The 72089-nt window shown below is 32.1% G+C and overlaps 5 protein-coding genes across 9 annotated transcripts; 2 read left to right on the top strand and 3 right to left on the bottom strand.

The window, feature by feature from the left end:
• The first annotated feature begins 28930 nt into the window (after positions 1-28930).
• LOC120067102 (ribosomal RNA-processing protein 14-C-like) lies at positions 28931-31855 on the top strand. The gene is made up of 2 exons (XM_039018514.1): positions 28931-29137; positions 30580-31855. The coding sequence occupies exons 1-2, from the start codon at positions 29087-29089 to the stop codon at positions 31612-31614; spliced, it is 1086 nt and encodes a 361-aa protein (XP_038874442.1). The 5' UTR covers positions 28931-29086; the 3' UTR covers positions 31615-31855.
• A 294-nt stretch (positions 31856-32149) lies between these two features.
• On the bottom strand, positions 32150-34892 carry LOC120067103 (membrane protein PM19L). 2 transcript variants are annotated; one of them, XM_039018516.1, is made up of 4 exons: positions 34783-34892; positions 33316-33497; positions 32691-32868; positions 32150-32599 (listed from the first exon to the last, which is right to left on the bottom strand). In XM_039018516.1, exons 2-4 carry the CDS (start codon positions 33443-33445, stop codon positions 32365-32367), a joined length of 543 nt encoding a protein of 180 aa, XP_038874444.1. In that variant the 5' UTR covers positions 33446-33497; positions 34783-34892; the 3' UTR covers positions 32150-32364. The 2 variants fall into 2 exon arrangements, with proteins under 2 accessions (XP_038874444.1, XP_038874443.1); XM_039018515.1 differs by lacking the exon at positions 34783-34892 and having other exon boundaries at positions 33316-34427.
• LOC120067104 lies at positions 33362-39091 on the bottom strand. Of its 2 annotated transcripts, XM_039018518.1 has the most exons (5): positions 38589-39091; positions 36467-36537; positions 36027-36162; positions 34783-34893; positions 33362-33497 (listed from the first exon to the last, which is right to left on the bottom strand). In XM_039018518.1, the coding sequence occupies exons 1-4, from the start codon at positions 38743-38745 to the stop codon at positions 34787-34789; spliced, it is 471 nt and encodes a 156-aa protein (XP_038874446.1). In that variant the 5' UTR covers positions 38746-39091; the 3' UTR covers positions 33362-33497; positions 34783-34786. The 2 variants fall into 2 exon arrangements, with proteins under 2 accessions (XP_038874446.1, XP_038874445.1); XM_039018517.1 differs by lacking the exon at positions 33362-33497 and having other exon boundaries at positions 34682-34893; positions 38589-39090.
• A 1837-nt stretch (positions 39092-40928) lies between these two features.
• Positions 40929-45303, top strand: LOC120068411 (glutamyl-tRNA(Gln) amidotransferase subunit B, chloroplastic/mitochondrial). Of its 2 annotated transcripts, none has more exons than XM_039020170.1 (9): positions 40929-41122; positions 41325-41998; positions 42180-42389; positions 42865-43005; positions 43112-43315; positions 43705-43902; positions 44075-44143; positions 44656-44772; positions 44887-45303. In XM_039020170.1, the coding sequence occupies exons 2-9, from the start codon at positions 41375-41377 to the stop codon at positions 44965-44967; spliced, it is 1644 nt and encodes a 547-aa protein (XP_038876098.1). In that variant the 5' UTR covers positions 40929-41122; positions 41325-41374; the 3' UTR covers positions 44968-45303. The 2 variants fall into 2 exon arrangements, with proteins under 2 accessions (XP_038876098.1, XP_038876097.1); XM_039020169.1 differs by having other exon boundaries at positions 40930-41103.
• A 2489-nt stretch (positions 45304-47792) lies between these two features.
• LOC120092591 (auxin-responsive protein IAA13-like) lies at positions 47793-50261 on the bottom strand. Of its 2 annotated transcripts, none has more exons than XM_039050725.1 (5): positions 49637-50261; positions 49170-49477; positions 48932-49055; positions 48343-48404; positions 47793-48261 (listed from the first exon to the last, which is right to left on the bottom strand). In XM_039050725.1, the coding sequence occupies exons 1-5, from the start codon at positions 50035-50037 to the stop codon at positions 48212-48214; spliced, it is 945 nt and encodes a 314-aa protein (XP_038906653.1). In that variant the 5' UTR covers positions 50038-50261; the 3' UTR covers positions 47793-48211. The 2 variants fall into 2 exon arrangements, with proteins under 2 accessions (XP_038906653.1, XP_038906654.1); XM_039050726.1 differs by having other exon boundaries at positions 49170-49474; positions 49637-50259.
• Between the last annotated feature and the right edge of the window lie 21828 nt (positions 50262-72089).

Raw genomic sequence — 72089 nt, 5'->3', positions numbered from 1 at the left:
AGTATCACGTCTATCTTTCTTCAATCGCCTCTATAATCTTGTATATGAGAGAGATGAGGGAGTTATAACTCCCTTCATCACGTAAAATAACTCCCCAAGAAGTTTGTTTACTTTTAATTAAATTATTTTAATTAAATTATAATAATTCAATTAAATAAACCTTATATTATATTTTATATAATATAACATATAGTTTATATTATATCCCACATAATATAATCTATAGTTTATATTATATCATATATAATATAAACCAACTTTATATTCTCTCATATGACCTATAGTTTTAATATGAATCATATTCATTTTAATTTTAAACTATAGTTTTATATGAATCTCACTCATATAATTAATATTTGAATCATATTCAAATATTTCTCTCTTGATGGAATGTATCAGCAAGCAGCGGAAGCAACAAGGATCAATAAGTATTTTAATTCATTAATTTTGACAGTAACCAAAGCATGCTCATACTAAAATAAGAGGGTTTCAAGCCATACCTTTGTAGAATTTCTTCAAATCTTGATTCTCAACTGCAAAGTTCTCCAAATCTTGCTGTAAACCACCTCAAAAACTTCCCCACTATTCTCTTGGAGCTTTAGATTGAGTTGTGGAACCCTAAATAAGCTTGAATGAAGGGAACTTGGAGAAGAACTCACTGCTATAACCTACTTGAAGAACCACTTCTTCAACATGAATTTTTCAGCAAAAATTTTATAGATGCATGCCTCAATTCTACTCCAATCTTCTCAATATATTGTAGGCTATCATGCAAAGAAGATGTACGCATGAGATGCAGCTCATGCTTGGACTTATTGAAGCCAATGGATTTGAGGTAAGCTAGTTGAAGGCTTAATGGAAAAAACCAAATTTCCATTTTGTGTTGTTTTTCCAATTTTTCAATTTTTTATCAAATGATTTCAAAAAATAATTTGATTTAAAAAATTGAAAATATTATTAATTTTGTAAATTAATTTCATAAATTAATTTTTAATAAAATTAATAAATAAATAATTAAACAATTTAATTAATTCTAATTAATTTAATATCAAATATTAAATTAATTTTACACAAATCCATCTTCATATATTTAAATCATATTTAAATATTAATTCTCCTATTCTGTTTAATTCTTAAAATTAAACGTGTAATTATATCTCATATAATTACTAATTCCTTTAATTCTAATTTGAACGTTTCTAATTAACTTATTACACTATTCTAAAGTTAATCCATTTACAAGCTAGTAGGGGGACCTTGCGTACCTACAGATCATGGGCTCCAATTATCCAAGATTAATTGATTAAACTCACTACACCGAATTAATCCCCATTCATTAACTAATGGGTCACTCCACTAAAACCCATAGTTGCACTCCCCTCACTGTAGATATATTATGTCCACATGATTTAACCATAATTAGTAAGTCGATCCTTCACAAGTTGTTCGTAATAATAGCTGGGTCAAATGTCTGTTTTACCCTGAGATTATATCTTGTTCTTTAAGTTTCTACTGATCCTCTAATGAATAACTGGTTTGTGATCCAATCACTAAACCAAATCTCTCTCAACCTAGTGAGAGGGTGGGGCCCCTTATTCAAGACCTGGATTTAGTACTTGAGAGAACAACCTTTCTTCTATCCCTAAATCAGGTAGGTGTGAATTCCGTCTTGCATCCTATGTCTTCAGCTATCTATTCGGTCTTACCCCTGAAATGGGAGGCATATTGAGCCGACGCTATTGAGTCAACCCTCACCTATGCAAATCTAAGGATAATCCCGAATAAACAGAAATTCATAGTTAGCTCAGGATTAAGATCGAGTTACCTAGGTCATCTAAGTGAAATAGTTAGTCTTATACAGTAAACAACGTTATAAAGTAAGATTATTTTTTGGTACGATCTTATGCAAACTCATTGTATGGGACGCCCCCACTCCTCATGCCAAATACATGAACGAATCTGATCACTTCATTTGTAGTAATTTTACAACAACTTGTAACAACTATAGAGTGGGCCGCATCCAATAGTGTTACCAGAATAAGGTACCCAACCTTAATCATATACTATAGATCGTTTTTGCTATTTACTTGAACTTGATCTATCTTTATGTCTCTACATAAAGTTCAAGTATTCATATAATAGCCATGGATCTTAGTTTATTGGATTTAGACTTTTATGTATACAATTTATAAAATCAATAACAAGTTTATTGACTATAGGATATTATTATCTTTTTACAAACTGCGAGTTTTAGGACATAAAACCTACCATCTCACTCATCAAACTTTATATTATAATGTATCCATATACATTATATTAATTGCATCTCATACAATTAATTCTCTTTAATTAATTTGAACAATTCAAATTAATCTAAATTTTGATTCTCATTAACCTTTATTGAGCTAGCAAAGGACTTTATAGAACTATAGATTAGAATCTCCAATGATATGAGATTAATTAACTAAACTCTTTAATTAAATTAATCAACTTTCATTAATTTCTGGTTGCTTCACTAAAGACCGACAAGTGCACTCTTCATGTATATATTTCTATGTCCATTGGATATAATCAATCAACAGTAAGTTGACTATTCACAAATTTCTCGTTACTACAATTGGGTCAAAATTACTATTTTACTCCGATAGTTACGTCTAACTCCTTAAGTACCATCGATCCCTCTAATGAATAATTAGTTATAGTCCAATTATAAACTAGACCCCTCTCTGGCCAGTGAGAGGGTGAGATGCCTCATTGTTCAAAACCTAAAATTAGCCGTTAAGAGAGCAATTTATCTACTTACCCTAACAACGGGAAGGAGTGGTTTCCATCTTGTGTAACTGTGTTCTCAACTCCCCAGTTGGATGAGTCCCTAAAATGGTAGGCATATTGGGCAAGGACCACCCTTATAAGCAAGAGTTCACAACTCACTCAAGATGAAAGTTAAGTCACCTATGACCATCCTAGTGAAATGTAATTTCGTGTAACGGTGTTATAAAGAGAGGCTAATCATTTGGTGGTCCGATCCTATATAAACTCTTTGTACAGGATATTGCCACTCACATCTCTCCACATTAACGATAAGGATCAGATCATTTGTAACACTTTACAATAATTGTAACAATTACAAAGTGGGTCATATCCATAGTGTCACAAGGATAAGATACCCAACCTTATCCATCTACTACAGTCATTCAAGTTATTACTTAAACATGATCCATTTGTATGTCCCCACATACATGTTTAAGCTATATTAAATAACCTCGGATCTTAGTTTATTGGTTTTTGGGTTAATGTAGACTAAATGTCAAATAAAATAATACTTTGTTTTATTAAATAAATGATTCATTGTACAAATAATTTACAAACTATGAAACCACGAGATTTAGGGCATCAACCCCAACAAGGATATGGAAGTAGAATATGTTGAATTGGAATTTGATGATGATGAAGATGTAGTGAAGTGGTCTATTGTATATTATGTTGAGGTCGCAATGGTTGGGAAGGATCGTTTGAACATGAAGTTGAACACATCGCTACTTACAATAGTTGAATACATTAACTATTTTAAAACCTTAATTAAGGAAGGCTTCTATTTGACTTAACTTTGGAAAGTCTACAAAATGCTTTGAGAGACAAATTGGAATATTATAAGAAGGTGGTTGCAACGAACAAGGGTTTCAGAGTGAATACTCTTGACCAAAGATGCATTAAAGAGTGAAGTATTTATGCTTTCAATTAAAGAAAACTTTGAATTTGGTGTTTTCGAGTCGTCAAATGATTTACTGATAGTTGCATGTAAAGTCAGTGGTTGTGAGTGGAGACTACGTGCAGTTAGGATGGATGGAAGTCAAATATTTAGGGTCTCCAAATATTGCAATGTTCACACGTGCTCTCGACCACTAATAAACCATGATCACAAATATGTGAGCACTTCAGTTATTGGTCAACTAATAATTGAGAGAGTAGGAGGTGTTGGTCAGGTGTACAAGCCTAAGCATACTATTGACGACATAAGGAAAGAATATAGAGTGAATATAAGCTATGATAAAAATTGGTGTGCATGCGAGACAACATACTCAATATGAATGGGCTCACTGGAAGAATAATACATCATGCTACTTGCATATGGTGAAGCTCTAAGGATTGAAAACTTAGGTATTGTATTCAATATAAAATTAGAAGATATAGTACATTTCAAGTATAAGTTCATGGCATTAGGCCTTTGTTTTCGATGGATCAACATTAAAATACAAATACAAATGCTACATGTTGGTCAGTGTAGCTATGGACGACAATAATAAATCATATTCACTGGAGTATGCAATAATTGACAAGAAGTTAGATTCATCATGGACATATTTTATGACATACCTTCGATATTACATAGGTGAGGATTTCAACATGGTCATTTTTTTATTGCCACCTTAGTATCTCTAATGTAGTCGAAGGAGTCTTCCTAAATATATTTCATGCCTTGTGTACTTACCACCTACATAATTGAAGGGATTAAACTTTTCAATCCTGCAGGGGAAGCTTTAGGAGTTTCTTTGAATTATTTAGAATTAAACAAAATCAAAGAGAAGGTTAAACATATATTATCTTTGTAGTATGTGCTACCAAGAATTCTCACGCCCTACCTTTCTTTAGTTGTAATAACTACCAGAAGGTCTTCCTTTCTATGGCTCTAGTAGGAATCAAGCTTGTAGAGCCTCCTTGAAAGAAATGAAAATAAAGAGGAAAAATCATAGAGAACTTTCAATTGTGGTTTCTTTTGGGAGTAGAGGAGTCGTAGAGAGTTTTTCTACTTCAAGCTTTCAGAATATTATTATTTTAATATCTTATATTAAATTAAAATATTAATTATTTGAATCCTATTCAATTTTATTCTCCCAAATTATATATTTCTTATTTGAAATCTTATTAAAACTAAATATAATAATATATCTTAATGCATGAATATTTATATACAATATTATTTGTAGCTAATACAGTAAAATAAATTTTTCCTCAATTTAATTATTAATTTAAACATTTCAAATTTTCTTTCAATACTAGTTGATCCTTATTTGTCCATTATGACTTAACAATGAGACCTTATGGACCTACAGATTATAAGCTCCAATGATGCAAAGTTAATTGACTAAACTCTTTAATTAATCAATGTTCATTCATTAAAGTTGCATGTACTGTAGGATAAGTTGCTTCCATGAATATAATCATTACAAGCAAGTGGATCCTTCATGAGTTGTTCATAATTACAACTAGGTCATGAAGGAAATCGGAAGCGAGATTTCTATGAGCAGCGGAACAAGATTATTCCAAATTACAATCATAAATGAACATATATTTACAATCGACTTCAAATAAGCAGTTATGCAAATAATACAGAAATTACAGCATGGAAATCCCAAATATACAGAGGGAAAAACTGTATGAACAAATTCAGAAGTGAGATATACAGTTGAACGTAAAGTCGAAGACCGTAGTTCTTTTGAAAACTTCTACCAAGGAGAGGGTGGGGACCCTTGCTCTCCATGCTCCGATGCGCACGATCGCTCGAACAACAGCAACCTCGAACGCCCGATATACACGACCACAACACTGCACAAACACAACACGAACACTTCGCGCTCATCTTCAATGATCTCCTCGGTCACGAACTCCTCCGCAACACAAACGAACTCCTCCGCAGCACCATTAACGACCTCTAGAAAACATCGACGGTGTTGAGTTGAGTCTGACACCACCAACAATGCGACCTTGGTATTCTCGGTGTGAGAATCTAGAGGGTGGGCTTTGTTTGGACTTGGTATGAGGCAGACAAACGGAGGAAACACCGATCGCATACACGACTGGGCAAGTGGAAAATGGCGGAGACCTATCGTATAGGTCGAAGCCTAATCGTTTGAATAAAGCTAAGCGATTGTCTAGCAATAGCTATGCGATCGTTTAGCTCGGTCTGTCGCCTACAGACTCTACATGATTGTTTACCTTGGGCCAGCGATTGTGTAACAACCCAAATTTGTACGCATACACTACAGGAAATTAAATGTCAAATGTTAAGCAGGACAAAATTTTATTTAAGGGGTAGTAAATGTAATACCCTAACCCTAATTTAGAAAGAAGGAAAACAAATAAATTTAATAGAAAAATCGGATGAAAATTTAAAATTGGAAAAAAACAAGAAATTTATTAATTATCCAAAAATAATGAATAAGGGGACAGAATCAGGGAGGATTGATAAGAAGTTGGAGAGAGTGAGATTCTCAGCGAGAAAGTGCCTGGAGAGAGAGCGAGATTGGATAGAAATATTGGAGAGAAACCTAGAGAGAGCGAGATTGGAGAGAAATATTGGAGAGAGCAAAGTTGGAGAGAAAAGATGGAGAGAAAGAAGGAGAGAGCCACACTGGCGAGATTGGAGAGAGCGAGATTAGAGAGAAAATTGGAGAAAGCGAGAGTGGAGAGATTGAGATTTCCAGCGAGAAATCGGAAGAGAGCGAGAGCCACGAGAGTAAACCAGCGAGAAATCTGGAGAGAGCGAGAGCCACAAGAGTTAAACCAGCGAGAAAGTTGGAGAGAGTGAGATTCTGAGAACAGAGAGAGAGCGAGATTTGGACATAAACGTGGATTATGTGTTGAATTTGGCCATGATCTTATAGATTATACATGAAGAACCCTAAAATTGAATACAAACAAAGGTTGATGACGTAAGGGCAAACGTTAGCCAAAATTAGGTGTCTTATTAAGAGAAATACTTAAACTAAGTAATTTTAAAGAAGCCATTTGTAGGATGAGTTGTCACATAGAGAAGAGCTGGAAACGGCTATAAATAGGAGGCTTTGGGCTGGAAGTTAAACTCATTCTCAAACAAAACTCAATAGTAAAAATCGTGTGAAAATGGTGAAGTAATTCTGTTAGTTAGAAGGAGGAAATGCGAGGGAAGTGCTGCCCAAATTTCCTTCTGATTTAAGAAGGAAAGCTCTACTGATTAAACTATAAGGAATAATAAGGAATAACTAGGATCACAGTCAAGGGAAGTAGTTTATCTCACCCTCTCTTTAAGTGTTTCATGGTAGTGTACCTTTAATATGCTGAATAATTATGTTATTGTTATGTTGTATTACATGTTTAAAATACGTTTATCGACAAGGGACCCCATGCATTATGTTTGTTCACAACGATGAAATAAGATTAAATTTTAATTAGATAAAGGTTATGCTTCTAGGGCTAGCAGGACTTGTATGGTTGCACCTCTCTAGACCCAATTCTATGTCAAGTTTATGCTAGGGACTAACAGAGTATGTATAGTTGCACCCCTCTAGTCCAGTCTTACGTTTATGCTAATGGTTGATGTTGGATGCGACTCTGGCCCTATTGACTGCATGACCCACTAATCATCAGATGGGTTAGTTTTCGCTTAAGTCCTCATCTTCCTACCAGGGTAGAGAAATTTACGTTAGAAGCATAACCGACCATCACATGTTATTATATGTTTTCGGTCCCAATCATATGTTTTCAAGACATGTTGCATGTGATTGTGCATGGTGAGAACTACTTATATTATATACTCATCCTATTTTACAGACTTTGTAGGTAAAGACACAGCGTAGATGACAGAACTAGACGTCGCTCAAATGGCCAACCATCAAGCTCACTATCATAGGCATATGCATTTTTGTATCACTACGCTAATGTTTTATGGATCCTGGTGTTTTATAAAATAACCTTTTTTATAAGTTTTCTGCCTAATTAATAAAATCTTAGATATGTTCTTTTGAGATTTTTACCAAAACTCATCTCATGATAGAAAAGTCTAAGTATGCATGTCGTAGCGGTCGTTACAGATCGTCTAGCAAAACTATTCGATCATTTAGTAAATACTGCACGATCGTTTAGCTCTACTCTGCACGATCGTTTAGCTCGCCCGACCGTCGTTTAGTAAATCCGAATTTACTTGACGACCACGTGAGTTTCTTTTGCACGGAGAAAAACTCAAAACTTTTTCAATCTTTTGTAAAAACTTCTTTTAAAAATAGGAAAACTATTTTCCTTTTAAACTCACGGTTACCATGATTCAATAACCACCCACTACTTTGGTTATTTAAAAGAAAAAGAATTAATTATCCAATAATTAATATTATTATAAATATAAATGATAACCAACTTGTCATACTATATTTATAACCTATAGTTTTAACTATTCAATCTTCATGAAACATATAAACCATAGTTCTTTTTTTTATGCATGGTATTAATGTAAATCTCATTTACATCAATCCTCCACTAGATGTATCTTATACATCATACTGATTATATCATATATAATCAAAGTACCTCTTGTCAATTTAAACATTTCAAATTAATACCAAAAACTTATGTAACGACCCAGATTTGTACGCATACAGGAAATTAAATGTCAAATAATAAGCAGGACGAAATTTTATTTAAAGGGGTGAAAATTTAGAAGGACAAAAAAATAATTGAATAAGGGAGCAGAATCAGGGAGGATTAATTAGAAGTTGGATGCTAGCTAATTCAGGAGACAACGGGTAGTAGATAACCTTTGTTTGGACACTACTCATTGAAAGAATTGAAGGTGAATTAATTGCCCATATACTCTTAAAATTTGAATGAGTTAAAAAGAGGAAGTGGAATCCACAAGCAGTGAAGGCAACCACGCGTGAAAACTAGCAAGATTGGAGAGAACATTGGAGAGAGCGAGAGTAGAGAGAGCGAAATTCATAACGGTCGGATCATAATGTGTAAGGATCCGGTCGTTACAGTTTGGTATCAGAGCATTTGGGCCAAATAGGCTCTATTGCATTAGAAGAGTCGTGGTGTTTAATGGTTCGGCCTGTTAAGTGATGCCCATAGCCATGCCAAATACGCTGGTAAGTGGAATTTTCAAATGAGCAATTTAGTAAATAATTTAGTAAAACATAAAGTATGAGTAAAAAAATTAAATTAGATTGTTTCCTTATTATGAAAATAAAATGTGTGTACCAGATGCCACCACAAAGGGCTTCAACACGACGAGGCAGACCTCAAAGTGAATCCACATGGGATCAAAATCAAGGACATGGACAGACGCCTTATGTGTTACTTACACTAGAGGCGCTACAACTACTAATACAAAATATGAGTATGTCAGTGGCACAATTGGATAACAAATAGAAACTATTTTTCGCCATAGATGAACATCCCAGAAGAACAGAAAGTAAATTGTGCCACCTTCATGTTAAGAGTGATGCAAAGTTCTGGTGGGACTTCACACAAAGAACAGTCAAAGGTACAGTCTCGTGGTAGCAATTCAATCGGGCTTTTTACAAACAAGTATTTCCCTTTGACAGTGAGATATCAAAAGAAAGTGGAATTTCTTAATCTTCGTCAAGAGAATATGTCAGTGGCAGAGTATGAACGGAAATTTGATCTCTTGTCTCACTTTGTTCCTCGACTAGTGGACACAGATGAGAGGAAGGTGGAAGAGGTTTATTTGGGGATTAAGAGAAGGTATTCGAGGCATTGTTACTGCTTTCCGACACAAAGAGTATGCCCTTACCCTCAAGTCGGCCTTACTCATGGAAGTAGATCTTGCTGCCAAAACCTCAACTTCGGAACGAGGATTCATGCCAAATCAAAAGAGGAAATTCACCCAACAAGGCTTACAACGTTCACAACGGCAAGCAAAAACTTCCCAAAGCATTCAGGGCATACAGTCACAATAGGAGAGTCGAACATTCACATATTCTAAGTGTAGAAATTTGTGAAAACACCATCAGGGGCAATGTTTTCGGAACATAAGAGGTGTGTTTCAATTGCGGCCAGACGGGTCATTATGCAAAGGCTTGCCCAAAGTTCATCAACCAAGTATCAACTGCCCAGACTACCAGCCTACTAGTAACGAGGTTACCCAACAACAGAAAGGATTGGGTGTTGCTGTTACATGTCAAGAAGGCAGAGGATCAAAGATGCATTGTTACAGGTACATACCCATCCTCGGGATATTATCACTTCACTTTGATTTGATTCGGGCTCTAGTCATTCATTCACTCTAAAACATTTGCACAACAATGCTCAATAACATCAAAGCCCTTAAGGCTACATTCTATCCATAGCATACTCCTGCCGGAGTATCTATGTTGGCCCACTTCATAGTAGAAAACTGTGAATTGTCAGTGTATATCAGGAATAAACTAGGGGTGACCCTTATCATCAATAGACATAAAATGATTTCGACATAAATGACTAGGTAATGGACTGGTTGGCAACAAACTATGCAAAGCATAGATGCCATAATAAAGAGGTCATATTCACGTTTCCAACAGAAACCAAGTTTAAGTTTAAGAGTTCTAACACAACAATCAGTCCCAGATAATAATTTAGTTAAAAACTAAACATTGCTCAACCATGGAGCTGGGAATATTAGCAAGCGTAGTAGATTTACGAAACCAAAAGGATGAAATTAAGGCCATCCCTGTAATAAGAGAATTTGAAGGATGTATTCCCAGAAGAGCTACACTGGTTTTACCACCAGAATCGAGGAATAGAATTTTGTATAGATCTAAATTCCAGAGCTGAACCAATATCTAAAGCACACATATAGAATGGCACCTGCGGAATTAAAAGAACTCAAAATACAATTACAAAATTGTTAGATAAGGGATTTATAAACCGCCCTAAGTGGTGTCTCCATGGGAGACACCTGTTTTATTTGTTAAGAAAAAGGATGGATCAATGCGTTTATATATAGATTACTCGGGATTGATAAGTTGACAATAAAGAATAAAGTATCAACTACGACATTGATGACTTATTTGACCAATTACAAGAAGCCTCAGTATTTCTCCAAAATAGACTTACGATCTGGATATCATCAACTACGAATCAAGGAGTCGGATATACCCAAAACTAGCTTTCCGAACAAGATATGGGCATTATGAATTTGTTGTGATGCCCTTTTGATTAACGAATGCCCCCGCAGCCTTCATGGACTTGATGAATAGAATTTTTAAGGACCATCTTGATAACTTCGTGTCGTATTTATAGATGATTATTTTGGTCTATTTCCAAATCTGAGCAGAACAATGAAAAACATCTTAGAACGTCCTTTCCATATTAAGAAATGAAAATTTGTATGCCAAATTCTCCAAATGTGAGTTTTGGAATGCAACAAGTTGCCTACCTAGGCATATTATAAAGCAAGAAGGAATCTCAGTGGATCCTGCTAAGACTTGAAACAGTTAGCAAGTGGCCTCGCCCAACAACAGTCAGCGAAGTGCGCAAGCTTCCTTGGATTAAGCAGATATTATAGACGATTTGTGAGAATTTTCTAAGTATAGCAATTACCATTAACCAACCTCACCAAAGAAGAATATATCCTTTTGTCTGGAACCAAGCATGTGAGCAAAGTTTCTAGGAACTATAAAAGAAAAGGTGTACCACAACACCCTATTTCTCACTATACCTGACGGATTCAGGGGGTTTAATCTGTGTCACAGTGACGCATCGAAGAAGAGCTTGGTTGTTTATTGATGCCAACACGCGAAGGTAATAGCATATGCTTCAAGACAACTAAAACATTATGAACTAAATTATCCCGTTCATGACTTGGATGTTAGCTGTCGTAGTCTTTCCTTAAAGATATGGAAACATTACTTATATGGGGAAAAGATCCAAAATTTATACAGATCATAAAAGCCTTAAGTACTTCTTTACCCAGAAAGAGTTAAATATTAGGCAACGAAGAATGGTTAGAAATTAGTCAAAGACTATGACTAATGAGATTCCTCTATCACTCTAGGAAAAGCTAACATGTTGCTGTGTGTTCTTAAGCAAAAGTTAGCTCATATAGCAACTCTAAGTACCATCTCCAAACACATAATGGATGACCTGAAAGCTGAGATCGTCACTAATACCAGACACCTTCAGGAACTCAAACAACACAGTTAAATTTAAAGACCTGCATTAAGGAAAAGGATAATTGAATGCATAAAAATAGATTAAAACACATAACAACAAACAACTACAGTCAGAAAATGGAGAAAAGCTAATGAATTTACTACATCCCTAGACTTCTGCACTCCTCTACCGTGGCATTCTATGTGTTACCAGATGATGAAGAAATCAAAGAATAGACAAATACTGAAGGAAGCTCATGAATCATGCTTTCAATAACATTCATGGGTAGTCACCTATGATCTGTATCGAGACTTGAATAGCAACATTTACTGGTGCTACTAACATCGAAAAAATCAACGAACATCAAAAGTCACTGCTATAGCTGACTATGTGATAGAGCTACAATTGTTTGGTTTCTCAACATGTGAAGCAGCTTCTATGTGGTAATACTACCACAACGCAATCCTCAGCCTCTAAAATGCTCTCCAGCAATGGAAATGGAACATATTTCTATGGATTCATTCAGACTCCCTAAAAATATTACCAGGCACACACACTCATTTGGATGATTCGTAGATCGACTCACCAATCGGTCCCACTTCTACCATGCAAAAGCCACTCAACTACTTTAACCTTCGCGTACTCAAGATTTTCGTCATAATAAGTCTTCCATGAGCTCATCGCGTAATCGATCTAATACAATTGGGTTATCGAGACCCTAATCATTCTGTTGTATCAGTTCGATTACCGGTTATTGCATGGATTGAAAGTTTGCAGAAATCAAGGGGATACACAAGCTTATATTACAGCGCACCAACTCTCCTATCCATCAACTGTATGCATCCTCACAGACGAGTTAAATACAATTCCTAGTAGAGATGTTTGAAGGGCATGTGCTGCTTGGATTTACTGGAGCATGGGTTACTTCCAGCAAATACATCCCTTATAGATTTGTGCTGTATAAATATATAGTTATTCGCGGAAAGCGACAATTCGGCTTAGGCTCCCTATCGAAGTCTTTTGTACTGCTGAAGAAGACTGCAATTCTAGCTCGGAGAAGTTCGGGGCACTCCTAACACGTGGCCGATGTTAAATCAGGGACGAACAATTGATTTATGCCTAGGTACGACATTCATTCAATGCTCAAATTCGAGTAAAAAAAAGTGTAATGCGCACAAAGAGATATAGAGAGAAATTATGACTAATAATCGACAGAAGAATTGAGGAATTCAAAATAGAGTTCACGTATTCTAAAAGTAAGCTACTAACAAGAAAGGATTATTAAAGCAATTTTCTGAATAATGGTCAAAGGCAAGTCTTAAACCTCGCTTTTATTGGACCCTTATGACAATTAATTAGATACGTATTGGTCAAGTAGCATTACCGATTAGAGCATTACACCCTCACTTTTCCTGCATATACATTAATGTCGTCATGTATCGATGCTTCGATAATTACGTGTTTGAACTACCATCACACGTAGTAATAATTATGAAAATTCTCCGTCTTACCAAATAAGTGAAAACTGGAAATTGAGAAGACTCCGGTTTGCATCCTATCAAGAGAGAAGATAGTCGTTTGTAAATTGGATGATTAGAGTTTAGTGATCGGTTCTCTGGAAAAATCAAGCAAGTGGAGAGAAGCTACAGGGAACGAGAAGGAAAGAAGATGAAAGACAAATACCCTTCAAATCTTTTAAGAAACCAGAACTTCGAGGACGAAAGTTCTTAAGGGGGGTAAATTAACGATCCAGATTTGTAATGCAATACAGGAAATTAAATGTCAAATAATAAGCATGACGAAATTTTATTTAAAGGGGTGAAAATTTAGAGAAGGAGAAAAAAAAAGAATAATTGGAAATGGAATTTTATTCATTATCCAAAAATAAATAAATAAATAAATATGAATGAAGGAGCAGACAGTTAGTTAATTGACAAGCTGTTGCGAGTTGGTATGTAACTGGTACAGTCGATGCATGTAGGATTGAAGTAGCTAGCTAATTCAGGAGACAGATGGGCGAGTAAGATAAGCCTTTGTTTGAACACTACTCAATTGAAAGAATTGGATGGTGCATTCAATTGTCCTGCATATCTCAACATTTGAAAGAGTTAAAAAGAGGAAAAGTTGGAATCCACAAACAGTGAAGGCAACCACGAACGTGAAAACTTAGCGAGATTGGAGGAACAATTAGAGAGAGAGCGAGAAGTAAAGAGAGCGAAATTTCTTAGCGGAGACAAGTAGGAAAGAGCAGGAGTGGAGAGCGAGAAGCGAGAGCCGAGACCAGCGAGAAGGCGAGAGCGACAAGTCCAGTGAAGCGAGAGCGTAGAGCGAAAAGCCGCGAGAGAACAATACCAGCAAGAAGCTGGAAAGAGCGAAGATTCTGAGAAACAAAAGAGAGCCGGAGATTTTCGACGAAGCGTGATTATGCGTGAATTTGCCAACGATCCTTTTATAGATTAATATACATGGAAAAACCCTAAAATTGAATACAAACAAAGATGATGAGTAAGGCAAACGTTAGCCAAGACAAATTAGGTGTCTTATTGAGAGGAAATCCTTAACACTAAGTAATTCTAAAGAAGCCACATGTAGGATGATTGTCACAGGACTGAGAAGAGCTGAAAAACTACTAATATAATACAACATTTGTGCCGAAAAGATTTAACCCATTCTCAAACAAATCTGAGTACAAAGAATCGTGTGAAAAGTAAGTGTGAAAAGAGGAAGTTTTGTGAGATTAAAGAGAAAACTCGGTAAGGTGCTGCCCAAAATTTCTTCTTTTGATTTTAAAAAGGGTAAAGGCTCTACTAATCAAATCATAAAGAATAATAAGCAATAATAGATCAAAGTCAAGGTAAGTAGTTTAATCTCACCCTCTCTTTAAGTGTTCTATATATGTAGTGTACCTTTATTATTTGCATGATTAATGTTTTAATTATTAATATGTGCATTACATGTTTAAAACATGTTCTCATGACAGGGACCCCAATGCATTATGTTTGTTCACGATTATGTTAAAATCAAGTTTTAAAATTAGAAGTTATGCTTCCAGTCTCTCGTACGTTTATGGTTAATGGTGTTGAGTTTGGATGCGAACTCTGGCCCCTACTGACCTGCTATACAGCGCTAATCATCAGGGAAGGGTAAGTCCATCTTAATCCTACATCTTCCCCTATCGGGCAAATAGGACAAATTATATGTGCTTCCAGGGGCTGCAGGCAGTATGGTTGTACCTCTCACTTCAGGCCTAATTACTTTACGTTATGTTATATGCTAGGGACTGAAAGCGAGTATATGATGGTTTGCACCCCTCAGTTCAATATTATGTTTAGATGATCTAATGGTGTGATGTTGGATCGACTCTGGCCCTACTGAACTGCATGACACCGGCTAATTCATCAGATGGGTTAGTTTTTGCTTAGGTTCCTCATCTTTCCTATCAGGGTGGAGAGATTTATGTTGGAAGCAATAACCGAGCCACCACATGTTATTATACGTTTTCGGTTCAACCAATATTTTTTCATGACATGTTGCTTGTGATTGTGCATTTGGTCACTACCCTACGTGCGAACTACTTACTGGATATATTATATACTCATCCTATATTTTTACAGACTTTGTAGGTAAGGACACAGCGTAGATGGCAGAATTGGACGTCGCTCAAATGGCCAACAATCAAACTCACTATTATAGGCATATGCATTTTGTACCACCACGCTATGTTTTATGGATCCTGGAGTTTTGATAAATAAACTTTTTATATATGTTTTTCTATCTAATTAATAAAATTTAGATATGTTCTTTGAAATTTTCACCAAAATCCAATCTCATGATAGAAAAGTCTAAGTATGCATGTCGTAGCGGTCGGATCATAATGTGTAAGGATCCGGTCGTTACAACTTATCCTCAACTAAATCCATTGAGTTACCAAGGGGACCTCATGGACCTATAGCTCGAAGCTTCAACGGTACGTGAATAACTGACTAAACTCTTTAGTCACGGGATCCACCATCCGTTAACTGTCAGACACTCCACTAAAGATCAACAGCTGAACTCTCCTTACCACAAATATATTATGTGTCCATCTTAACCAATCAGCAATGCGACAACCCTTCATAGATCGCTTATAAGTACAGCTGGGCCAATAACCGTTATGCCCCTATAGTTACATCTGTCTCCTTAAGTACCAATGATCCCTCTAATGAATATAAGGCATAGTCCTACTATAACCGAGTCTTCTCTTCCAAAGGGAAGCTGTGGCTACTATGTTCAAGCCCCGGAATCAGCCCTTAAGGGAGCAATCTCTCTACTTATCCCTGCTTCGGGAAAGGAATGAATTCATATTGTGGATTGAGTTCCCAGCTCCCAGATCAAACAAGTCCCCAAAAGTGTAGGCATGTTGAGTTGCCAATCTGGCCACTCTCGCCCATACTAATCAAAGGACCGCCCTCAAAGGCAGGAGTTCCCAAAACACTCAAGATTGAGGTCGTGTCATCTATGGTCATTTAGGTGAGATGCAAGTCTCTAGTATCAATGGCGTTATATACAGTGTCTAGTCATCTCGTGATCCAGGTCTTATACAAACTCTTTGTATAGGACACCTTCGCTCCACGTCTCCACATGAGTGGTCAGGATCTACCATCTGTAGTAGTTTACAATACTTGCAAACATCTACAAAGCGAGTCGTATCCGTAGTGTCACTAGGATCAAGTATCCCACCTTAATCCTTATACTACAGACATATTTAGGTTATCACTTAAGGCATGATCCACTTGTATATCACTTATACATGCTTAAGTTCACATAAGATAACCAATGAGCTTTGTTTATTGGATATGAGTAAATGCCAAAATTAAATAACACTTATTTTATTCATTGAACAATGTGTATCTTTACAAAATAACAAGACTCCGGGAGAATTAAGACACCGATCTCAACAGGTCAAATATTCGTTTTAACCCTATAATCACTTTTTCTCTGTTAGTGCAACTGATCCTCTATTGAACAATTTGTTTATGGTACAACTATAAATCAAGTCTCTCTTGGGCCAGTGAAAGGATGGGCCCAATTTTTCAAATCTCAAAATCATCACTTAAGGGAACTACTCATCTAATTTTCCTATATGGGAAGATATGATTTCCATCTTGTGAAATTATGTTCCCAGCTCTCTATTTAATCTACACATGTCACTCTCACCCATACAAATCAAAGGATGATCCCTCGTAGGTAAGAGTTCATAACTCACTCAGGATTTAGATTGGGTCACATATAATTATCCTACAAAATATTAACATTTTCATTGAACAGATTTATAAAGAGAGATTAAATATTTTGCGGTCTAGTTTTATAAAACTCTTTATATAGGATACTCCCATTCGTATGTCTTCACACGAACAATTTGGATCTAATTATTTGTAATGATTACAAAGTGGGTCGTATCCATAATATCACCAGGATAAGACGCCCAACCTATCCTTATACTATAGACCCCTTGAGGTTATTACTTAAACATGATTCACTTGTATGTCAACCACATATTGTTCAAGATAAAATATAATAACCTTGAATTTTTCATAATATTGGATTATGTTATGAAAAATACAAAATGAAATAGCAACTTATTTTATTAATTAACAAGAAAATGTTTATTAAAAATCTAAAAGCTTTAAGATATTAATCCCAACAAGAACAACGTCACAACAAACTTCAAGGACAAGACAATTCTAAAGGTCTACTACAATGCATGTAGGCATATAGAGAATCTGAATTCCATATGTTTTGGGAAGAACTACATGGATTTCGAAATGAGGTTGTGCCACATTACTTGGATGATGTCGACTTAGAACAATAGAATTGGGTGTTGGGTTTGAAGGAATGGAATTCTAAGCGGAAGCATGACAACACATGTGCCAATATAATTCAATTTGTAAAACTCGAAAAAATAGAGAAATTATAGAAGAACAGGATAAACATTTATAAATTACACCATGCTTTTAGAGAGAAAAGGATGAGAAGAATTAATCCTTGTAGACTTTTTTCTCATAATTCATCTCCTCGAAATAGAACAACATGAACACAAGATCTCCCTCGAATTGAAAAATGCCTCTCATGAACAAACAAGTCACAAACAGGTGACATTACCACTTGGTTTTCTTGCTATTCCTAGGATAAAAATCAAGAATGTGTGAGCTTCTTAATTTGTTAGGGAGAGATTTGTATGAGAGCGGTTTGGGGGAAAATATCAAATACTCAGAGAGAACACTTCTCTTTGATTGTTTGTGATCTATGCATTGGAAAAATACTAATAAAAAACAAATCTTCCCCTTTTCTTTTATGTGAGAGTGAGTTGGTTGGAGAGGGAGTTAAAACTCACCTCCACCAACTCACAATAACTCCCAATGGGAGTTATTATTTTAAATTTAAATAATTTATATATTAAACTAAAATTTAATATATTAATAAATAAATGAATATTTACGAAGAATTAATTATATATTTAATTTTATTTGAATCATATTCAAATAACATTCTCTCAATAACTTATAGTTTTAATATGAATCTCATTCACATTATTAATATTTGAATCTTATTCAAAATATTTATATCTAATATATTATAAAGTATAACTTTGAATCTTATTCAAAATTAACTTTATGTTATAATGTATCTATATACATTATATTAATTGTATCTTATACAATTAATTTCCTTATTTCATTTGAACAATTGAAATTAATCCAAAATTAATTGATTCTTTTTTCACCCTTAGTAAGCTAGCAAGAGAACCTTGTGGACCTACAAAGTAGAAGCTCCAATGATATGAGATTAATTAATTAATATTTTTAATTAAATTAATCAACATTCATTAATTGTAGGTCATTCCACTAAAGACTCACCGATGTACTCTTCGCACTATAGATATATTTTTGTGTCAATGGATAAATCAATCAACAGTAAGTCCACCCTTCACGAATCGCTCATAACTACAACTGATCAAATTACCGTTTTATCCATGTAGTTAAATCTAACTTCTTAAGTACCACTGATCCCTTTAATAAACAAACTGTTTGAACAAATAATTTATAGTCCAACTATAAACTAATCTCTCTTGAGCCAGTGAGAGGAAGAGGCGTCAATGTTCAAAACTCGGAATCAGCCTTTAAGGGAGCAATTCATATATTTACCCTAAAGACGGGAAGGAGGGGATTCCATCTTGTGTAGTTATGTTCCCAGCTCCCTACTAGGACAAATCCCAAAATGTAGGCTTATTGAGTCGGAGAATCTAACCACTCTCACTCATATAGGCTAAAGGATTGTCCTCATAGACAGAAGTTCATAACTCACTCAAGATTAAGGTTGAGGTCATTCTATGAAATATTAATCTCTGAACGACTTTATAAAGAGAGACTAATCATTTCACGGTTCGGTCTTATACAAAATCTTTGTATAGGTTTATCTCACTCGCATGTCTCCACATGAATTATTAGGATCAAATCATTTGTAACATTTTACAACTTTTGTAACAATTATAAAGTGGGTAGTATCCATAGTGTCACTAGCATAAGGCACCTGATCTTATCTATGTACTATAGACCATTTAGGTTATTACTTAAACATGATCCATCTGTATGTCAATCACATGCATGTTTAAGTTACATAAAATAGCCTCGGATTTTAATTTATTGGATTGAGATATACAAGTCTAAATGTCAAATAAAATAACTCCTTATTTTGTTAAATAAATGATTTTCGTTTATACATGACAAACTACGAGATTTAGGGCACAATCCTCAATAGGGTTTTATGCCTTAGACTCGTGGGTTGTAAATAAATTTACTGATTATTAATAAAATAATTGCTATTTTATTTTATGTCTTAATATTACATAACTCAATCCAATAAACAAAATACAAAGTTATTTACATGAAACTTGAACAATATGTAGTTGATATACAAATGGATCATGTTCAAGTAATAACCTAAAGGGTCTATAGTATATGGATAAGATTGGGTGCCTTATCCTGGTGATACTATGGATACGACCCACTTTGTAAGTGTTACATACAATGTAATCCATCGCTCATGTGGAGACATGTGAGTGGGAGTATCCTATACAAAAAGTTTGTATAAGACTGTATCGCTAAATAATTAATCTCTCTTTATAACTTCATTAATTGAAGAGATATTTAACATAATGATCATATGTAACTCGATCTTAATCTTGAGTGAGTTATGAACTCCTGCCTATGAGACTCGTCGTTTGATTTGCATGGGTGAGAATGGCTTGAGTCGTTGATTCAATAAACCTACCATATAGGGAGTTGGAACGTAATTTCAGAAGATAGAATTTACTCCTTCCGGTGTAGGGTAAGTAGATGAGTAGTTCTCTTAAGAGTTGACTTTGAGACTTGAACAATGGAGCCCACCCTCTCATTGGCCCGAGGGGGACTTAGTTTATGGTTAGACCATAAACAAATTGTTCATTAGGGGATCAATGGTACTTAAGGATATAAAGGTAATTATAGGGGTAAAATGGACTTTTGACCTAGTAGTAATAATGAACAACTTGTGAATGATCGACTTATGTGTAATGGTTATATCCATGAATGCAACATGTCTTATAGTGCATAAGAGTGCAACTATTGGTCTATAGTAGTTTGCCTCATAGTTAATGAAGGTTGATTAATGAATTAATTTTGAATCATTGGAGCTTATAATTGAAGGGATTAAATCCTAATGCAGAAGCGTTTTATCGATTTTGTCTTTGAATTTGGGAGAAAAGATTGTTCTCAGAATTAAAAGAATAAACAGATTGAGCATGGTGGAAATAAACAGATTATTCATGATTCTCTGGCAAGGATTAAGTTTGTGGGAATCAACTTTTTGGAATACTAAGAGGAAGAATAATCCTCTTGTGAGAAAACATTTTTCCTCAGTTATGTTGAAAGAATTGTTAAAGAGTTAGTGATTGAGTGTAATTGAGAGAAAACTTACAAAAAAAACTCTTGAGAGTAGATGGAGATCATTAATTCAACCCTAAGAATACATTCTTCTGGACCTTTTTTAGAGAGAGGAAAGTAAATTACGTATTAACTTCCCTTAACTAATCTTTAACTTCCCTTAACTAATCTTTAACTTCCCTTAACCATGGAGAGTTACAATTTAACTAAAGTTAAATTAAATCATATTTAATCTAATTTAAGTAAATATTAATTAATCTAATCAATTAAATATAAATTAATTAAATATTATATATTTAATTAATATTACATTTGAATCATATTCAAATGTATTTCTCTCTCTTAATCTATAGTATAAATATGAATCTAAATATGAATCTCATTCATATTATTTAATATTTGAATCTTATTCAAATATATTATTCTCTCATATTATATAGTTTAATTTTGAGTCTAATTCGAAATTAACTTTATAATGTATCTATATACATTATGTTAACTAATACAACTGACATATAATTCCCTTATATGTCCCCTATTCCTTCGATCGGAACTGGCACTGCCTTCCTTTATCAGACAACTATTCGAGTTCCACTTTTTCTACCGGGCAGAGCTGCAAAAGTGGCTTGTTTGAATCTTATCCAAACATTAATACTCTCATATTATAAAGTTTAATTTTTAAACCAATTCAAAATTAGTTTAATTTTTAAACCAATTCAAAATTAGTTTAATTTTTAAACCAATTCAAAATTAACTATATATTATAACATATCTCTATACATTATATTAATGTAATTTATACAATTAATGCACACCCTTGTTAAATTTGAATAACTCAATTTTTTTTTTTTTTTTTGCAAAACTAAATTAATCCTTGTTTTACCTTTAGTGAACTAGCAGAGAATCTATTGGACCTATAGACTATAAGCTCCAATGATTTGAGGTTAATTAATTAAACTAATCAATAACTGTGTGTGGCTCCATTAAAGACCCACAATTGCATTCTTCACACGGTAGAATATTTCTGTGTCCATGGATATAACCATTACCAGTAAGTCGACCTTTCATGCACTGCTCGTAACTGTGACTGGGTCAAATTACCATTTTATAGTCCAATTGTAAACCAAATCTCTCAGGGCCATGAAAGGGTGAGGTCTCATTATTTAAGACCCAAAATCAACACTTAAGAGAGCAATTTATCTACATACCCTAAAGATGGGAAGGAGAGAATTCATCTTGTATAGTTATGTTCCCAACTCCCTACTTGGACAAGTCCCCAAGATGGTAGGCTTATTAAGCCGGTAACACGGGTCGCTCTATAAAGAGATTGAATCCCAATGCGAAAGCATTTTATTGCTTTTGTTTTTGAATTGAGAGAAAAGACTTTGCAGAATTAATAAAAATAGATTAAACATGTTGTTTATCAAGGAGAGATGAAGATTAATTTACCTTTGTAGAACCTCTTCAAAGATTTTCTCCAGTCATGAATAAATAGTAAGATCATGAACTTAAGACCACGAGCAAGACACGACCACAAGCCTTCTCTGCTATTCTTTTTGGACAAGGAGGATGGTGGGATCTTTTTTGAAAGTCAAGGGAAGAAATGTAATTTTCGTCAAAGAATTTTTTTCTCTAAGTGTGAAAGCAAAAGAGTGGGAGGGATAGGGGAGATTTTTTTTCCAGAGCAACCTTTTGTATTGCTCAACTTTCAAATGCAGACTCCTTTGCATATTTAATATGTGAAGGAATTTGTAAATGTTGGGGTTGATGTTCTAAATCTCATGGGTCTTGTAGTTTGTAATTGTAATGTACAGACAATTTATTTATCTAATAAAGTCAGAAGAATTTTATTTAACATTTAGTAGCATTAACCCGTAAAACCAATAAACTAAGATTCAAGGTTTGAAGGGATCGAATCCCATAATGGAAGTGTAATGACCCAGATTTTTACGCATACAGAAAATTAAATGTCAAATAAGCAAGACGAAATTTTATTTAAAGGGGTGAAAATTTAGAAGGAAAAAAATGAATAATTGGAAATTGAAAATTTATTGGATTAATTGGAAATTTATTCATTATCCAAAAATAATGAATAAGGGAGCAAAATCAATGAGGATTAATTGGAAGTTGGATGCTAACTAATTCAGGAGACAACAGGCAGTACATAACTTTTGTTTGGGCACTACTCATTGGAAGAATTGGTGTGAATTAATTGCCCATATACTCTTAAAATTTGAAAGAGTTAAGAAGAGGAAGTGGAATCCACAAGCAGTGAAGGTAACCACGCGTGAAAACTAGCGAGATTGGAGAGAACATTGGAGAGAGCGAGAGTAAAGAGAGCGAGATTCTTAGCGAGACAGTAGGAGAGAACGGGAGCGAGAGCGACAGCGAGAGCATGAGCGGGAGCGAGAGCGAAAGCAAGAGCGAGAGCAAGACCAGCGAGAGTCGCGAGAGCCAAACCAGCGAGAAAGCTGGAGAGAGCGAGATTCTAAGAACAAAGAGAGTGAGATTTGGACAGAAGCATGGATTATGTGTTGAATTTGGCCACGATCTTATAGATTATACATGGAAAACCCCTAAAATTGAATACAAACAAAGAATGATGATGTAAGGGTAAACGTTGCCAAGATTAGGTGTCTTATTGAGAGGAATCCTTAAACCCTAAGTAATTTTAAAGAAGACACTTGTAGGATGATTTGTCACACTGAGAAGAGCTGAAAACTACTATAAATAGGATCCTTTGCCGAAGATTTAACCCATTCTCAAACAAATCTAAGTAACAAAGAATCGTGTGAAAAAATAAGTGTGAGTGAGGAAGTTCTGTGAGGTTAAAAGAGAAAAGCTCGGGTAAGGTGCTGCCCAAATTTCTTCCCAAATTTCCTTCTAGTTTAAAAAGGGAAAGTCTACTGATCAAATTATAAAGAATAATGAGGAATAATTAGATCATAGTCAAGGTAAGTAGTTTATCTACCCCTCTCTTTAAATGTTCTATGGTAGTGTACCTTTATTATGTTGCATGGTTATGTTATTGTTATATTGCATTACATGTTTAAAACATGTTTCTCTACAAGGGACCCCATGCATTATGTTTGTTCACGATTATGTTAAAATCAAGTTTTAATTAGGTGTAAGTTATGCTTCCAGTCTAATCGTACGTTTATGTTAATGGTTGATGTTGGATGCGACTCTGGCCCTACTGACTGCTTGACGCGCTAATCATCAGATGGGTTAGTTTCCACTTAAGTCCTCATCTTCCTATCAGGGCAGACAAATTTATGCTTCCAGGGCTGGCAGGGCATGTATGGTTGTACCCCTTCAGGCCTAATCTTACGTTATGTTTATGCTAGGGACTAGCAGAGTATGTATGGTTGCACCCCTCTAGTTCAATATTATGTTTATGCTAATGGTTGATGTTGGATGCGACTCTGGCCCTACTGACTGCATGACCCGCTAATCATCAGATGGGTTAGTTTTTGCTTAGGTCCTCATCTTCCTATCAGGGTGGAGAGATTTATGTTGGAAGCATAACCGACCACCACATGTTATTATACGTTTTCGGTCTCAACCATATGTTTTCATGACATGTTGCTTGTGATTGTGCATTTGGTCACTACCCTACGTGCGAACTACTTACTGGATATATTATATACTCATCCTATATTTTTACAGACTTTGTAGGTAAGGACACAGCGTAGATGGCAGAATTGGACGTCGCTCAAATGGCCAACAATCAAACTCACTATTATAGGCATATGCATTTTGTACCACCACGCTATTGTTTTATAGATCCTGGTGTTTTGATAAATAAAATTTTTTATATAGTTTTCTATCTAATTAATAAAATTTAGATATGTTCTTTGAAATTTTCACCAGAACTCATCTCATGATAAAAAAGTCTAAGTATGCATTTCGTAGTGGTCGGATCATAATGTGTAAGGATCCGGTCATTACAGGAAGTGTTTGTTGAGAACGCTTGCATCCCGCAATTCGATTTTTACATAAATAATTTCAGTATACTAAAACAAAATATAAACACGTAATATAGCATGTTTTAGGGAAAAAGATTAGAACCATTCTTACCTTTGTAGATTCCCAAGCTTCACGAACAATCCTCTCGAAGTTCCAACGAACGACTCCTCCAATGATCTTGATCACAAACAATTTCTTGAACAATCTTGAACACTAACACGAGAGTAATCTCGTTATTTTTTAGGATTCTAATAGAAGGATAGGTGGTATCCAACTATTGGGAGAGTGAGAGGAGAAAAGAATTTTGAAGAGTAGAGATGATTCTCTTTGTGGCTTAGAGAAAATTTTGCACAATAACACTTGTGTCTTGTGTATTATCAGTATCAGTGTCTGTGTCTCCTAAAGGGACCATGGGAGGTCTTTATATAGAGAAGAGCATTTCCCTAATCCTTTTTCTTATTCTTTTCCAAAATTAATTAATTAAAGTACATATTTAATTAATTAGTCCAATCAATTAAATAGTACTTATTTAATTAATTAATGCAATTAAATAATACTTATTTAATTTAATTTGCACATTAATTAACTATTTATACATTAAATTAAATTTAATGTAGGTATATATATTTAAGTTTCATAAACAACGTATGTATATGTACAATACCTCTCTATTAAATAATTTTTTGTAAATCTAGTTCACTTGAATTAATATCATATTTAAATATTACTATCCATTTTAATTTGGATTATAGATCAGGTCTATTAATCACATTAATATATGGTTTCCTCAAATTAATTTGAACCATTCAAATCATCTCTTAAATATCACTCATTAACGAAGTTAATGAATATTCGTTAACTGTGAGTATACTCCATTAAACAACATTAAACAACCACAGCTGCACTTTCTCACTAGATATATATTTCTATGTCCATGGATATAGACCAATAGCATATATTATGTTTTCAAAATCATTCAACAAAATAATATCTTTACCCCATATCTCATCCGATGTTTTCAAATGAAGAAAAAAAAAGGTGTTCTTGATATAGTTACCCCACACCCACACAAGCGTGTGAACATAGATATTGTGACCATTAAACGATACTAGCTACTATACGACAACAACATATGTGAACATAAATACTATGTATTTATAATCTAGAACTGAAGCTCTATATAGTTCAGAATCGTTAAATAGAACAAATTCCCAACAAAATATAACAAATCCTCAACAAGTTCTTTGATAATGCAGAAAAATAATAAAAAAAATAAAAATTAAATAGGATTTTTTTTATAAAATAAAGTGATATTTGAAGAAAAATAACATTTAAAAAGAAAGAGAGAAGAAGAAGAAAGGATCTCTATTTTCGTCAAGCCTCCATCGCACTTTGTCCGGCCAATAAGCTCGTTTAGAAAGGTTTGTTCCTTCATCTAAATTTCTCATATATAAGACGATGAGTTCAAAGCGTGATACGATATCTATACGTTGAAGAATCACAATAACAACTCCAATCCTAATTTGCAGATTCCATTAAGATAAAACAAATATTTCTCACTATCAAGATTTTCTTTGGTGTTTAGAAAAGAATTTGTGAAGAATTTCGAAGCATGAAAATGTATCATGACTGCACTCCAAGAAAATCAGCAACAAAGAAGTTTTTAAAAAGTATTTAGACAAAAACTTTGAGGAAGAAAATAAATTGGAAGTGTTATCACATTGATTTTCAGTATTTTGAGATCTCAAAGAAGAAGCAAAATAACTGTATAAAAAAAAAAAAAAGAAAAAAGAAAAAAAAAAGATAAGATGAAATAATAAGGATGATATAAGATTCCAAAGAAATAAAAAAGAAAAAAGAAAAAAGAAAGGAAGAATTGGAACAATAAGGATAACATGAGATTTGAAAAAATACAAAAAAGAGAGAAAAGAAATGGAAAATTGAGATAAATTGAGATTTGAAAAGAAAGATTTGATATTATCTCAAGATTGAAATAAATATGGGAGATTTTGTAGGCTATAATATAGGAAGACCAAAATTTAATTATGGTATAATATTAGATATTGTGGAGGGTATTTTAGAATTTTAAAAAAACACATAGGCATTTTATCATAATTAAAAAGAATTTTATTATTTGCTATTTTTTCAAATGACAGTGGTTCCAAATTATAAGATGGGCCGTTCTACCCCAAGCCCAAGTTTGAATCTAGAAGAAGTTGAAATACACCAAACCGGCAACAAACTTTATTTTAAGCCGTTGGACAAATATCTAATTTTAAATGGAAATTTTAAAAAATGTCTAAACTCAAATTCTATTCCAAAAATATTTAAACGTGCACTATTTAATTAAAATGCACTATAATTATTTGAAGATGCGAACTGATACACCCTTGACAATTACACAATATTTAAATACATAATCTAATTCAAAAATTCAAACTAACCATAACTAACCATCAAATCTATTAAAAACTAGCCAAAATCAAATCTAATAATCTAAAACTAACTAAACTAAAAGCACAAAATCATTGGCCAACAATATTCTTTTAAATAAAATAACTAACTACAATTCTAAAAACCAATATTTAAGATAAAATAATAGTCACAATACAATATCATAATAGAAATTTACCTTAAAAACTACCAAATTTAGAAAAGTAACTACACAATTTCCAAATATTTAATAATAATAACTGAAATTTAAGTATTACATAAATACCTTATATTTGGTGCCACTATCAACTCAAGTCTTCTAAGACTAAGCCTCACAAACACAGTGTACTAAAATACAATATAACAACTTACAAATACATTATACTAAAATACAATCCTAAACAACTTAAATACTATTGTAAAATAAATAAATACGTGTGGGATTGGGACAGACAAATACCTTGTATCATCTCAATTGAATATGTAAATACTATGTATACTAGAAAATAAAATATTGATTGTGCACACAAATTACTTCGTACTAACAAATTAAATCTTTTGGTGGGAATAAGATTTTCTAAGAACAATGTACCTAAACTCTTGGAAATAATTGACATGCTCTCAAAAATAATTCATGAAGATAGAACTTAAATTAATTTCATATGGATCGAAATTCAAAATAATCTCAAAACTCGAATCGAAAATACCTTGTAATTAAAAGATTGAGTTTATGGTACAAATATTTTGATATAGAAAAAAAAAATAAGAATGAGAGGAAGATGTAATTTTCAAGTAGTTGGTACGAAATTAGGAGATACATTTTGTTTCGTTTATTACAATATAATGTAACATAATTCTTGCCTTTTATTCCCTTTTTTTTTTTAAGTATTGTAATTAAAGTGTGGAATCGAACCTCTAATCTCGAGGTCGATGGTACGAGCACTATGTCAATTAAGTTACGCTCATATTAGCTTTTAATCCCATCATCTTTTAGTTCCATCTTTTCTGAGATGATTTAACACAGATGCTTGGATCAATGAAAAAGAAGGGGCTTCGCGTTGTTGCACATCAATTTTCACTTCTCTTTCTTTTCGAATTGACATACATGGTTTTAAGGGATTTAAAATATGTAAAAATGAAACTCAATAATCTATAATCTATAATTATAGATGATTAAATAATTTAGAGATAATAATTAAGTTTACTTACTTAAATAATATATATATATATATATATATATAATTTGTAGAGGATCTCAATTCGAAAATCAAATTAAATTTTATGATTTTTTTAAAAAAAATCATCATCAAAATAGGTTTTTTAACAAAAAAAAGTAGCCATACAAGCTATAGATTACAAGATAGTTGGAGGGCAAATGTGAGAGAAGTCACCAATTAGAGAAATTATATATTTTTCAAAGAATTTTTAAGATATACATTTTTCAAAATCACCCTTCCATTTTAGACATTTCCTACCATTTCTCTTTTATTTGAGGGGATTTTTAGAAATAAAAAAATAAGAAACTTTATTGAGACAAGACAACCAAATTTGTAAGAGAACCACAAAAATCTATTAAGGTGTATAAATGATAGAATAGTATATGATAGACAAAATCTTTTCTACTACTTTTGTAAATTATTTGACATTTTTTTCTTCATTACTTAAAATTTTTCTCTAATTATATATGTATATATTTTTAAAAATTACCTTCGTTCACGAGGAGGTCAAAGAAAAGAAATAGCAACAGAGCATCTCCTTTTTAATTTTTTGCCCTAATTTTCCTGCATGTTCAGTTTCGAAGAAAGTAGAAACCGAGGTTGAAGATGACTGCGCCAGATACTGAACCGGAAGTTGCTTCGTCTTCCCAAAGAAAGGTATAATCTTCTCCTCTTTTCTCTTTAATGGCAGAAAACGGCCTTCTCAACTCTATCGCCCTGCGTTTTTGGGGGAGGGTTGACTTTGGTCTTCCGTTTCTTGTGGAATTAATGGCGCCTTGTTAGATTCTGAGGATACAAGTAATTTATTTAGTCGTGTGATGGTGTTTGTTTTATTTAAATTTTGATATTCTTTCTTGGACTGCACTTCATAATCCTTGGAAAGAAAGACAATGCTCATCTTCTCTTACTGATTTTTAGAAATGTTGCTATTCGGTATACATCTTAGATAGATTGTGATTAATCCGATACATTTTGATTTTTTTTTCCCTTCACAGTACTGTGGTAGTAATTGGCATATAGCTCGTTGAAGATATTAGTTTTGTATGTATTTCGGTTCGTTGTTACTCTCGCTTAAAGTTGGAGTGCTCATTTTAGTTTAATTATTTCTATGATGGGGAAATGATGGATTACATGCTCAAGAGACACTGTTTTGCTCTCATCTACTGAGACCATTCCTCGAATCCCATCTTAGTGAGTTACACAAGCTTACGAATCAATCTAACCAACCCAAAATAAGTTAGCATCTTTTCTTAAAAAATGCCTAGTGCCAGCATTTTCCCCCCTCCTCTCTCGCTAGATCAACGATCAGCTCGTCCTCTCGGATTGTGAGTCGAGGAAGTATCAGATAAGCTTATTTATTTCACATCTCACTTGGTCTCTATACCACTTTACATTCATCTCTTCCTCATTTATTTCAACTTGGGATCTCGAGACTGGTTGAATTTTGCTGGTTTCTATTCGTGATTTGAATTCTTAATGTTAATAGACATCGTACATTGGAGCCTTCCCAAGGGGCCATGGTTTTTTAATCTTCTGGTGGACCGTACGTGCAAACTTTTTTAGAAGATAAAAATAGATGTGGTAGTCTGGCAGGCAAGCATACTGAGCCTTTTGCATCTGCTTGTTCATCTCTTGATCTGGGCTCTCTGGTTCTCTCCATCTCTTCTTCTGTTTTCCTTTTCTAGACCATCAGTTCAGTATCACAATCAAACCCAAACCAAAGGGATTACACCCTTATTTATAGCCAGATTGGAAAAACTCTTTTTAGAAGGTAAATTCACCGAATGCTTGTTAACTAACCACAAAAGCTTGGAACTCCATTAATTTGGAGGAATGTGCAAAATCTTCTGTTCAAAGATTGTGCATATGCCTTCTATAAGAAAAAGAAAGAGGTAAAAATTGACTGTTTTATTTATTTATTTATTTATTTTTCCAAAAAATTTACTTTTCTCCATCTGATATATACCTTGTTGACTATTGCTCACTTGTTTTTATGCAAATGAAGGGAAATGAGGTGAAGCATAATTGTTTTCAGATATTTTTTTTTTTTTTCTTTTTACTTATCGTTTCCCTCTTTCTTATTTATTAAATTGTTTCAGGTGAAGAAAAAAAAGCAGAAGACTGTTGCAGCTTCTAATTCTGGCGTAGATCTGAAGTCCATCATCCATAACCATGCATTACTCTTTGACAAATTAGTGGAGCTTATCCCGGTAAGGTTCTATCTACCTAGTGATGAAAAAGGAAAACCTTGGTTTCAGGGCCTTAGCAAGAAAGAAAAGGCTATAGCTAAGAAGGAATCAAAGGAAAACATTAAGAAAGCACGAAGAGATCGTATGGATCCGGAAAAGTCTTCTAAATCAACCGTTGATTTGCTTAAAGAGAGCTTGGAAAATGAAGGTGACGATGATGAAGAAGATGTTAAGCCAATGGCATCTGGGTTCAACGATGACCAGACAGTGACATATGAAGAACTAAGACAACGCCTTCATAAAAAAATTGAGGAATTCCGGGTGAACAGAAATACAGGATGTTCAAATAGGGAAAAGAAGAGAAATGAAAGAAACGAAAGAAGGGAAGTTATCAAGAAGAAACGCAAGAGAGAAATCGACCCTGATGAGAAGAAATCAGCCACCACCCTCTCCAAAGCCGAAATGGAGAGGAATGTAGTTGAGGCTTCCAAGGAGCTTGCATTTGGTCATGTTAAACTAGGAACTGAAGAAGAGCATGGTAAGAATAAGAAGAGAAAACTCTCTAAGTTGAAGGAACTCGAAAAGGCAAAAAAGTTGGAGGAAGCAAAGAAAGATCCTGGAAAGGGCGAGATAATATTGAAGCAGCATTCTTGGAATGCAGCAACAAGCAGAGCTGCTGGGGTTAAAGTTCATGATGATCCACAGCGCCTGATGAAGAGTTTACGGAAGGAAAAGAAACAGCAGCTGAAGAACGTCGAGAAATGGAAAGACAGGATTGAAACCACCCAGAAGATGAAGGCAGAAAGACAACAAAAGAGATCAGAAAACATAGCTCAGAAAATCCATGACAAGAAGATGAAACGGATTGCAAAGAGGGAGAAAAAACTAATGCGCCCTGGGTTCGAAGGTCGCAAGGAAGGTTTCATTAACGAAAGCACTGGATGATGTGAAGAGAAGTAAGTTTCTGCACCAGTTTTGCCTTTTGAGGTTTGAAATTAGTTTAAGGAAATCATTTTAACGTCAAAATATGTAACTATATTCTAAAATCAAATCATTTATTACCCTCGTTCTCTTTTACTCTTGATCAGCATGAGATTGAAGAGTGTATGTCTTGACTAGTAAGCAATTTGGTAATGCTCGAGCGAGAATTTAGTCCACATTAATAAATTTCATAACTTGATACAAACATTGAGATCTAATTAATGCAATCCTTAATACCGTGCTTTTAGATTTAGTTACAAGTTCAATACTGGAATCTTGATTCATAAATGCTTCACGTTGATTGTCCAACCTTTATCCAATCTCCCATAGTCTGATGCATTCAGGTGTTACTGTCTTCAATGGCGTACTGTATTTTATTAATTATCATTGCTGCTTTTTTCATTTCAGTGTTCTGTAGATTTATCATTTTGTTATTAAAACAGCAGTTCATTATAATACCAGTTGCTTACATATATTGGTTCAATGACATGCCCAACCATTGGTCAAACGATGATGATGGATTTGCCTTGCTAAAACATAGCAAAAATATGAAATCACACATCCTTGTTTCTATGTGAAAGATCCCAATCCCTTATTAAACATCCTACATTTACGGTTTTGAAGCAAATTGACAGACCCAGAAACTATGTTCTTACACAGAAAAACAAAACAAGAGAAACAAACCCACCCACTGATCATACACAACCATCTATTCTAGACCACCCTGGTTCCGGCAGTTCCCTTGGGAGGTTCACCGGGAGCCGCTGTTCCTCCGCCCATGCCGTAGTCGGTGTCCCAATAACCAGGGCCGTAGCGGCGGCTGAAGATTCCGGCGTGGAGCAAGAGCAGATACAGAAGCTGAGTGAAAGTCAAGATTATTATGAAAGCTTCCACCACTCTCAGCCTCCACCCTCTGTGACCTCCTATGTTGATTTGCTTACAGGCCAAGCTGTGGAAATGGAAAAGAAACAAAACCAATGATCTTCAAGAGTTTCTCAGTCTAAAGAGAGGAATATTTGTGAAGTTCATAGAAAAGTTACCCGAAAGCCAGAACAGTTACAGCCCAAGTGAGCAAGGAAGTTGATCCCGCTCCGGCGAGGCTGTCGCTCCTCCAAGCTCTGATATGGTAGAGTCCGGCCAGTTTTGATGCCACTCCCAGAACTGCCGTCAGCATTGCAAATGTCAAGAAAAACGGAGTCGCTCCGTTCCCTCCCATACCTTGTGCAGTCCAAAAATAGCCATCGATCAACAAAAACATAAATCTCAAAGGTTCATAGTTCGATTATCGACCAAAAGATTTCGATCTTTATGACACGTGTTATTAGCAATATTTCTCTTTCTATTTCTCTATTATTTATTTTTAGTATTGAAATCCTCAAAATTATGAAACTGATGACATATGATTTAATAATTTTATTAACTACGGTATAGAAACAGATAAAAGCTGTGAATTTATTTGCTTTCCTAAAATGTGAAAAATATCAAAATGTTTTTTTCTTAAAAAAAATCCCAAAAAAGAAATTTTGTTTTTTTTTTTTCAAACAAACCAAGAAATACAAGTATTTAATGTAATAGGGAAAAAATTCAAAACAAGACTTCGACATCAAATATGGATCACCTTACATATTTTCTTATATATTATCACAAAAGAAAAAGGAGACTTACTAGGATGGTAGGTTGTGCCATTGATGTATCTATTAAGACACCAACTAGCAAAACCTATGAGAATCAAATACATAATCAAGTTGATAAACAGCAATGGAGCTGCCATGTTCCTTCCCATAGTTTGAGCCATCTTTCTCTCTCTTTCTCTCTCTCTCTTCCCCCAAAAAAACACCAAGATACACCTTCAAAGATGATGATATTATTACAAACCCAAACAAGAAAGCAGATAAGGCAAAGCTTTTAATACATTCCTGTAACAACCAAAGCTTGTATTAAATAGACATATAAAGAATCACTAAGCTTTGCATATCAGACACGTGTGGACCAACTGTCTTGCATGCTTTCTCATAGGTACACGTGTTAAGACACTTGTCATTGGCCTTCCTTTTGAACTCCTCTCTCAATGAATCTGGAAGTTTTCTGATCCAGTAGGGACTCAAAAAGTGCTTTTGTTTGTGTTCTTTGATATGGCAACAGAAGAAAGAATGTGAGAATTATATGTCTCTTTCTAGCTGGTTGTTTCAATGGGAATAAACATTACTGTGGGAGCTGTGCTGTGAGTTTTTTCTTTACCCAACAATAGAACAGAACTGCTTCTTGTGATGTTTTTCTCCAACTTACTGGAAGGTTTATGATTTGTGTAGACCGTAGATTAGAATGATTTTTATGTTTGGGACAGTGTTATAAATATATTCATTCCACTATATTACTCTTTTTTTATCATGAATTTTTTTAAGGATTAGAATCAACAAGCTAAATTTATGATTGGTCCTCAATGTTTTGTCACATTTTCCATTCTCATCCATGTTCTAGCTATGATGACATGGAATATTACAAATGGTATTGGTGGATAATTTAGTTGGCAAGAAATGTATCCTCTTCATCTTGGTTGATAAACAATTTCATTCTTGTAGTCAGACTATTAACAATAATATATATTTCTGATTAATTATATTTGATTATATCATGAATAAGTCCCCATCAATCTCAAATAGGTGGTAAATAGGTGGTCAATATGGATTGAATCAATTTCCTCTAAATTCTTTATAAAAAATAAGACTCTCATTGATCACTAGACCAATCTTCGATGGTATCTTTATATGATATTCTTTATCTCTTATCTCTTCGAACTCAAACTATAGCAGAATTTCAAAATGTCCATCCCTAATTCAATATCTCTAACATGCTTGATACCTCCCTAGGTTTTAAAAGCTTTTGATTTTGTAATGTTATGATACCTTTTGAAATATAGTAATAATGTGACAGGTAAAACATTATAAATATAATCATATGTTGTACACAAACATTTGTTGTACTAATTTAACATATAGAATAAACTTTGAGCTTCTGAATCAGTCAAACTCTATTTTTGTAAAAGGGCATTCGGATATAAAAAGAGGTATGATGCTTTTCACTTTAGAATCACGTAGACAAGTTTGTTATTGAAGGTACAAAGAAAGTTCATACAGATTTAGAAGTTGTGTTTTCGAGGCTGATAAGAAGAACTCAGTGTCCCATTTTTCTCCATTTCACGTAGTCTTGCTCTTTCCATCTTCCTTTTGCGCCATTCCTCAAGAGCTGTCACAGACCATTCACATTAGACAATGGTTCGCGCGTAAGCAAGGTTCAATCTCGATAGAAATTTTGAGAAATTATATGGAAATTGTTATAATTAATCTATGAAATTTTGATTGTAGCTTAATTAGACTATAATTGACCATTTTTAATTATCATTTCTATAAAGTAAGACAATATTTAGATTTATATTGTAAATGCAAGTATAAATGTCGATGCGAGATAAAGTTTGGGAATATTTTGAGGTGAAATGATGTGAAAATGAAAGTTTTAGATGGTAAAAGAAATGAAACTTATATTACTTTAATTTTGAGGTGGAATGATGTGAAAAATTAGTGGAAAAAGATTGAATGAGGTTAAAAATAAATATAGGTTCTTTTTTGTGGTGTTTTTCAAATTAAATTTCTTTGGAAATAAAAGTTTGGATTGAGAATAAAGTTGAAATTTAAAAGTCGGAGATTGGAAAAAGTAGCAAATTAACAAAGCTTCATCCCATCGTAAATGACATTGACGTGTAATTAGACCATAAAACTAAAAAAATGAACCGAGCTAACCTAACTAATTCTTAAAAAAATCCAAAATTTCTTCGACATTTCGTCAATGTGGAAAAAATGAAATTCTCCCTAAAATTTATTGGGGGGGAGTCAACATCAAACTGATGATTATTGGAGGAAGAAAAGTATCCAAAGTTGAAATGGAATTACTGAAGTGATTAAACTACAAAACCATCCACCAAAGCGAGGCTGAAAAAGCTATCAAATTAGGTTGATAGATATGTTTGATTTTATACTAATTAGATTATAAGTTTAGTCCATGAACTAATGAACTAACCTACTAACTTTTGTGTCTAGACCAGTTTGAATTTTTTTAAAAAAAGAACTAATTGGTAAATTAGATATAAATTTCAATTTTAGGTCTATTAGATCACAAATTAAAAAAGGAAAAAAAAAAAAAGGATAGAGAGATAAAATTTGAAACTGGGAAGTTTCAAGATCAAATTTGAAACTGGGAAGTTTCAAGATCAAATAGACATAAACCTGGACAAAGATAAACCAAACAAATTCAGTAATTTGATTATGGCTGGTTTATAGGAGGGTGGAGCTGGGGGAGAAGATTTCAGCGCAGAAAAGTTGTACCTTTTAAGCTGGAAGCATCATTGAGAGAACGGAAGTCTTTCAATCTTTTAGAAAGATCAATAGCAGCATTCTGCTTGGAGTCTTTGTCTTGTACATCTTCTGTTTCATAATGTGCTTCCTGCTGAATTTCCCTTACCTGAAGAGTGGAGACAATTATGAAAGTTTGAACTTCAACGCAAAAGAAAATTCCAAATGTGCATTGACGCCAGGGTGTAAATTAAAACCAAAAGAAATTAAACCAAATCATCACAGTCAGTTAATTCAAGTTAGAAAGCTTGCTTAGTCTATTTTTCAGTCGTCATCGTTTCTTTCTTCCTTCCTTTTTCTCGAGAGGTTCGGTTTTTATTTTCTTGGAACTACCGTGTCGAGTTGACATTTACTCATGAGACTTACGTCTTATGTTTTGATGGGTTATCTGATATACTTGATGAAGTGCTTACCCTTTTAATCAGCTCCAAAGGTTGCATGGAAAGTCGAATCTCTTCAGATTCCCTAATATATTTGAGCTGATCTGCAGTATGAATTTTCACATGTTACCTAAGTTAGCAATCAGCAACAGCCAAAAAGTAGAGAGCATAATTAAAGGAGGGTAGAACATCAGATTCAGACCACAATTTTTTCCCACAGCAAAGTTCAGATAATAAGTCCCCTTTTAAGCTTAGCAATGTTTCAAATATTAAAAGATTAATCTAAATAATCCCTGAAGTACTGCATAAATTCATTACCAGGTCAAGAGTAATAACAAACAATCAGGGCAAAAGATTATGCTTGTTCTTTCCTTCAAGCTCTTCAGCACTCAAATGGGGAGGAACAGGCAGAGCTGCAGAATTGCTTAAACTATTATGAATTTTTGCTGAAATTGTTGTCTTGCATTACCAGGTCAAGAGTGATAAGAAACAATCGGGGCAAAAAATTAAAAGAAGACAAAAGAACTCGTTATCAATGGGCTGAAGGATGCAATATCCTTATTCATCCACGGTATTGGCAAGCTTATCCTAATAGAAACTTCCCAAAAAACAACACTAGTGAAGAACTTGATATTGTCAAATTTATCCCCAACGATATAGAAGTAAATAGTGACCCAAATTATATGCTAAGAGAACTACCAGACTTTTGAACAAAATTACTGACTATAGCCAGCCACCTTTTAGATTTTCCAAGAATACGTGATGAAATGAAAAATAATCCAATTATACAGAAAACAAAGTAGGTATTGCATCACATAATGGCAAGTTATAAGGTTGATGTGAAATGTAAAGGCATAACAATGGTAGGCAAAGTTTGAAAGGCTTTCGCACTTGGCAAGATAATAGTCCACCATGAGATCCAAACTTGTCCCTTTTAAGAACCTCGATTGCTTAAAGCATGAAAGGAGGAGAATCCGATTTCATTTCCAACTTTTTCTTTTGGAGGGGTGGTCAAGGTTTTAGATCATTGTCTCCCTCTCATCTTTGAGTAAGGTTTCGATCAGTTTGGAAGCAAGCAAGTAAAGAACTTACTATTTTCCCCACTTTCTCTCTCTTTATTTGTGTAAGAAGATATTAGTTTCTATCACAGTCTTCTGAGGTCTCTACCTCTCAAGTAATGAAAGGCAATACAATAGGACACTCTAAATTATTGGAGTATTAAGCATACATAGATATAATGTTCCATTCAATATTAACCTATTTTATAACAGAAGAAATGGGAGTAGAGACTAAAATTTTGATGTTACAATTGTTCTTTCCCAAACCAGATCATCTTCACTCAAATGTTACAATGTAAGAAAATTTAACCCAAAATGCAAGATTCAAGAACAAAAAATCCCAGGTACAAACGCTACTTGACAGAGGTGGAATTTTCAGGAAAGCAAAACGTGCAAATAACAGAGGTTGCCAACAAGTCTTAGACACCAACGTTCTTTTCTTTTTCTTTCACCTCACTCCCAAAGTTCTTTCCTAAACATTTCCTTTTCATATTATCGACGAAAGTTGTTTCTTGCTCCAAAAAAAAGTCCTAGATACCAATTTTGGACTAATGATAATTAAAACAACAGGTGCCATTGCTAACTAAAAATTTCAGGTGCTTATGATATTTGAGAGTCTGGACTTTCCAGGATATCCAAAATTGCAATAATGAGGTATCCGATCCACCTCAAATACAGATCTTTGGTGATTTACAATGACAGCTAGGGAAGGTCAAAGTGATTTGAGCACAACAGTGGAAAGTAAATGTTGGGAACTTGGAAGGAGACGAGTTTCATCATCTTGATAGTTCAAGTTCACAACTGTCATCATCCTTAGATTTTAGCTAACTGGGTTTAAGGATTACCATTTTAAGTCCTCAAAGATGCAATTTCTTGTTTCCTGGTGGTACATATATGACACCTTAATCCTCAACTAATCAATCGCCAACAAGCAATATGCAGTTCAAACAACCACTTTATCATATCGTGGAATCAAAACTCAAAGCTAAGGAAAATCCCACCTAATTCCATTAAACCTCCAACAAATATTTCGATTACTTCACATTGAATCTACAAACAGAAATTGAGAGAAGTAAAGAGGAGGAGAGAAGACAAACCCAAATTGAGATTTGTTGAAGAGGGTCTGTTGCGGGAAGAAGCAGCAGATAAAAAACCCTGAAGCAGAAGAAAAACAGCCACTAGGTTCAACAAGCACAAAGCTATGGTCGCATTCCTAAACGAGAATCTCAATCTCCATGACTGTTGAACCTCCATTTTCTTCTTCTATGGATACACACAATGGATATTCCCTTTGCTTTCCCAAATACCATTCAGCTGTTTACATCGAAGCCGAAGAAACTAGAAGTAACACCAGAGAATTCTGCGGCTGATGATGGCGATGATTTTCAAAAATCAAGAAAATCAGTTTGTGGGTAATTGGGGAAAATGGGAAGAGATTCGTATAAAAGATCTTAATCAAGGGAAATTCTTCAACTCAATCCCACTTTCAACTGCTCTCTCTCTCTTCAGCTTTGGCTTTTTCTTTTTAGAGTACAAATGAGGTGTGGTTCTTTGGTAACAAGTAACAACTACTTTGATTTTGCCATGGCAACTACTTCAAAAAAATGTGAGTTATGCAGATTTAATCGTCAAGAGAATAGTACTACATCTACATGTTAATTAATATTCGAAAATTGTAAACTAAAAATATAGTTATTAATCAATCAACATCAATTTGTCCCTAAACTTTTTATAAGTCTCCAAACTTTCTATTTTGTGTCTCGAACTTAAATCTCTGACATTCTAGTCGAAAATATGAGTGTCCGAAAAACTTGATATTCAAAAAAACAAGATTACCCTAATTCAATTTTTACCATTTAGGTTCAAATAAATGGAACTTTTACGAGTCAAAGTTGGTTCATAGATTTATCTAAACGATTCAAAACTAACCTTGTTTATTCCAAAAAGTTTTCTTTATTTTTTTACTTACAGTATATTATATATACATGTATTTATTTTGATCTTATTTAACTTCATGGATGTTTTTGAATTATTTATTCTCATTTTATTTAGAAGAACTTTTAAAAACTTTTTTAATCACTTGAAATCTACTTTTCATCATATAAATTGAAATTTAGATGGTTATCTTATTTCAATATTTAAAAATAATTAAATAAATGATTTATCTTTTTTTTTTTTCGAGAAAATGAATAAATGATAAAAACAATTCGAACAAACTCAACCCAAATATTTGATTGTTTGGTTGGGTTAGATTCATTATTTAATAGGACTTTCTACACACATATCCTAAATAAATATGTTTAATTATCAATTGTCTAAACTTTTCTATCTTTTACATTAATAGCCTAATGGATTACTATTTTACCAAAAGTATGGGTCAATTTACTTTTTTGGCCCTCCTTACCATTTATTTTTAATATATATATATATATATATATGATCATAATAGTAATAATACCAAAAGAAGTAAGTTTCTAACTTCCCAAAACAGTTTTCTTTTCAAAACCTACCCAAATATCAAAAGTCTCTAAAAAATACGAAAATTATTGTCCATATAAATAAAAACAAAAATCGACTAGAAACTTCGGAAGAGAAAACACGATATATTTGATAAACACCAATATATATTTGAATTTTCTAAAAATAAATAAGGATATATTTGATTTGATAAGTACATGAACAAGACAATTTTTACCATATATCACCCAACAATATATGCGATGTATATTTACATTTTCCAATATACCAAAAAATAAACTATAGGATATGCGGTATTTTCTAGCAAAATGTAGTATATTCGACATATTCTTGAAACTTCAATTGAGAAATGATCATTTTTTTAGCTTGGAATATATAATAAAATAAATGAAATACTCTAAATTAAAGGAAACATTAATCTAAAATATCAGGCATTAAATGAATATCAACTAAAATTGATAATTAAGGTAATAATTAAATATTTCAAAATTTTATTGATGAGGGATGATGTAATTAATTATATTTTTAAAAATAAAATCGTTATATAATTAATATTAAAGTAAAAGAAAAATGATATATACTTATTTTAAGATATTATAAAATTAAAAAATGAGAGAGAATATCAAAAGATTAAAAATGTCCCCAAATGTTTTAAAATCTAATTATAAAATATTACTGAATTTTAGGACATTTGTAAAATATTAGTTATATAATATACTAATTTCATAAATCTTTTTATTTAATAAAGTTGTTTGAAATGAAAAAATTTATCGAATAATTAGATTAGATCTAGAATCTTTCATAATTCTATCAATTCAATCCACAAATATTTAAGTTAGATAATAGAAATTAAATTGTTACAAATTTAAAAGAGGTTGAGTTAGTATATTATTATTAAGTAATTTGTTAAATTCGTAAGTATATGAACTAGTTAGGGGAAAATGAAAAATTTTACCTCGAACCCATGTAGAGTCTATTTCCCTTTTATCTGAAACGGCAGCAACTGAACGGATGACTGGGTGGCTCCCTTTGTGTTTCAGTAATCAGTAAGATAGAGTGGCCGATGTTTCTTTGAGTGAACCACCTCGTCGAAACTCCGGACGTTGGTCACGCCGGCGGCAGGTTTTCATTTGGGTTAGTCTAAAAATTACAAGTAACCGTCTAGATTTCTCTAATCACCCCCTTTTTTTCCCTTCTGTTCGATGGTTGCTTCTTAAATTTGATTTCAATTGACTTTGACATTTGAAATTTTCATGGGTTTCTTCATTTTAGCTGTTTTAGTTGTGATTTTTAAGTTGCTTTCAATTCCCATTGTTTTTGTCTTGTTCCTGATGCATTCTTTCAATGTTTTGCAGCTGTGTTTTTTAAACTGTTTGATGCTGGAAGAATATTAGGGACTACAAAAATGGCATTTGCAGGAGTAAGATGCATCCGAACTCAACCATTGTTGTTTCATCCTGCTGCTTTGTTTACCAGAAGGAAGAGAGTTTTGTATTTCTCTGTGAAAGCCTCACAAGCCCAAACAGCAACTCAAGAGAAGCAAAGACCCACAGCAATTTCACCACATTTTGATAAACAGATTATTGATAAAATTTCCAAGGATTATGAAGCAATTATTGGTATTGAAACCCATGTTCAGCTCTCCACTCTCACCAAAGCCTTCTGTAGCTGCCCTTATAATTATGGTTCTTCGCCAAACACTAATATCTGCCCTATATGCATGGGGCTTCCTGGTGCCTTGCCTGTTTTGAACTCAAAAGTCATTGAGTCTGCAGTGAAATTGGGTCTTGCACTAAACTGTAGTTTATCTTTTAACTCAAAATTTGATAGGAAACAATACTTTTACCCTGACCTTCCCAAGGGCTATCAAATATCTCAGTTTGATGTCCCAATTGCAAGTGGTGGTTATATTGATCTTGATCTTCCTATTGAGTATGGTGGTGGGCATAGACGGTTTGGTATCACCAGGGTTCACATGGAAGAGGATGCAGGAAAGCTGCTTCACTCTGAAAGTGGAAGCTACTCTCAGGAAATGATTTTGCATCCCTCATCTCATGTTTATATGATCTTATTCCAAACAAATATTTTAGCATATGGTCTTAACATAGCTGTATTTGATCAATTTTGTGGCCAGTTTCAATATATGAATTTAATAAATTTTGGTAATATATTTCCTTGGCTGCGATTTTGATTGTCTAAGTTATTTGCAGGTTGACTTGAACAGAGCAGGAGTGCCCTTGCTTGAGATTGTTTCTGAACCTGACATGAGGACTGGGATTGAAGCTGCAGAGTATGCGGCAGAATTACAGAGGTTGGTTCGATATTTGGGTGTAAGTAATGGAAATATGCAAGAAGGTTCTCTACGGTGTGATGTGAATGTCTCGGTTCGTCCTATTGGGCAGTCACAGTTTGGAACAAAGGTAGCTTAGTTCTCTTACAAGTATCATTTTTGTGCAGTAGTCGGTAATTGGAAGACACTTGTTTTATGATTTGGTATGTAGTCCTCATTAGCATGACTGCAAGAATATAGTTGAATCCCTACAAGTTTTAGAAGCATGTTTGTTATTTGTATTGGATGTCCTTAAAGGGACTCGATCAACATCTTTTTCCCTTTCATAAGTTTTAGTTGGATGGGTGGTTGATGATCAATTATTCTTAGCTTCTTAAATAATAGTTAATTGTTGAAGTTCGTTAGATGGTGAGCAGTTGTTGGAAAGGACTATTTGTGAAGGGGTAGACCAAATGTGAGGGTAAGAAGAATTTACTCGAGAGTAGGAGAAAGTAGAAATGCAGGATCTTTTAATTTTCAAGTTTATATTCTTTCTTTTGACGAAGGACCAACTAATTGTTTTGTGTAGTCTCATTATATATTTAGTCGCTCTCATTCATTTTCAGGTGGAGATAAAAAACTTGAACTCATTTTCATCAGTGAGCAGAGCAATTGATTTTGAAATTTCAAGACAAGTGCTTCTCCATAGTCAAGGCCAAAGTGATCAAATTGTACAGGAAACCAGACTCTGGGAAGAGGGTGCTCAGGTATTTCTTAAGTTTTCGTACGCTATCTATTAATCATCAGGCATAACTTATGATGATTTTTTCTATTCTTGTCCACTCATGTGCTTACCTGTGTATCATTGCTTAGAAAACAATTACAATGAGGAAAAAGGAAGGACTTTCTGATTATCGATATTTTCCAGAGCCTGATCTTCCAGAAGTCATCCTCACAAAAGAATATGTTGATAATATCCGTGATTCTTTGCCCGAACTTCCAGAAATGAAGCGTAGAAGATATGAGAGTATGGGCCTGAGCATGCAGGATGTGCTTTTCCTGGCAAACGACATTAGTGTGAGTTACTTGAGAATTTATACACACTCAGTAAGTTGGTTTTGGGTATTGCAATGTAACTATGTTGTAAAAGGGAATTGAAGGTAAGGATAAATATAAAGTTTTTTTCTATGCCAACCATTTGATTAAGACTTATTACACCTTGTAGAAATAAGGCAGAACAATACCTATGATAGGGAAAGATTTCTGGCTTCAAAAGAAATTTTTTGAAAGGGAGCAAACTTCCGCAGCAAATAGAGGCAAAAGAATTACTTTTTAGTTGAATTAGAAGGAATGCCCCTACGTTTTATCTCTTCTATTGGTTTTACTTTTGTGTGCTTGAGTTCTAAAAAATTATAAGGAAAACAAGCCAACGTTCATAGCATAATTTTTGCTGCATGACATCGTAGGTGGCTGAGTTTTTTGATGCAACTATCGCAAGAGGGGCTGAAGTCAAGCTGGCTACCAATTGGATAATGGGCGATATTGCTGCCTACATGAAAAATGAGAAGTTGACTATAAACGACATAAAGCTCACTCCCCAAGAGCTTGCTGAATTGATCGCTTCAATAAAAGGCGGTACCATTAGTGGAAAGATCGGGAAAGAGGTAAATTTTGCTTCTTGCATATGGGCTTCTTGAAAATGTTTTTCAAAGTGTGACTGGCACCTTAAATTTGATGATTGATTGCAATCTAATTATAACATCTTTTCGTTTTAATAAGATGACAGATTTTCATTAGCTGTCTTATTGATGCATTTTCTTTTCATATGCTGTATAGATTCTTTTCGAGTTGCTAGCTAAAGGTGGAACTGTAAAGGGGCTGATTGAAGAAAAGGATTTGGTTCAGGCAAGTTCTTTATTATCAAATGATGATTGTCAATTATTTTTTAGTATGAATATTTTCCCTTGGCTCAAAGTATCTTTCATGTTAAATGTTAACTGAGAGATTGCCTTATTGAGTGGCTAAATTGATTGCTTTTTGGACTTTTAACTGTGTCTGGCTAGAGAACAAGTTAAGCACTTCTACTCAAGAATAATTCATATTGTGTAGCATTGCTTAATGGTCTATTTCAGCTCAGTTTAGCTCAAAAGATTGCAAAGCACCTCAGCAAGGGTTATATAGTTCAATAAACAAGAGCCTAAGAGAAATTTACTATGATACAAGTTTGAGCTTTTTTACTGCCAGCTCTATTCATTCTAGATCTTGTTGTGGGGTTGGGGGAAGCTAGGATAGCTTAGACTAATTGTTGAAAGGAATAAAACCAATGGATAGCTGGTTTATAGTTTACTTGATAATGACAATAGGACACGAATAATTAACCGCAGTGATCATTGATTCTGGCTGTTTTGTGATGGCAGATTGCAGATCCTGCTGAGATAGAAAAAATGGTGGAAAAAGTATTGGCAGAGAATCCGAAGCAGCTCGAGCAATACCGTGGGGGCAAAACCAAGTTGCAAGGCTTTTTTGCTGGCCAGGTCAAGGCGAAGCCTAATTGAAACTTGATTTATCACCATCGCAAACCCGCCCTCGCTGATTCTCGTTCTTCCTCGTCGCGTTTGTTTACTGAAACAATAATCTTTTTTTTGCAGGTAATGAAAGCATCCAAAGGAAAAGCAAATCCAGGGCTTTTAAACAAGATCCTCTTGGAGAAACTGAATGCCAAAAGCTGATGATGCGGGTTGCTCGAGTCGAGTGACTGTGTAAATTATTGGAGCATATTTTGGTCTTGTTCTTTCCTTCAAGCTCTTCAGCACTCAAATGGTGAGAACAGGAAGAGCTGCAGAATTGCTTAAACTATTATGATTTTTTTACTGAAATTGTTGTCTTACATTATTTGGTGACATTTTCACACCCTCTATTTTCACTCCCATTCACTTAGCTGAAATAAATTAGAGAAGATAGAAGTATAATTTTAGGACAAAATACATCTGGATCCTTGTAGTATGGAATTGGTTTCTAATCAGTGCCTAAAGTTTCAATATATTCAATCCTTTAGTTTGTACAATATGCTGACATGACCCCAGTCTCACTTCCCACTACCTATTTTAACATGAGAGTGATTAGCATGAACATGCTCTCTCTCTCTCTCTCTCTCTCTCAATCTTTTAATGAGTATTAATCTTATTTTGGAAAAGAAAAAACTTGATCTGTCAATTTGTACCTTAAACTAAGACAAATTTACAAAATTTAACTTCGAATTTTAAGAAGTATTGCAATATCAAATCCCTAGGGACGTTTAGGGCATGTAGTGAAGTTGCGTTTGTATGGAGAGTTATTTAGTTTATGTTTGGAGTGTAAGTTATTTAATCTAGAATTACAAAGTCTATGTTAAGGTGCAAAATTGTTTAATCTAGATTATAAAATATATTTACGATCCGAAGTTTTTTTGTGCTGGAATTTATGGATTTTGACAATATTATTTCAGGATTAATTTGTGCATTTATCAGTTTTCTTTCGTGAAACTTTTAATTGAATTTATGAAGTTTTCAAGTCTGTTTTTTCCCCTTTTTGGTTAAAATTAGTAGGCTAACGATTGCAACATTTAATCAAGTTTAGGGACTATTTTGATGAAACCAAAAGTTTGGAGTTCAAATTGATTGATACTAGAATTTATTGTTAAGCAATACATACAAAATTTTGTAGTAAAAGGAGTCATTGCAAGTGGTTGTTACATTGATTTCTTTTTCCCCATTTTTTTTATAGAGGTTTTGATCTATGTCAACATCTGCTTCTCACACTAGTAAATAAAAGTTTACATTTTTAACAGCTTTTTTTAGATTGTTTCTTTTTTTTAAAAAAAAAATAATTTACAACAAGTTAATAGTATTTTATGTTCTGCTTAGAGATCAAAATAGAAAGTTTAAGAATTTAGATGAATTAATCAATTATGAAAATAAATTCTAATACTCCATTTTAGGTTATTGAATTATAAAGTAGGGTGGAATTTATTTTCTATCAAAAAAGTTATTTAATTAATGTCTCCCCATCATGGACTTGCTTGCAATTCTCTAAAAATGGGGTTGAAAAAGTTTCCAACATTTTGTTCCAATTTCCAATGACATCATTTTTTGTCACATTTAAAGTGGCCATTCATAATATAAGGTTTTTCTTTTATTTCCATTAAATTTGAACAAAATTTTCTTTCCCTTTTTGAAGTCTTTTGTAAATAAGGACAGGCGAGAAATGTAATTTAAAATAATTTAGGACAAAATACATTCTTGGTCCGTGAGATTTAAGATAGATGTTTATTTGGTCTGTGAAGTTTCAAAATGGACACTCTTAATTTCTGAAGTTTGAAAAAATGTTTTAATTAAATGGTACCTAAAGTTATTGACCGTTAGTTAACTAATAGAAAGATAATGTGGCTTGGTTGAGATGTCACCGATAACTTTTATTAATTTTTATATTAAACTAAATTTATGTAAAACTAGAGTTGCATAAGACATTAAATGCACAAACATATGACTAAACTACTCATAATTAAATGGCCTAAGAACACAAAACCCTTAATTAAATCTCAAAAAGAAGCTACCTTAAGTGAAGGAAAGGAATTTAATATGCAGAAACGAGTTTTGAATTTGATGGAGTTTCAAATTATCAATGGAGAAGATAAATAAAAAATAAATAAATAATGTCGAATGAATTTAATTTAATATAAAAACTAACGAAAGTTGCCACCTCAACTAAAAAGTATCACCTTAACCACACCACAATCTTTCCGTTAGTCAACTAAGAGTCAATAACTTTCAGGACTATTTAAAACGTTTCTTCAAATCTCATAACCAAATAGACACCTCAAATCTCAACACTTACATTTTGCCCAAAAATTTAAAACAATCATGATACTCACAACATTTAAAAACTAATTTCTTCCATTTTCTAAAAACAAAATTCCAAATTTGGATTATTCTAAACCAAGAAGGATAATATATATATAATCTCTTTTCAAAAGATTTGTGAAATTGTAAATGAATAATAGAGAAGGGCAAGATCCATGATATATAAGAGGAAATAATTATCTAAAATATTTTAGGTGAAACCAAATGTAAAATCCTTTTTTAATGTGTGAGTATCTGAACATTTGGTGTTAATCAAACTCATAAGATATCGAATCCTAGATAGTTGGTCATATGAATAGAATCCATGGCCTTTTAGTCCTTCATCAAAAAAAACATTTTGTTAGGCTAGTTGATTTAATCCATATCATGCAAACTATTATCTTTATTATTTTTAAGTTTAAGCTAAATTTCTATTTACTTTTGATTTCAATAAGTTACACTCTTATATCATCAAAAAGGCTAAATGTCTTTTCTGCCCTTGAAGTTTAACTTAAAATTCTTTGTATTCCAGGTTTCAAAAATTTTGACCCAACCATATGCTCTTAACTCTTGAGAAAATAACAAAATTGCTCTACAAACATAAACAATTACCCATCAATGAGGAAAACCAACCAAAAATTAGCAACAATAATAACTTGAAAGCCACAAACTTCTCATTTAGCAGAAAATTGCAACAAACTCAACTCCATAGATATCAATCAAAGTGTTTTCCTTTATGTACAGTATGAGAAAGCATCCACCCAAAGTATACACTTCTGTATAGTAACCACTCTATAATAAGTGATTTTAAGGGCTAAAATCATATGGCCTGTAAAACCCAAAAAGAGAGAGAGAGAGAGAGAGAGAGAGAAAACTAAGGCCAGCAAGAAGAGAACCAGCTTTGAAACACTTCAAAATCCCAAAAGACCAAAAATAAAGCCAACAATAAAGCAAAAAAGTAGATGTAAATGTAAATCTTTCAACAGCAATCCATTTCTCATTGTCTTGATCTCTACTTCTGTTCTGTAGTCAAACTGTGCATTTTTTTCGGGTTCGGGTAGATCTAGGATGTACTTGAGACAGACAGTAGTGTTTTTCAGATAGGCTTGCTCCTTTGTATCATTTTCTTGTCTTGAGATCTTGGTGCTGCAATGAAGCCAGCTAGGTTTAGGAAACATGTGAAATGAGGAGAAAATATGAAGTTGAGTGCAAGAACTTATCGACTACCTAGTCCGTTGGCTTCAGATGTCCTCATTATGCGAAGTCTTCGAACAGAGCTTACGAACATCCTAATCAATGAAAATCATGAACTTAAGAAATGACACAAAAGAGCGAAGTTGAATCAAAAGTACGGTCATCTGTCTCCGATTTCAGTCTATGGAATTAGAGATGATCCCAACCTTTTTTCCATTTGAAAACATAGCAGGACTTTAAAAACAAGAGCCAATAGTGCATTGATCTAGTTAATCAAGATCCTCTATGTATATGGATGCTCTAAAATCTGGAACTGTTTTGGAACTCATCTTCCTCAATTGACTAGATTGCATCTCATGAATCAAAAGGGAATTTAATATGCCAAGTAGCCCAAATCTTTTTCATAAAACTAGCTAAGCCTTTTCTCCTTTCTTAAAAAAGTTTGCAAGATTTTAGAACCAAGAGTCAAGATTGGGGATCGATATAGCCAATTATAATCAAACATAACTAGATTCTCTTAGATCTCATCTATCTTCTTTTGCCCACAAAATTCAATCATCTATGTTATTTCTATAATACTAGCACATAGATATTTGACCTAAACAACGTGTAAACAACATACCCCCAAGGGACATCTCCAACCAACATCCAATCTCCCTCTCTATCTTCATATGTGAGCACAAACTCAGAGGATCCATCCAGAAGCTTAGACAGTTTCCTTGCTTGTTCTTTGTCTCCACTTTGCCCTGGGAAACACCATGACAACATAAACAAATCAAACGAAAAAAATGAAGATTTTTGGTCCCAAGCTTCTTAATGAACTGTTGAAGCTGAAATTCCAAACTAAGACGAAAACTAACCATTGGAAATGGAGGCTCCTGCAGACCTGAAAAACATGTCCTCCAACATCAGGGCGAAAGTCTCATAGCAAGAATGGGCATTGAGATCCACTTTCCTCCCTATCACAACCCCATCCACATTCACTTTAACAAATCCCAAGTGCCCTTTTCCATCAACATCACATGTTTTGTTCTTCAAAGTGTCCTCAGACTGATCTTTCTTCTCCTCACAGACAACATCATCTTCCTCAGCCCTAGCTGTCTTAGCTTGGTTCACCAAGCTGTTCATCCTGTATGTTCTAATGGGTGGCCATCCCACAACCTGACTGCTTCCATTTTTTAACACAGATTTACAACAAGCTCATCAGAAAACTCCCATAAATGACAAAACACATATCAATTCCAGAGGAAAAAAAAAAAGGAGTCAACAGATTCTCAAGTTTAGGTAGCTATAAAAACAAACAATAAGAGGGGGAATCAGAACTAACTTGAGAGCAGTGGGGGAACCTCCTTCATTAGGAGCAGAGTCAGCAGCTCGTTTAGTCCCAGAAAAAGAACCATTAGCCTCTCTTCCATGGAAACGAGAAGAGGAAGAGGAAGAAGAAGAAGTAGAAGAAGAGCCACAATGAACAGGGAAATCCTGGGCAGTCAAAATCCGACCACGCTCACCCCAAATACCACCATTAACCTTGCCGCCCCCGCCAAGTGCTAAACCAAGGCCCAATTCGAGGTCAGAGGAGGCAGGAGAGGGAGAGGAGTGAATCGGAATGTTACCCACAAAATCTTTGTGAAGAATGTCGATTGTGGAAGGATTGGGGTCATTAATGGCGGACCCAGAAACCGACCCACCAAGTGGAGAAGGGCGGAAAAGGCCCAAAGTAGATTCCATGGAGGAAAATGGGATTAGAAAAGAGGGAAAGTTTTAGAGAACCGTAAATGGAATGGAAGAGAAGGGGATTAAAGAGGGTATTGAAGAAGAAAAGGGAAGTGTTACGCCATGGATTGGATTGAAGCAGAGCAGAGAGAAGGGAAGTGATGGGGTCAGGATGTCTGGTGGTGCGCCTACCACTCATACCAGTAATCCATGCTTCCTCTTTTTTCCCGACAACAATCATATTCCTCTAATCTAATTAAAATATTTCAATGAGTTGTTGTGCACCCGAGGAGCAGAAACTTCGATATCAATAAAATATAATATTACAAATTTTGTTGTAAAGTCGAAGAATATAACGAAAATATGGATATCGATAAAATATAATATTAAAATAAATATAATATAACATTAAAATAAATTAAATAAAATATAAAATAAGAAATTTCTCTAAATTCTCTACTTTCTTCAATTTTCATGAATTTTGTCCAATGTTTGTCTTTTAAAACCTACTAAAGGTCTCTATTTATAGACAATTTGGCAAGTGAAAGTGGATTACATAGACACTAATAATATGTAATCTTGAGACACATGGACAACACATGGGTAATGAATGTGTGACACATGGTTAATGAACAATAATAATAGGCATCTACATTACACCTAATTTAACATATTTATAATACTCTCCCTTAGATATCCATTATATATGAAATATGTCTCGTTAAAATCTTATTAGGAAAAAACTCATTGGTAAAAATCTAAGTGAAGGAAAAAGAGTACATATTTCATATGATATGATACACTTAAAAATAATACAATATATTTACTCCCCCTCATGGAAACATCACTTGAGATTTTCGAGATTTTCGAGTCGCTGCATTCTAATGTTGTACACCAATTTTTCAAAGGTTACGGTTGGTAATGATTTTGTAAATAAGTTTGTCAGGTTATCCTTCGAACAGATTTGTTGTACAGTGATGTCACTATTTTCTTCAAGATCATGAGTATAGAAAAGCTATGGTGAAATATGTTTTGTTTAATTTCCTTTAATATATCTTTATTTGATTTGGGATATACATGTTGTGTTATCTTCGTATAATATCGTTGAAAGATTTTTACTAGAAGGCAAACCACATGTTTCATGAATGTGCTGAGTCATTGATCTTAGCCATACACATTCTCTATTAGCCTCAAGAATTGCAAAAATTTCAGCATGATTTGAGGAAGTGGTTATTATGGTTGTTTAACTAATAGCCATGATATAGCAGTTCCTCCACATGTTTGAGATCTAGCTTTGTATGGAGCAGATAAATATCCATAATCTGCATAGCCAACTAGATCAAAATTTGATTTATTTGAATAAAATAAACTTATGTCGATAGTTCCTCAGAGATAACGGAGTATATGCTTAATTTCGTTCCAATGTCTTTTTGTTGGAGAAGAACTATATCTTGCTAATAAATTGACTGAAAATGTAATATCTGATCTTGTATTATTAGCAAGATACATAAGTGCTCCAACCGCACTAAGATATGGTACTTCGGGACCAAAAAGTTCTTCATTGTCATCTCGAGGTCAAAATATATTGTTTTCACATCTAGTGAACGAACTTCCACGCTAAATGCTCAATTTGCAAGCCAAGGCAAAATTTTATTTTCCGAGATCTTTCATCTCAAATTCTTTCTTAAGATATTCTATTGTCTTTGAAAGCTCTTCAGGAGTCCCAATTATATTTAAGTCATCAACATATACGGTTATAATAGCAAATCCTGACTGTGATTTCTTTATTAAAACACACAGACATATTGGATTATTTTAATATCCTTCTTATTGGAGTACAGAAACATACAACGGAAGAAAACATAATCATTAAGCATTCTAATTCCTTAATTTTGACATCAAAATAAGCATGTTCATAGGGTATTAAAAAGGTTTCAAGACATACCTTTAAAGAATTCCTCAAAATCCAAGCTGCTCTTCACGTGATTTCAACTTCAAATCTTCAGTGAACCACCAAGAGATCTTTTCTACTATTCTCAACCTTGAATTTGAGTGGTGGAACTAAAAAATAGAGTGAACTTGTGAGGGAATGTAGAGGGTTTTGTGGTGAGGATGAAGAACTCAACAGGAACAAATTTTCCAGTAACTCATCAGCCTTCCATTCTGCCAAATTGGAATGTTTTTATTCTTCAACTACATGCAGGCATGATTGAATTCAATCAAAGACACCTCCAACTTGAAGATTGAGTGGGATAGATATGTGAATTGTAGAGTTCCACCTACTAGTGGGTGAAACATTTGATTTTTTCACTAAGTGAAAAATTCCAATTTTCAAATACAATTTGAAAATTAGTTTCAATTAATTCAAAATTAATTTGAATTAAAATTTTAGAATTAAATTTCTCAAATTGAATTAAATTTGAGAATTAATTTGATTTTAATTAATTTTTAATAATTTAATATCAAATATTAAATTAATCACACACCTAATTTTAAACATTAATCCTATTCATGTAATTAACATTTAAATCAATATTTAAATATTATAAACTCTCCAATTTGGTTTAATATTAATAAATTAAACGTTAATTAATTATATCAAATATAATTATAAAAACCCTAATTTGAATTTGAACTATTCAAATTCAAACCCTTAATTCAATTTGAACATTTCAAATTGATATCGTTTCAAATTAACTCAATTTACTAATTCAAGGTGTTCATATTTTACGAGCTAGTAAAGGGACCTTATGGACCTACAGATCACGAGCTTCAATGATTTAAGATTAATTGGCTAAAACTCTTTAGACCGAATTAGTCAATATTCGTTAACTATCGAGTCACACCAATATAGCTCGACAGTTGCACTCTCCTCACTGTAGATATAATTGTGCCTGCTTGATTTAACCATAATCAGTAAGACGACCCTTTACAGGTTGTTCGTAATAACGACTGAGTCAAATGCTATTTACCCTCGAAATTACGTCTTGATCCTTAAGTTCCACTGATTCTCTAATGAATAATTGGTTTGTGATCCAATCATTAAACCGGATCCCTTGCAAGCCAATGCGAGGGTAGAACCCCTTGTTCAAGACCTGGATTCAGCACTTAAGAGAACAACATTCCTCCTATCCCTAAATTGGGTAGGTGTGAATTCCATCTTCCATCCTATGTCTCCAGTTATCTACCCGGTCTTATCCTTGAAATGGGAGGCTTATTGAGCCAACGTTGTTGAGTCAACCCTCACCTATGAAAATCTAAGGATAATCTCGAATAAACAGGAGTTCATAGTTAGTTCAGGATTAATATCGAGTTACTTATCTAAGCGAAATAGTTAGTCTTAAACAGTAAACAACATGATAAAATAAGAGTGACTTATTTCTGGGTTCGATCTTATGCAAACTCATTGCATAAGACATCCCCATTTCTCATGGCAATACATGAACGAATTATGATCACTTCGTTTGTAGTACCTTACAAAAAATTGTAACAATTACAGAGTGGGCCACATTCGATAGTATTACCAGAATAAGGCACCCAACCTTATTCGTATACTGCAAATCATTTTGACTATTTACTCGAACCTGATCCACTTTTATGTCTCCACATAAAATTCAAGTATTCATGTAATAGTCATGAATCTTTAAGCTTATTGGATTTATTTCTAAAACGAAATAAGCAATTCATATATCCAATACAACTTTATTGAATCAAACTTCAATAATAACTTTATTGAATTTATTAGAATAAATTTATTGTTTACAAACCACAAGTTTTGGGACATAAAACCCAATACTTCTTTCAACAAATACCCTCTCAGGCGATTGTACCACATTCGTCCTGATTGTTTCAATCTATATAATGATATCTATAACTTTATCGAATACAATTCCCGGGTGATTTATATGTTTCAGATACCTTAAATCCTTTTAGAATTCTCATATAAATATCATTGTCAATATATCAACATAAATATGCTGTGACTATATCCATACGATGCATATCCAGACTTTCATACACAATCAGACCAATTAAATATCTTGGTGAAATTGCATCAACCATCGGAGAATACGTCTCCTCATAATCAATGTCAAGTCTTTATGAAAAATATTGTGCAACTAGTCTTGCTTTATATGTTGTGCCTCATTATTTTCATATTTTTTCCTCACAAATACTTATTTTATCCCACAGGTTTGACATCTTTTGGTGTTCGGATTACTGGTTCAAAAGCCTGACGTTTTGAAAGTGAGTTTAATTCTACTTCGATTGCTTTTTTCCACTAAAACCAATCTTTTCTATGTCGACTTTCGTCAACAAATTTTGGTTCAGAATCCTCATTTTCAAATATAATATCAAGAGTAACATTATACACAAAAATGTTGTCAATAACTACAAGAGTTCAGTTCTATCTTTTTCCTATCATGACATAGTTTATTGAAATCTTATTATTATCTTTAGGTATTTCATCTTCTTTACAAATTCGACTATCAATCACATCCAGGATTTCTTCATGGATATTTACATCCCCAACCAAGTCTTTTTTATTGTTAATTATTTTTCCTTTTTTAGAATTTTTATCTTTGGAACCCACCAATCTATCACGCTTCTGGCGCATTCCAGATTCATTAGTTGTTGGGTTTTATGCCCTAAAACTTGTAGATGGTAAATGTTATTAATTGATCGTCTTCAATAAAGAGTTGTAGAGATTAATTCGATAAAAGTTATTGTTTGTATTGTTGTCTGATTTGTCTAAATAATCCTAAATCCAATAAACTAACATCGATAGTTTCCTTATGAGTCTTGAACTATATGTGGAGACATATAGGGATCAATGTTCAAGATACAACCTAAACGGTCTATAGTATAGGGATAAGATTGGGTACCTTATCTTGGTAACACTATAGATACGACCCACTTTGTATTTGATACAAACATAATGATCTAACGGGCTTGTGTAGTTGACACGCGAGTGGGGGGTATCATATGCAATGAGTTTGCATAAGACTAGACCGCGAAATAGTAACCATTAGATGTAACATTGTTGATTAGTCCAATATGTCTACCATTTTAGGGACAAGATCGAGTAGGGAGCTGAGAACACAATAATACAAGATGAAATTCACTCATTCCCTCCTTAAGGGTAAGTAGATGAGTGTTTCTTTAAGTGGTGTCTTAAGGACTTGAACAAAGGATCCTACTTTCTCATTAGCCTAAGAGAGGTTTCTATTTATTGGTTGGACCATAAATAAGTTGTTCATTAGAGAAGTACTGGTACTTAAAGAGTCATAGGTAATCCAAGGGTAAAATGGTCATTTGACCCAGTTGAAGTTACGAACACTCGTGAATGACTAACTTGCTAGTATTGGTCTATATCTCTAGACATAGAAAAATATTTGTAGTGAGAAGAGTGCAGTCGTGGATCTTTAGTGAAGTGTACCCATAGTTAAAGAATATTGATTGACTTGGTTAATGAGTTTAACCAATTAATCTCGTATCGTTGGAGCTTCTGATCTACAGGTTCACCAGGTCCCCTCGTTAGCTCACTAGAGGATACGTAAGAGGGACAATCTGAATTGTTCGAATTAATTTAAAGGAACTATATATTCATGTGATTAATATATAATTAATTATGGATATGATCTATAATTAAATTGAAGAGCAATATTTGAATAAGATTCAAATTAATTAATTCAAGTGAATAAGATCCATAAATAATTAACTAATAGAAAGGTTTTACACATATACATGGGATGTATAGGATAATTAAATGTATACATTAAATTGGGTTTAATGTATAAATAATTATTTAATTATTGTACAAATTAAAATTAAATAAGTGTTATTTAATTGGGCTAATTAATTGAATAAGTGTTATTTAATTAAATGGGCTAATTAATTAAATAAATGTTATTTAATTAATTATAAAAAAGAAAAATATATTGGGAAAGATGATTGACCCTTCTCTATATAAAGACCTCCCCATGACCCTTTGGGAATACATAACACTCAATACACAATTCTCATTACAGAAAAACTCTAACAATACACAACTCCTTAGTGTTATTGTGCAGAATTTTCTCTAAGCCATAAATCCTCCCTACTATCCAAAATCTTATTCTCCTCTCTCTCCCAATAGTTGGATACCACCTATTCTTCTATTGGAATCTCAGAAATAATGAGGTAATTCTCGTGGTAGTATTCGAGATCATTCAAGGAGTTGTTTGTAATCAAAGCCGTTTGGAGATCCATTCATTGGAACCTTGAAGAGGATTGTTCGTGGCATTTGGAGAATCTACAAAGGTAAGAATCGTTCTAACACTTTCCTCAATAGCATGCTAGTTTACGTATTTATCTATTTCTTTTAGTACAACAATTTTGTTTATTGTAAAAATTGAATAGCGGGATGCAAGACGTTCTCACACGAGATGCTTCCATTGTCGGATTCGATCCCTTCATTAGTGATAACTTGTGTTGTGATATCAATTTTCGATGGAACATTTGCAGCTGGTATATGTGATTTAGTTACTTTCTTTGTATCTATAAATGCATCTGGTAACTTATTTTCTATATTTTCCAAATGAATTATATGTTGAACTTTAAGTTCACATTGATCTGTACAAGAATATAAATGAGATAATAACAATGTATTCCATGTAATTTCTTTTTCCAACTTCTTAATTCCTCTATCTAATGTTAGAAAATTTTTCTCATAATAACAATCAACAAATCGTGCAGTAAATACATCAATCGTCAGGGGTTCAAAATATTTAATAATTGATGGAAAATCATATCCAATATATATTCCTAATCTTCTTTGAGGACCCATCTTCGTACGTTGTATGGAGCAATTGGAACATATACTGCACATCCAAAAATTCTCAGATGAGAAATATTTAACTCATGGCCATAAGCTAATTGTAATGGCAAGTACTTATGATAAGTTACTGGTTTAATGCGTACAAGTGACGCTGCATGCAAAATAGCATGTCCCTATACAAACGTAGGAAGTTTAGCTCTCATAAGCAATAGTCTAGTAATTAGCTGTAAACATTTTATGAATAATTTTGTTAAATCATTTTGTGTATGAACATGAGCTACAGAATGTTCAACACTTATCCCAATTGACATACAATAATTATCAAAAGCTTGATATGTCAATTCACCACCATTATCAAAGACGAATTGTCTTAATTGTATAATTAGGAAATTGTGCTCTTAACTTAATTATTTGAGCAAGTAATCTTGCAAATGTAAGATTTTGATTTGATAATAAGCACATATGTGACCATCTGCTGGATGCATCTATTAATACCATAAAATATCTAAATGGTTCACTTGGTGGGTTAATAGGTCCACATATATCACCATGAATTCGTTCTAAAAATGTCGGTGGTTCAGTCCCCACTTTGACTGGCGATGGCCTAATGATTAATTTGCCTTGGAAGCAAGCATCACATGATAATTCATTAGATTGAAGAATCTTCTAGCTCTTCAATGGATGTCCATTTGAATTCTCAATAATTTTTCTCATCATTATAGACTCTAGATAACCTAATCTATCATGCTAAATTATAAATATATTTGGATTCATCATTATAAACCCTGGATAACCTAATATATTTTTCTCATCATTATAGACCCTGGATAACCTAATCTATCATGCCAAATTGTAAATATATTTGGATTCATAAACTTTAGGTTCATTGTTGCATATGTTTCAAGTATTCGTATGTGAATATAATATAATCCAGAAGATAAAGCGTACAACTCTTCTCGTATATGTTTTTCATATGAGACAGTAGATATGATAAAGATACTCCATATTATTCTTTCTATCAGTCTCAATATGATAACCATTGTGACGTATAACTTTAAAACAAAGTAGATTTTCCTTTGATTGACTAGAGAACGATGCATTGTCAATTGTAAAATTTTTTGTTCCTCTGGGAAAAATAATATTTACTTTTCCAAATCCTTTAATTAGGTCTACAGAACCTAATATTGTATTGACTTTTGCTTCAGCATTGTCAGTTTGGAAAAATATTTTCTACTTGTAAGTATTGTATGTGCAGTTGCACTGTCTGCCAGACATGGATTTTTTTTACTCATTTTTTAATCACTCAACATATGAAAATGATTCAGGTTTCTTCAGAAAATACTTACAATAAGAAAAACAATGTTTGGAATTTACAAAGGTTAGCATCTGCTAAGAGAAGAAAGAAAAAACAACATAAAGATGAAAAAAATAACACTAAATCTAGATATTTTCAAAGTCAAAGGGAACACTTGATGTTACATCAATTCTGCCGATTTTCTCTTCAAGATATTCAAAGAAGTCCGTCACATCCAAATTTGTCATATGGGATGGTTCAAATATATCATTATCCTGGTATACAAAATTTTCTTCCACATTTTTCTCTTTTTCCTTCAGGAATGCTTGATAAAGATCAACTACGTGTTTTTTTACTTACAATAGGTACGTGACCAATGCCTAGTCATTTCGCATCGGAAGCATTTATTTTCAACACTTTTTGAACTCTTATCTTGTGGAGCTTTTCCTTTGTGATCTTCATTTTGTGTGGTTCTTTTGAAATTTGAATGATTAGAACGACCACCACAAAAATAATAACTATTTCTTCCTCTGTCCCGGTCACGACCTCGACCTCGACCACAATTATTATTAAAATTTACAATATTCATTTCAGGGAATGATGTCGTCCCGATTGGTCAAGATTCATGATTTTTCATTAATAACTCGTTATTTTATTTGGTCACAAGAAGACATAAAATTAGTTGAGAATATTGTTTAAAACCTTTCTCTCGATATTACTATTGCATGAGCATATTCGAGACATGAAATGTAGAAAATGTCTTCTCTAACATATCAACATTAGTAATTATCTCTTTGCATAACAACAATTCCAAACTGATTTTAAATAATGCAGAGTAGTAATCATAAAGGGAAAACCATTGAAGGTTTACGCAGCGGAATGTAGGGATCGGTCCTAATTTTCGTTTTTCATAGAATTTACAAGAATTACAGAATTAAAAGAAAGATTATACATTTAATTTAAACCTACAACATGTTTTTCTAAAGAAAAAGGAAAGGAAAAAATATCTTTGAAGAACAAATTTCTTCGAGAACTCCATCGATCAAGATCACGATTTGGAAACTCAATTGGGACACCACCAAATTAGAACCTCTTGTATTCTCCTTAGGGTTTGAGAATGACAAGAGGTGTCGTCTCTGCCTTAGGTTTGGAAGAGGGAAGGAGATGGAGAGGAAGAGAGGGAGAGTTTTTCTTAGAGAACTTTTCTCTGTAAAAATCTTCAACAAGAACAGTTTCTTTCAGAGAGAATTATGGAAGAAGATGAAGCATCCACCACACATCTCACTCACCCTACGTGTTTGACTGAGAGATTAAGGGGAGGGAGTCAACTCCCTCCCTTTAATTAAAATTAAATTAATAATATATATATATATATATATAAGAACTATTCATTTATAATATATAACTATATGTTATATCAAATATAATATATAGCCTATAGTTTTATATTGCATCAAATACAACATAACCTATAGTATTATTTTCTCCCAATAATACATGACATTTAATATAAATCATATTTATATTAAATTCACTTATATGAATCTCATTCATATAATTGATATTTGGATATCTATATCCAAATATTTAATTCCTCTCAATTTATTTATGGTATTAATATAAATCATATTTTATATTATATTTAATTACATGAATCTCATTCATATAATTAGTAATTTGAATCATATTCAAATTCCTCCACATATTACCTTATATATTTAATGTATCAAATACATTATATTAATTATATCACATATATAATTAATTTAATTTATTATATTATATAATAATTAATTCCCTCAATAATTTGAACACTTCAAATTAATCCAAAAATTAGTTCTCAATTAAATCCCTGTTGAGCTACAAGGTACCTTATCGATTTGTAGATTGAAGCTCCAATGGTACTTGATAATTAATTAAACTCTTTGATTAAATTACCCAACTTCCATTAACTGATGGTCATTCCACTAAAATCAAAAGCTACACTTTTCGACTACAAATATACTTCTGTGTCCATTGAATATAACCAATCAACAATGCGATAACTCTTCACAAATTGCTCGTATAAGTACAGTTAGGCCAAAATTACCGTTTTGCCCTTATAGTTACATCTAACTCCTTAAGTACATTGATCTCTCTTAATGAACAATAAGTCATAGTCCACATATGACAAAATTCCTCTTGGGTCAGGAGAGGTTGTGGCCACTATGTTTAAGCTCCAAAATCAGTCCTTAAAGGAGCAATTTATCTACTTGCCCGCAGACATCGGAGAAAAGAGTGAATTTTGTCTATGTGTACTTGTTCCCAACTCCCTAGTCAGACGAATCCCAAAATGGTAGACATATTGAGTTGGCGATTTGGCCACTCTCACCCATACAAATCAAAAGACCGCTTTCATGAGTAGGTTATCCTAGTAAAATGTAAGTCTATATTATTAATGACGTTATATAAAGAGACTAATCATTTCATGGTCCGGTCTTATACAAACTCTTTATATAGGATATCCCCGCTCACATGTCTCCACATGAATGATCAGGATCAGATCATTTATAGCAGTTTACAACACTTGTAACACCTACAAAATTGGTCGTATCCGTAGTGTCACCAGGATAAGATACTCAGTCTTATCCATCTACTACAGACTATTTAAATAGGATCCACTTGTATGTCTCTATATACTTGTTTAATTACATAAAATAACTTAGGATCTTAGTTTATTGGATTGAGTATATGTTTATAAAATAACACTTATTTTCATAAAATATCACTTATTTTTATTAATAACAATATGTTATACAATGTTTACAAACTATGAGATTACAAGAGATTTAGGACACCAATCCCAACAGTAATCACTTATGATTTGAAATCTTGTAGCCTCAAGTACATCCACTCATAACCAGCTTTAGGAAGAATAACAATTTTTTTTTTTATAATGATCATACCTCTCTTTCAATTTTTTCCACGAGATATGGGGATCTTTTATTATAAGATACTCAATTTTTAATCTCTCGTGGAGAAGATGACGAAAGAAAATCATAGTTTTCACTATTTCCTGACTGGATGTTATATTTTCTTCTTTAATAGTCTCTCCAAGATTCATAGCATCCATGTGATTTCGACATCAAGCACCCATGACAAATAATTATTGTCGTTAATATCAATGACGGCAAATTCTAATTTTGTGATATTTATCATGACAACACTATCATAAAATAATGTATTGATATTAGAAATTTAATAAATATTAAATATGAAAAATAATATTAAATTTATTAATTATAACGAATAGGAAAAAAAGCCGACATACCTCTATGACCTACCTTAGCGGAGAAAACGATAGGAGTTCGTACTGATAACGTGTTGTGAACTTGAGGAGTACAACGGGAACACGAATATCAATAAAATATAATATAATAATAATTAAATTAAATTAAAATAAATTAAACATAATATTTAAATGAATAAAATATAAAATAAGAAATTTCTCTAAATTCTCTAGTTTCTCCAATTTTTATGGACTTTGCCTAATGTGTGTCTTTCAAAACCCACAAAATACCACTATTTATAGGCAATTTGATAAGTAGGAAGTAGATCACATGAATACTAATAGTGTGTAATTTTGAGATATGTTGACAACATATGAGATAATGGATAAGTGACATGTGATCAATGGACACTAATAATGACATCTACATTACATTTAATTTAACATGTTTATAATGAACCTAACTTTATGTTTATATTATAATTTTAAGTTTTAAAATTATTTTGGTACAAGTTTGTCATTTTTATTTAATGTATTTTAATTTATGTAATTTCAATAAATCTTAAATTTATTCCATTAAAGTTATTGAAATTTGTTGAATAATAAACACTTTTCATACAAATAAATATAGTATGTGAATATATTTTCAAAATTTATAATAAAATTTCTATTAGATAACAAAAAAAAAGGTTTTTGAAAAAATTAACTACAAACTAACATTGGAGACTGCATTCAAAATTTATTGATAATACACATTTTAATTGGATAATTAATAAAGTATGGGGACTAAATTGAACAAACTTCAAAATATAAGGACCAATATGATATTTTAACCTAATTTTAATTTTAAGTTTATTTTTTTAAAAAAGATTACTAAAATGGTTAATATTTTAAAGGTTAAATGCTAAAACTAGTTTTTATTTTTAAAAAATATTTGTAGACTAAAATAGATATATTGAACATTGGTGAGCTAAAGAAGAGTTTTTTTTTTTAAATAAATAAATAAATAAAGTAGAATCAAGGATTAAAATATCATTATCGAAATTTCAATTTTACGGATATATCGATAAAATATCCACGTTGACGAATATTTCTGTAAGTCAAAAAAATTAGAAAATTTGTTTACACTAATAATTAAGTTGTTTTTACTCTCAAACTAAATTATATATATTGTTATATTTCTATTCATATTAGATTAAAAAAATGACCTTTTTTTTTATCAACAAGAGCTTACTTTAATTGGTATTTATATGTACAATATCGAACTTTTCAATTTACGGATATATCGACATATCAACTGTATTTTCATAATAGAGTTAACATCAGAGCGTAAGAAATAAAATAAAATTTAAACCTTTAATAAATATATTTAATTTCTCTAATAAATTTTATTGACACATGAGTTGAATTATACATGTGTAAATATAGAATTCCACATCAACCTAAGTATAAATGTATAATATAAATGGTTAAATGTACTATATTCTCATCATGCTAATGAATCTTTATTAAGGACAAAGAGAGACAAATTATGGGTATAAGACATAAACAAAGAAGGTTTGACTTGGTTTTTGAGGACAAATTAAAAAATCAATAGATGAAAGTAGTGTTTATAATTTAATTATTAAGAAACTCTATAGTTATCAAATGAGACTTAATGATCCAACCGTGAAACAACTTTATGATTCACTATTATTAGTTATTACTAGTTGGAATAAGTCTAAAACTGTTTGTGAGTCTTACCAAATGGGCAAGGGTTATGAACTTTCTTTTAATTTAACGATAAGATTATTAATATTCAATTGACCTAAAACATAATAATAATAAAAAAAAAAATCAAATCTTCAAAATTTCGACCCAGTATATGTTGAACTAAAAAAATATGACTCAATAATCATAAACTTAAAAAGGTATCTATCTTGAGGAGCACATATTCTATTTTTGAAGTCGAAGGTTTAAGTCTATATATCCAAGAAGCACCATTTTAAAAGACATTGAAGATCTGTCGAGAGTTTGTTTTAAAAAATTTTCTCTCTTGGCTTCTCTTTTTAGCCTTCGTGGTATTCTTCTTCTATGATTACTAAAACCTCACTTAACAATTATTTACACTTTATTTCGTAATTATTTCGTTTTTTGGTTTTGGTTTTTAAAAATTAAGTCTATATTCTCTCATTTTCTTACCATGGTTGCATCTCTCTTATACAAGAGTTGAATTCTTAGCCAAATTTCAACAACAAAAATAAATTTTTAAAAACTATTTTATAGGAGTCATTTGATAACCATTTCGTTTTTTGTTTTTAGTATTTGATCCGTTTGGTATCTAATTCAATTTTCTATTTTTTTCAATTTTAAAAACATTTTTAAAACTTCGAAGAAATTTTGGAAACAGAAAAAGATAACTTTCAAAATTGTGTTTCTGTTTATTGCTCAACAAATGTGCGTTTGACCCCATGGTGAAGACACTTGATATCTCCAGCTTACGGGTTTGATCCCTATGATATATAAGTTTTTAAGAAAATTAAGAAAAAACAAATAGTTAAAATTAATGATACAATTTTATAACTATGTATATTAGATGAAAAGTGATTATAAAAATAGTTTGATTTCATTTTTATATAAATTTAACAAAGTATAAAGCTAAAAAAGTCATCAAATTTATTTTGATTTTTCTAAAAGAAATCATGATCATCAAACATATTTCATTGTTTCGGTTTTAATAAATATAAAACAAAAATAGTTATCTATGTTTTTTGTTTTTAAAAACAGAAACCTAAAAACAACAATCAAACATATATGGTATTTGGGTTGCCACGTGAGACTTTAGTTTTCTAAATTCAACTTAGCTTTTAAAAAATATGGGTAGAAAGTAGATAACAAAACAAGAAATCTAAAGGTGGAAAAGGTGTATGTAAGCTTAATTTTCAAAAACTAAAAATAAAAAATCAAATGGTTACCAAACGAAACCTATTTTTTTGTTTTTAGTTTTTAAAAATTAATCCTTAAACATCTCTTCCACCTATTGGTTTCTAAGTTTTGTCTTTCCATTTCTCTTTTTTTCCTATTTTTCTTTCCGAGAAAGGGGGCGATTTACTGTTTAGGTGCTTTCAACAATTATTTGCTCCATTAATACATTTTAAAGAGTATGTTCAAAATCTAAACCCAAAATTGAAATATAAAAAAGTAATTTTCATACACGTATTTTTGTTTTTGGAAATTAACTAAAGATCTATTTGGATTGACTAAAGAAAAAATTGTTTTTCAAAAATTTCATTCTTATTTAAACTCTTTTGATGAAAAAAATATTTAAAATATACTTTGAAAGTGTTTCAAAATTTTTTATAAATAGTTACCGAACACTACAATTTTCTTTCAAAAGTAGTTATTTTCAAAATTAAATACTTAAAAAATTAAACAAAACACATCTTAAAAATTCAATTGTTTATGTAGGTAATTTGAAAACCATGGATAAGAATTTAGGTGAAAATGTGAACCATTTTTAAAAACTAAATAGTGACTCAACCACACATAAAGTTTAGCTTTTTTAAAAAATACAAATTTGAATAGAAATATAAATACGATGTTTATAAGGAAGAATTTGAAAATTATTGCAATTTCTTGAAATAGGAAGGTGCAAACTGCAAAGCGTCAAAAGGTTGGAAAAAGTGGAGCCTAATAATTAAGGTTTTGTGTATTATTGGGTGTAATTAGAATTTGTCTTCTTTTTTTATGGGTTATTGGTCTTAATTAGTATCATGATAAAACATTTCATTTACAACTTTTTCATAAGCTATAATATCCATAATCTTGATTTTCTCTCTTTAAAGGAGGAAAAAGAATTTCTTTTTCTTTTCTTTTTTAAAATAAAATTATTTTTAATTGTCATCGTTGATAGATCATCATAGGTATATCAATATTATAAAACATCATAATACATTAAAATTGTTAATTTAATGGGAATCTCACATTGTCCAAATAAGTTCTATTTTACTCTTCAAATATTGGAGAAAATGTTATGTTTAGTGATTTTCTTAAAACAACTTACTATGATTTTTATACTTCTATTTTTATTTAATTTTGAAAAGGAAAAATATATATTATAATATAATATTATACTCGATTTTAGATTTTCAAGTTATATTCTATCGAAATTTTAAGATATTGATCATTCAAATCTCATGTCAAATTTGGGACGTCACTAGCCTTGTTTCATTTTTTTTTTTAAATTCTGTTTATTTATTAATATAATTCTAAAGTCATTTTCATATCCTATTCAAATTAGAAAAGAAAAAATTATATTCTTTTAAGATTCAAATGAAATTTCAAATTTATTTTTAAAATAATTAAAGAAAAGGGTTTATAGACTAACTTTATTTTTGAATAAACATAAAATTATAACTAAAATCTTAATTTGAGTATAAGTATATGTAATACAATTTCAACATATTGTAAAGTTTTATATTTATTTTTTTTGTTGATGCCAAATTTTGACCAATAAAAAATACACCTAACTTTCATGCGACATCAATGACAAATTTGTAACTCGGGGAAGAGAAACTGCAAAACAAAGAAAAATGACTTTTATGCTAAAGTCAGTAAGAGAAATAAATAATACCTCATAAAGAACCATGGTAGTCTATTTATAGAGAATTTTATATAGGGTTTTATCTTAATCCTACTAGGGTTCGGATGTGAATTTGCTAATCTCTAATAAGTTGGGATCAAATTTTATATTATTTTATGTTATCTTGACTTTTGACTTTATTATACTGAGTTAAAGTCCACTCTCACCATTTTTCATTCTAATTAATCTTAATTTAAGTAATAATCCAGCATTATTATAGAGCTTTTAAAAAAAGGTATTAGTCCTTAATATACATAATAATTAAGGTTTTTAAAAAGATGTTATCTTTTTACAAGTAAAAAAGCATATTTTAATTTTGGGTACTTTATTCATATTTGCTTTATACCTTTATGCTGCCTACTATTTTCAAGACAAAATGGTTCAAAACCATTGTTTTAATAATTACAATTATATTAAAGTTAGATGTCCCAGAGATATTCATTCAAATATGCCTTTAGAAAATATTTTTAAAATAATAATAAAATACTGATAACCTTTTAAAAGAAAGGAGAAAAAAAATAAAGTTAGAAAGCAAGGACTTATTTGCAAGAAGGATTACAAAACAATTTCCTACTTTTTGTTTTTCAAAACTATTTTTAACATTTTTAATCGGACAGCTGTTATTGTAAACTAGAATCGTTAATTAAAATGTTATTTAATAAAGAAAAGAATCATTGTTTTAAAATAAATTATTCATAAAGTTAATCAAGATATTATTTATAAAGTTAATCGTTGTTTTAATGTTAATTGTAGAACTTGTATTTTTTTCCCTTTTTTTTTTAAAAAAACACCTTATGGCCATATTTTGAATGACAACTAAAATATAACTCACCGTTAGGTACACCAAAAATATTTTCGAGTAGTTAAAAATGAACTTAACTCAATGAAAATAAATATGATATTTTTCCTTCAAGGTCGGAGGTTTGATCCCTCATCCATGCAGTATTTGGTCGAGACTTGTTGAGTTATAAGTTTAGTCTTTAAAATTTGTGTATACCATATTTTTCGTAAATGTCATCTAATTTTGTTTGATATTCGTTTAATGAAGATATTTAAAATTAACGTTTCATTCATTTTAGAAGTTTTCACCTATTTTCTCTCCACATTTTTAGCTAAAAATTGATAACTTTTTAATTGAGATCTCAAATATTTGTCAAATATTATGGCGTTATACATTGAAAAATATAAATATACATCGTATATATCATTTTTATTTTTTGACGGTTTACAAATATATTGAAAATGTAAATATATATCACATATATTGTTTATTATAAAAGTCGATATATTGTACAAATTGTCTTAATTCATGCACTTGTAAAATATTCCATGATTTTTTTTTAAGAAATTCAAATATATCTAGAATATATTGTGTTGTATATCAAGTATACCTTATTTTCTCCTTCAAAACTCTTTGCTCGTTCTTTTGTTTATTTATGAGGGAACAATTTTCATATTTTTTGATAAACTTTTCTTATTTGTATAGTTTCGAAACATTCATAAATCGTAATCACAAGAAGCTTCCCATATTTTGATATAAAATATTATTATTATTATATTTACAAACAGATTGGTAAGGAGAGTTGAAAAGATAAATTGAGCCAAATTTTTTCTTTAAATAATAACTCATCACGTTATTCACGTAAATAATAAAAAAGTTCAGATAATTATATAATGGTTCTTATTTATTTAAGCTATATGTATAGAGGACTTAATTAGAATGAAATTTGAAAGACATAAAGTAAAATTTTAAGAACTTACTAAAAAAGTAGTTAAAAATTCTCTAAATAAAGTAACAAAAGTTAGTCCCTCAACTTTAATTGATAATAATTTAGTCTTCGTATTTTCAAATTTATAACAATGTAGTCTAACTTTAATAAGTAACAATTTAATATCTATATTTTGAAAATTGTAACAATTTAATTCCTATCCTTAAAAACCTCTCAAGTGTTGAACTTTATTACGTAATGACCTAATCTTTATAGTTTATTAAAAAAAAAAGATTTTCGATCAATTTCACGATCTATTTGGGTAAGAAATTTCATTAAATCTTAAAAATATTTTTCACAAAAAGGATTAATTCGCTACAAATTGTAAAGTATAAGCACCAATTTGTTATTTATTAAATTTTACAGACTAATTCATTGTCAATAAAATTTTGGGGACTAAATTGTTACATTAATAAAAATGGAGGGACAAAAATGATTTTTAACCTTATAAAAATAAAAAGATAATGACTATTATTTTTGAAAATAAAATACATACAACTTTTAAAATCAACCTTCTTAAACATGTAATTTAGTTTGAGAATTAAAATTGGAAGAAAAAGAGTTGGTAAATGAAGGGAAAGCAGGGGACAGGTGGGGAAGAATCACGTGATTGAATGGGTCCATGGAGGCCACGTCGGCCGACAATTTTGGGGACTACTTTTTTACCTTAATTTCCCTCGACCGGACATAAACACTACACCACGTTTTTCTCTTTCTTTTCACACTTTTTATTCAAACCAAAATTTCCTCCCTATTTTCATTTTATATTTATATTCTTTTTCTCAAATACATTAAAATATTATTTTCATTTCTATATTTTTGAATTTTATTCTATTTTAGTTTTTATACTTTTAACTTCTAATTTTAATCTTTCAAATAATTCTTAAATTGGGTCACTCCAAATTAATCTCTACTGTATTTGATTAAATAATAATAATATTTTTCATATACGAAAGTAAAATATATAAATATCTTTTCAAAATTTATGATATAAATGTTATAAATAACACAAAAAACAGAATTAAAAATCAATAATAAATTAATATTGAGGATTAAATTTTTAACGATTGTGTTTAAGAGAGGCACATGAACGAACTGAGATTATATCTAAATGAGAAGAATCCTAATGATATGAAAGCATAGTTAAGAAATACGTAAAAGAATTGAAAGATATTATTATTTATACCAACAAGGTGTACATTTCTTTTCGATATCTCAATCATACGAACTCTTAGGAATTTTTCAAAGAAGTGTGTGAGTGAGGAAGGAGCGTGCTTATGTATAGTTTTTCTTTTATTAATAATGTTTTATTTAAAAAAAGCTTACTAATAATTATAATGTTGATTTGAAATTTATTGGCCACATATTGTTGTTTTTCATTCATGGAAGTGATTTCTTATATTCTCATGGACTTCCATTTTCTTAAAAAGAATTATATGTAATAATTTGTCTTGCTACTCTAATAAGATGTTGGAAGAAGAAAATTTTTATTCGGATGATGTTGAGTTAGATTTTAAATGAAAGGTATGATGAGTTATAAATCACTACCAAAGTTGGTTGTTCTATTCATAAAAATATAAAATTTAAAAGCATTCTATTCAAGATTATGTTTAATTTGTGTTACAGCGATTTGACCATGACAACACAATCTTATCTTATTCTCTATCATTCTTCTCAACTCTTACAAGACCTCAATTTTAACACAACTTGATATTACTTATTCATGCAATCAAGAAGATTATCAATTACATCACGGCTCACTCTCCTAGCTTTATAACTATCAATTTTTATAAAAATAATTACTGACTTATTCATCGAACTATGCATGGATTAATAATAATAATAATATTAATAATAATAAAAATACTTACATTTTCTACCTTGTATTCCAACTCACTCAAATTAACTTATATCAATGGATATTTAAATTAATAATGTTTAATAAAATAGTCTTGTAGTTAATTGTTCATATTCTCTTATTTCTTATTGCTAAAATGGCTACCGACAAAGCATGGATATGGGCAAAGTAATATTGAAGTATTTTTCACTTTCATTATTAGAAATATTTGAGAGACAATAATCAGACAATTTTGAACTGTCGTAATTTGATGGAAATTAAAGTAGATTCACCTTTTTACCTATATTCTAGTAATAACATAAGCATGCAAAGTTAAATTCGACCAAAAAAAAAAAAATGCAAATTATTAGTTTTTATTTAGAGATTTATTTTAATATAATTCATTTCACAATATTCATTTCTTACTTTTATACTCGGCTTTAATTTGTATATTTGTAAAAGTTAAGTTAGTGTATATTTGTGAGTGATTTTGAAATTATCAAAATTACTTTTGACATTAGGGGTGAGCATGATGGACGAAAAAATCGAGTTGACCATCCAAAATCGATCGAACCGAAGTTGGTCGATCGGAGAAGATGAGGGGTTCGATCGGTGCCGATTTGGGAAAAATTCAAACCAACATTTTTAAATTACTTTTTGAAGAATTAAATTGATCGACAATCAGTTTGCATTCTTCGACGGTCGGGGTCGATTTGAACATTTACTAAACCGATCATAGTCGATTCAATGGTGGTTTGGTCAGAAAATCGAGTCTGACTGATAGTTACATGCCAAGTACACCCTTATTTGACATGCTTAAAAATTACAACGTAACTTATCTTTAATCACTCAAAATGAGTTTAATATTTAATTATATATTTTTAAATATAATTTTCAATTATAAAAGTTGGTTTTAAATGATTAAAAATATGTTTTATAATTATTTTAAAAATGATAAAAATAATTTTTATCGTTTTCAAAATCACTCTAAACATATGGAATACAATTAATTGAGATACATTTTTAAAGAAAGATTATTACTTTTCTAGGTGGACAATACAACGAGTCTACCATTATAGAAATGGATTCTTTTGACCTAACCTATTTTATGTTGTGATTGAATTTTGTGCAATATTTAAATATGATTATTCTGTCATCTCGTCTTTTAATTGTTCTGAAGAGGGTATTATTTTGCATCACTCACTCAAATTTATTATTTAATTCGACGAAATTATAGATATTGATACGAACTTAAGACTTTTGAGTCTATTTAGACGAGTTTAGCATGACACATAAAATTCAAAACAAAAGATTGATTGAGCGATTCAAAATTGATTTTAATTTTGATTTTTTTGGGTTCTAAAATTAAAATCTTCATCTCTTATACTCAAATAATGAAACTAATTAAAAAAATACTATAAATATATTAAAATAGATGTAATTAGATGTCCAAGCCATGTGTCACTCTACCCATGTATCTCATATCCACTCATTATTGGTGTCCATAACAAGCTACCTCTTATTTGCCATTTTACTTATTGTTGGGATTGGTGTGCCCTAAATTTCTCTTGTATTCTCGTAGTTTGTAAACTCTGTATAAACAAATTGTTATTAATAAAATAATTGCTATTTTATGAGCATACACTCAATCCAATAAGCAAAGATCCTAGGTTATTTTATGTAATTTAAATATATATGTAGAGATATACAGATGGATCATGTTTAAATGATAACCTAAACGATCTGTAGTAGATGGATAAGGCTGGGTATCTTATCCTTGTGACACTACGGATACGACCTACTTTGTTGATGTTACAAGTGTTGTAAAGTGCTACAAATGATCTTATTTTGATTATTCATGTGGGGACATGTGAGCGGGGGTATCCTATACAAATAATTTGTATAATATCAGACCACGAAATGATTAGTCTCATTATATAATGTCGTAATAATAAAGACTTACATTTTACCAGGATGACCATAGGTGACATGACTTGGATCCTAAGTGAGTTGTGAACTTCTGCCTATGAAGGCGGTCCTTTGATTTGCATGGGTGAGAGTGGTCAGATCACCAACTTAATATGCCTACTATTTTGAAGTTTCGTCTGACTGGGGAGCTGGGAACACAACTAAATAAGACGAAATTCACTCATTCTCTGATGTCGGGGTAAGTAGATAAATTGCTCCCTCAATGGCTTAGACAATGTAGCCACACCCTCTCTTGACCTGAGAGAGATTTGGTCATAGTTGGACTATGACTTATTGTTCACTAGAGGGATCAGTGGTACTTAAGAAGTTAGATGTAACTACAGGGGCAAAATGATAATTTTTGACCCAGCTATACTTACGAGCAATTTGGGAAGGGTCATCGCACTGTTGACTGGTTATATCCAATGGACGTAGAAATATATCTGTAGTGTGAATAGTGCAGCTGTTGTTCTTTAGTGGAGTGATTAATAGT

This window comes from Benincasa hispida, chromosome 12 (genome assembly GCF_009727055.1).
Source record: "Benincasa hispida cultivar B227 chromosome 12, ASM972705v1, whole genome shotgun sequence".
NCBI classification, from domain to species: Eukaryota; Viridiplantae; Streptophyta; class Magnoliopsida; order Cucurbitales; family Cucurbitaceae; genus Benincasa; species Benincasa hispida.
This window is presented reverse-complemented; position numbering and strand designations above follow the sequence as displayed.

What these genes read in the sequence shown, in the direction of transcription:
- LOC120067102 (XM_039018514.1), top strand. Translation starts at nt 29,087, where the DNA reads ATGACTGCGCCAGATACTGAACCGGAAGTTGCTTCGTCTTCCCAAAGA. An exon ending in CTTCGTCTTCCCAAAGAAAG is followed by an intron (nt 29,138 to 30,579) that starts GTATAATCTTCT and finishes AAATTGTTTCAG; the next exon opens with GTGAAGAAAAAAAAGCAGAA.
- LOC120067103 (XM_039018516.1), bottom strand. Translation starts at nt 33,445, where the DNA reads ATGGCTCAAACTATGGGAAGGAACATGGCAGCTCCATTGCTGTTTATC. An exon ending in TGGCACAACCTACCATCCTA is followed by an intron (nt 32,869 to 33,315) that starts GTAAGTCTCCTT and finishes GGACTGCACAAG; the next exon opens with GTATGGGAGGGAACGGAGCG. An exon ending in GTAACTGTTCTGGCTTTCGG is followed by an intron (nt 32,600 to 32,690) that starts GTAACTTTTCTA and finishes CCATTTCCACAG; the next exon opens with CTTGGCCTGTAAGCAAATCA.
- LOC120067104 (XM_039018518.1), bottom strand. Translation starts at nt 38,745, where the DNA reads ATGGAGGTTCAACAGTCATGGAGATTGAGATTCTCGTTTAGGAATGCG. An exon ending in TTCAACAAATCTCAATTTGG is followed by an intron (nt 36,538 to 38,588) that starts GTTTGTCTTCTC and finishes TTCATACTGCAG; the next exon opens with ATCAGCTCAAATATATTAGG. An exon ending in TGATGCTTCCAGCTTAAAAG is followed by an intron (nt 34,894 to 36,026) that starts GTACAACTTTTC and finishes GGTCTGTGACAG; the next exon opens with CTCTTGAGGAATGGCGCAAA.
- LOC120068411 (XM_039020170.1), top strand. Translation starts at nt 41,375, where the DNA reads ATGGCATTTGCAGGAGTAAGATGCATCCGAACTCAACCATTGTTGTTT. An exon ending in TCCTGGCAAACGACATTAGT is followed by an intron (nt 43,316 to 43,704) that starts GTGAGTTACTTG and finishes ATGACATCGTAG; the next exon opens with GTGGCTGAGTTTTTTGATGC. An exon ending in GTGGAAAGATCGGGAAAGAG is followed by an intron (nt 43,903 to 44,074) that starts GTAAATTTTGCT and finishes TATGCTGTATAG; the next exon opens with ATTCTTTTCGAGTTGCTAGC.
- LOC120092591 (XM_039050725.1), bottom strand. Translation starts at nt 50,037, where the DNA reads ATGGAATCTACTTTGGGCCTTTTCCGCCCTTCTCCACTTGGTGGGTCG. An exon ending in GGTTCCCCCACTGCTCTCAA is followed by an intron (nt 49,478 to 49,636) that starts GTTAGTTCTGAT and finishes AAAAAATGGAAG; the next exon opens with CAGTCAGGTTGTGGGATGGC. An exon ending in GTTGGAGATGTCCCTTGGGG is followed by an intron (nt 48,405 to 48,931) that starts GTATGTTGTTTA and finishes TTCATTGATTAG; the next exon opens with GATGTTCGTAAGCTCTGTTC.